The sequence below is a fragment of the Heteronotia binoei genome, unplaced genomic scaffold (assembly GCF_032191835.1).
Source record: "Heteronotia binoei isolate CCM8104 ecotype False Entrance Well unplaced genomic scaffold, APGP_CSIRO_Hbin_v1 ptg000055l___fragment_3, whole genome shotgun sequence".
Classification (NCBI taxonomy): domain Eukaryota; kingdom Metazoa; phylum Chordata; class Lepidosauria; order Squamata; family Gekkonidae; genus Heteronotia; species Heteronotia binoei.
The window spans coordinates 1,073,293-1,134,240 of record NW_026799985.1 but is presented as its reverse complement, the minus strand read 5'-3'; the positions used below and the strand labels follow the sequence as shown (position 1 = coordinate 1,134,240).

The 60,948-nt window shown below is 42.8% G+C and overlaps 1 protein-coding gene across 1 annotated transcript; it reads left to right on the top strand.

Moving 5' to 3' along the window:
* The first annotated feature begins 317 nt into the window (after positions 1-317).
* PRRC1 (proline rich coiled-coil 1) lies at positions 318-51,602 on the top strand. The gene is made up of 9 exons (XM_060263406.1): positions 318-668; positions 6,376-6,493; positions 10,539-10,928; positions 24,561-24,724; positions 26,947-27,049; positions 34,370-34,533; positions 36,217-36,320; positions 48,896-48,998; positions 49,526-51,602. The coding sequence occupies exons 2-9, from the start codon at positions 6,394-6,396 to the stop codon at positions 49,733-49,735; spliced, it is 1,338 nt and encodes a 445-aa protein (XP_060119389.1). The 5' UTR covers positions 318-668; positions 6,376-6,393; the 3' UTR covers positions 49,736-51,602.
* Positions 51,603-60,948: the final 9,346 nt, after the last annotated feature.

Genomic DNA, 60,948 nt, shown 5'->3' with positions numbered 1-60,948 from the left:
CAGAGGGGAGGGACCTTGGTAAGGTATAATATCATGCAGTCCACCTTCCAAAGCCATTTTCTTCAGAACTGAATAAAGGTTTTAAATAAATATAAAATAATCCATTTAACATAGTCCGAAGAATGAATCAATTAGACTTTAATCCAGTAAATCCAGATCTCCAGCCCCGACTGGAGGTTGGCAACACCGATCACAGGGCAGGTTCACCATCCAAGCACCCCAAAAGGCAGATGAGACTGCTTAACCGATTCAGCAGTCGAAACATGGGAGCAGCAGTTGCTGCTGCTAAATATTACCGTCGCCAGCAGCTCACGGCTAGCAGGCTGCGACTCGAGCAGCACGAGAAGAGAGCGCTTTGCCTGCGTGGCCGCCAGCGCTCCCCGCTCTATCGCGGGAGGCGGAGAAACTAGGAGCTCAGCACCCTTCCTGACCAACAACTCCTCCCCGTTGACTGCAGCGAACGTGGCAGCCTGAAGAGGCTGGAGCAAAAGCGCTTCCCGAGCTTGTCCCTCCCCGGCCATTTTAGATTCTGGAGCCGGCAAGGATCGGGGCGTGGAGGGCTCAGCACCGAGAAGTGTCGTCAGCTCCTGGCGAAGGAACGCCGCCGCTGCGAGGCCAGAGCGGCCGCCACCCTCCCTCTCCTTCACGGCCGCTGCAGTTTCATTAAGGTGAGGAGGAAAGGCTGGCAGGAAGAGGAGAGGATGGGACCTAGCCGGAGGTCCTTTGCTACCCGAGGCCGTGTCAAAGTTGTTCATTGAGGACTTGAGTTTGGGTGGGGGTTAAAGTTGGGGCATAGACGTGGCATAGAGATTTACGCATGCGTAGCAGAATCCGCGTTGCTTCATGGGAAATGTAGTCCCTGTCTCCCAAAATAGTGAATGGTGTAAGAGGCCCTACGGCCTGCTCGGGCGGTTCTACAAAAGAAAACTCGGATAGCCCCATCGAGGGTGCGTGCCATGGCACCTGGTAACTGTGGCATGCCCGATTAATTTCTAAGCAGAATTAGTGCCTTCCGTATTGACTGAAAGTTCCTCTCGAAGATGGGGGCGGGGGTGGAGTTTAGACCAACAGCGTTGGCTGGGATAGTACTATGTCCGGTAGCCGGCTCGAGGTTGACTCAGCCTTCCATCCTTCCGAGGTCGTTCCAATGAGTACCCAGCTTGGCATCTGCTCTGTAACCCACAGTCCACCAGTAACACAGAAGTTGCGGCTGGCAGAGTTAGTAAGAATGACAATCAATGGCACAGGAGGTGGCGGAAGGGACACCTCCATCAGGCCTAGACATTAAGTGTCTAGAGTGTGGCCTCCCATGCATAGTTTTCCATGATTACATTCAGTAGCTCCATATTATTAAATTCAGCAATAATGCTCTTATTGACTTTATGGGGGAAAGGATGAGGAACTATAGTCCCAAAACCTTTTTATAGGAGGACCATACCTGTGGACATCATGTGTAGTTTGTGGCTTTGCAGAGACCTCATTTAGAGATTCAGATTTCCCACTCTTTTTGTGTGGCTGCTGTGACAAATGACACCTGGTGTAGTGAAACACACTTGTTAAGGAACAAACAAATCAAAGGTTTCCAAGTGGACTCCAGCACAGATCTTAAGAACAGTTCCTACAGTCAAACTGTCAACTTCCACAGAACTGGAGCAATAAAAGAAGCACCCCAAACATTCAGATTTGCAACTGGTGTGGATGGTTATATATAGAATAATAGAATCACAAAGTTGGAAGGGACCATAAAGGCTATCTAGTCCAACCTCTTCAATGCCGGATCAGTCTAGAGCAGTGGTCCCCAACCTTTTTGACCCTGAGAACCAGTCCCAGGGCTGGCCCGCCAACCGCGGCCCCAGGGCCAGCAGAGTAGGGGGCACCCAATTCGGCTTCCCCTGCCCCCAATGTGGCGTCTTCCCCTCCTCCCCTCGTTTTCCTCCCCCACTTTCTTCCTCCCTCCTTCACAACCCCCTGCGCAGCCTCCTCCCTCCTTTGCTGCCACCTGTGCAGCCTCACCACCCCCCAGTTTTCCTCCTCCCTCCTTCGCAACCCCCCACGCAGTCTCCTCTTCCCTGTTTTCCTTCCCCATTTCCTCCTCCCTCCTTCACCCCCCCCCCCCCCGCACAGCCTCGCCGCCTCCCCCTCCCTCTGTTTTCACCATTTTAAGGCCGAGGAAGGGGCTGTGAAGTGCCTCTCAGGCTGACCCCCCCCCCCACAAGCTGATTGGTGGAAAAACTGCCGCAACAGCACAAGCGATGCTGCCCTTGCCTCCTTCCCTTCCCCAGCCTTAAAATGGTGAAACTGGTGGGAGGAGGAGGTGCAACGGGAGGGGGGGGAAGCAAGACTGCATGGCCTGTTGCAAACAGGCCATGGCCCGGTACTGGTCCCCGGCCCGGGGGTTGGGTACCCCTGGTCTAGAGCATCCCTGCCAAGTGTTTGTCCAGCCATTGCTTAAAGACTGCAAGTGAGGAGGGAGCTTCCCAGGTAGCTGATTCCACCATTGAACAACTTTTGCTGTAAAATAGTTTTTCCTAATATCCAGTTGGTATCTTACCTGCCTTAATTGAAACCCATTATTGTGAGTCCTGTTCTTTGCTGCCAACAGTAACAGCTCCATGCCCTCCTCTGAGTGACAGCCCTTCAGATACTTAAAGAAAGCAATCATGTCCCACCTCAACCTCCCTCTTCTCCAGACTGACCATTACATATAACCAGGGCTTTTTTTGTAGCAGGAACTCCTTTACATGGTAGGCCACACACCCCTGATGTAGCCAATCCTCCAAGAGCTTACAGGGCTCTTAGTACAGGGTGTCATGTTCTCAGGCGCAGGCAGGAGAAGCCAGTCCGAAGTCAAAGTTCAGGAAGTCAAGCAGGAGCTGAGTCACCACAGCAAAATCGCAAACCAGAAGCAGAAGTCAGTGTCCAAAGCCAAAGGGGTCAGGATGCCAAGGAATTCAAACCAGTCAGGAACTGGAATCAGGAAGGAGCATGGATGCAAGCCAGGGAATCAACTTGTTGCTTCCACAAGGTTGCCAAGTCCCGGGCATCAGTTATATGGGAGCCTCAATCAGCCTGCTCCCTGGGTGGCCATAATTCTCCTAGTACTCAGGGCTAAGAGATCAGAAGCATTGGCGTGCTGCATGCCTGCATTCTGCCAGTGTTTTCTGAAGACGGCTGCGCATTCTTGAGATGGGAGGGGGAGAGCTTAGAGGAGACAGATTGTCAACAGTCGGCGCAGGTGCCTGGAATGTGGGGAGAGTGATTGATGGGCCAGCTGTTGGTTTTTCCTGGTCTGTAATCCCTTCCAGCTCCCCCTCCTCATGGCTCATGACACAGGGCCTACTGTAAGCTCCAGGAGGATTGGCCACATCAAGGGTGTGTGGCCTAATATGTAAAGGAATTCCTGCTACAATAAAAGCCCTGCATATAACTATTATAGTGGCATAGTGGTTAAAAGAATAAGCTGTGTACATGAGTCTCTTGTTCAAATGTCCTTCCAGTGGTAACTTACAACCACTGTGTAACTGAATTATCAGCTTTATACCATTGCAAATATTCTATCCAGCACCTTTCCAAAAGGCTGTACTGACCAGAATAAATTCTATGGATTTCACCCATTTAAGTGCAGAAAAGGAAGCTTGGAGTTCTCCTGCTTGAGTTCTTGATTTCTCTCATTTTGTCTTGGGCTTTTATAATAATTAGCAGTATTATCAAGTTCTGACCTACCATCTGTTGCTGCCTAGGCTGTCTCTTAGTTGACAGTTTATAACATGAGTGCTAGGTGGGCACTCCTTAACTACAAGTTAGACATTTGTAAGCATCTGTACCGGGGATGTCAAATGTGTGGTACGTGGGACAGATCAGGTGCTCAAAGGGTTCCTATCAGTCCCCCAAGCAAAGAGCTATACAACAAAGCCTGTATTTTCTCCATTGGCTGAGGAAGGGGGGGGGGGGGGAGGGAAAGCTTGTTTCGATACTGACCACAGTATTGCAAGAGTGCTGATACTTTAAGCATGTTTTATTTTAGGGTTTTTTTTAAAAAAATAATTGTGTTTGTGTCCTTTATAAAGTTTATATCTCCGCTACCTGGCATTACATTTTATGACACATGTCCTGGCTCAACAAGGTCTCATTTATGTCAGGCCCTCATAGCAAATGAATTCGACACCCCTGATCTATACAATATAATCAGTAACTTGAAACTCACATTTTTTATATTTGTTCTTCAGTTGCACATTCAAGTCTGACTCTTTGCAACCCCATGGACCAAGTCATGCCAGGTCCCCCTGTCTTCCACCATCCTCTGAAATCCACTCTAATTCATGTTAGTTACATCAGTAACGCTGTCCAGCCATCTCATCTTTTGCCGTTCCCTTCTTATGCCTTCTGTCTTTTCCAGCATCAGGGGCTTCTCCAGTGAGTGCTCCCTTCTCATTTGGTGGCCAAAGTATTTGAGCTTCAGCTTCCAGGGAACAGTCAGGATTGACTTCCCTTAGGAATGACTGATTTATCTTCTTGCAGTCCAAGGGACTCACAAGAGTTCTCCAGCAGCACAACTCAAAAAATACCACAACTTTATATAGCAGTTCTTAAAAGAGGAAACTCTAATGTACTACTTTTGCTTGCTTGGGGTCCCCCACATACCTACAAAGAAGTTAGCAACTATCCCAAGTTAGGCTTCAGGCCTTCTTTCTCCTGTTGCTGGCGAATCTAACTGAGGTATGTGCCTTTACAGTTTATAATACCAAGGATGACCTATATACCACTCATAGTCCATGACCATGACCATTTGTTGTCAGTAGTTGTTTAAAAGTTACAGTGAGCACATATACAATCTGTATACAATGAATGCTTGATTTTTCTTTATATGTGCAGTGAATAATTCTCATGTTATATTGAATGCATGTACAGCGGACTTTGTAATTGAAACAATGCATGTATCTAGGTACTGGTCCCAGTTTTCATTTTTAATGTAAATGTATATTGTCTCTTTATTACAAACAGATATACACACAGGATGTTTGTGTGTTTACTGTAACATATAGGGTTACCAGGCCCCTGCCAATGACAGAGAATCCCCTGCTCTGGGGCCTCTCCTCCTGATACTTAACAGCTGGCCATCAGGGGACTTACAGGTGGGAAAACTAGGCCTAACCCTGTGTTCCTGGCATTGTGATGATGTCTCATCCAGCATGCACTTTGGGAAGGGGTTGTGGCACAATGGTTTAGCATCTGCTTTGCATGGAGAAGGTCCCATGTTCAATCCCTGGCATCTCCAGGTGGAAGGACCAGGTAGTAGGTGATGTACAAGATCTCAACCTGAGACCTTAGAGACCCCTGCCAGTCTGAATAGACAATACTGACCTTGATGGACCAATAGTCAGTGTAAAGGCAGCATCATGTGCTCATGGTAAAAATGACTTCTACTCTAGAGTTGTTGCCCAAATACTATAGTATCCCTATGTTGCTGGCAGTGTATGAAATCACTTCCAGTAGGCACTGAAAGTGATGTCACCATCTCACCAGCGGCACAGGCCTTGACCTAGTTTTCCTGCTGGAACCCCTCCCCCCTCCCACCAGTTAGCAGTTAGTATGTGGCAACCCTGGTAACATTTAAGAACATAAGAGAAGCCATGTTAGATCAGGCCAATGGCCCATCCAGTCCAACATTCTGTGTCACACAGCGGCCAAATATATATATATATATATATATATATATATATATATATATACATACATACATACACACACACACACACGCACACACTGTGACTAATAGCCACTGATGGACCTCTGCTCCATATTTTTATCTAACCTCCTCTTGAAGGTGGCTATGCTTGTGGCCGCCACCACCTCCTGTGGCAGTGAATTCCACATGTTAATCATCCTTTGGGTGAAGAAGTACTTCCTTTTATCCGTTTTAACCTTTCTGCTCAGCAATTTCATGGAATGCCCACGAGTTCTTGTATTGTGGGAAAGGGAGAAAAGTATTTCTTTCTTTCTTTGAACACAGCTTGTATGTGCTCACTGATTTAAGCTGTTTCATCAAACTTCACCCATTTCCTCTTTTTTAAAAAAGAAAGAAATATCTTTAAGGGACACTGCCATGAGTTACATTTATTTTATTTGCAACATTTGTATGCCACCTCTTTGCCCATTGAGGACCACCATAGAGTGCTTGGTTTGAGGCAGATGTAGTGAGTGAAGTGCTTTGGGTACAGAGCTTACCTTACTGCTGAACACTTGGAAGAAATGGTGCTTTAAATGTTTCAGACCTAGATCCATCAAATGCTATAACGGTTTTATTTTGTTTTTGGAAAAGAAGTTAGAGTTCCCCCCCCACCCCTCACCACAGCAACTTTTCTTTCTGTCTTTCAGCTGTGTCACTGAAGAAAAATGATGGAGGAAAGTGGTATAGAGACAACTCCACCAGGAACCCCTCCTCCAAGCACAGCAGGGGTTACTGCTGTTGCCACCCCAGCCCCCATCTCATTAGGTATAAGAACTTCTTAAATGACTGGTTTTATTTGTTTGTGTATCATGAATCTTAGCTGTTTGTTCATAACAATAACATTATATGTCACAATCAATATAATTATAATAAATCTGTCAAAGTAATAGGTGGTTTCTTTCTATTCCATAAAAATGTGCTTTATATATACAATGGCATTTGAGAATGTGCTGAGAATGCATAACACTTATTTTGTATTAAATTATGCTAAAGTAGCTGAAAGTGAAGAATACTCAGAACAACAGTATGACATAACATAGAGGAACTCTGTAGCTTGTTTATATTGACATCAGTCCTTGCATATTTCCTGTTGCATTTTTCAGGATCCAGGTGGCATTGCTGTTAGGACCTCTGCTTCACGGCATAGCTACTCAAAGTCTCTTTTTCCTAAATTTTGTGCTTTGATAGGGAAATGTTTTCCCTAGATTCAGCTGGCAAAATGTTATTTGATGAGCTCTCATCTCACAGTTCTTTTAATTCAGATTTAGAGTAAAGTTGATAAAAGACTAAAACATTTTTTTAAAACAAAGTTTGAGCTCAGTGGTCATACCTCGAATAAAATTTTATTGGTCTTAAAGGTGCCACTGGACTCAAACTTTGTTCCACTGCTTCAGACCAATATGGCTACCCATCTGAATTTTTTTAAAAGTTCTACATAGGTAATATGGAATGATGGAATAGCCACAACACTGTCATTGACAATAAAATATGACTGTCTGGACTGAAAAGGCTTTATTGTTTTTCTAAAAACCACCATTGAAAGGCTTCTTTTTCCAAAGAGTTCCATAGAATATGCTCCACCATTGGCATAGCCTTGTTCCTTTTATATCAGTTTGCTTCTAGAGCATGGATATTCAGGTCTAGGGCTTTCAACAGACCTGAAGAAGAATGTCCTGTCCCTCACAAAAAGATTTTTAATGCATCAGAATGGGCAGTTGAAGTTTTTCTGTGAAATGGAGAAAAATATAATTGCTTAGTAAATAACATCCCATGAAGTCTCTGTTAAAGGGACACAAAGTTGTTCTCAAGGCTTGCTAGCATAAGAACATAAGGAGAGACCTGCTGGATCAGACCAGTGGTCCATCTAGTCCACCATCCTGTCTCACAGAGTGGCCAGCCACTTCTGCTGGAGGACCAATAAATGGGCAATCTACTCAAGGTCAGGCTTCATGTAAGGAGTTCCATAAAACTTCCAGATTCTAGAGCTAGACAATTTAGGGTGTTTTTTTTTTTTTAGGGAGAGGGGATCAAAGCCAACATTTTGAACAAGGCCAAAAAAAAAAAAGCAACCGGAAACCAGTGGGATGCTTTCATCAACAGTGTAATGTACCAGCCTCGCAGACTGCTAATTAATAATACGATTACCATATTCTGGACCGCCTGAAGTTTCCATGCCCTTCTTCAAAGACAGCTCATGTAGAATACTTTACTGAGGTCCAATAAAAAAGGTAGTAAAGCATGCAAATAAGCCACTGCAGTATAGAGATTTTCTAAATAAATTACAGTGGCCAAGTCCTTAACCCTAGAGAGAGAGCACAACTGGCAGATTTGCCAAAGCTTAGGGGGGAAAGCAATCTAGGAAATAGATGCTGCCTGATTGTCTGGGACCAAACCTGAGAGCAAGAGTATTGCTAGAATGTGTACTAATCCTGAGTGCATAGGATGACTGGCAGGCCCTGGGTCATATGTCGCCACCTGTGGAAAGTAGCCTGTAGTTGCCAATACAGAGGTGGAAAAGGGAGGTATACTGAATGACATCTTTGGCAGGGGGACTTTGGAGTGGAAGTGAGTACTATGGTCCACCACCAAGCACTTCTCCAAAGGTGCAATACATAGTAGAGCTACAGTATGTCACAGAAGTGACTACACCCCCTAACATTTTGTAAATATTTAAGTATATCTTTTCATGTGACAACACTGAAGAAATGTCACTTGGCTACAATGTAAAGTAGTGAGTCTACAGCTTGTATAACAGCGTAAATGTGCTGTCCCCTCAAAATTACGGAACACACAGTCATTAATGTCTAAACTGCTGGCAACAAAAGTGAGTACACCTCTAAGTGATAATGTCCAAATGGGCCCAAGTAGCCATTTTCCCTCCCTGGTTTCATGTGACTTGTTAGTGGTATAAGGTATCAGGTGTGAAGGGGCAGCAGGTTATCGCTCTCACTCCCTCATACTGGTCACTGGAAGTTCCACATGGCACCTCATGGCAATAAACTCTCTGAGGATCTGAAAAAACAAATTGTTGCTCTACTTAAAGATGGCCTAGGCTATAAGAAGATTGCCAAGACCCTGAAACTGAGCTGCAGCACAGTGGCCAAGACCATACAGTGGTTTAACAGGACAGGTTCCACTCAGAACAGGCTTCGCCATGGTCAACCAAAGAAGTTGAGTGCCCGTGCTCAGCGTCATATCCAGAGGTTGGCTTTGGGAAAAAGACATATGAGTTCTGTCAGCATTGCTACAGAGGTTGAAGGGGTGGGGGGCCAGCCTGTCAGTGCTCAGATGATACACTGCACGCTGCATCAAATTGGCCTGCAGGACTGTCTTCCCAGAAGGAAGCCTCTTCTAAAGATGATGCACAAGAAAGCCCACAAGCGGTTTGCTGCAGACAAGCAGACAGATTTCTGGGACCATGTCCTGTGGTCCAGTGAGACCAAGATAAACTTATTTGGTTCAGATGGTGTCAAGCGTGTGTGGTGGTAACCAGGTGAGGAGTACAAAGACAAGTGTGTCTTGCCTACAGTCAAGCATGGTGGTGGGAATGTCATGGTCTGGGGCTGCATGAGTCTGCTGGCACTGGGGAGCTACAGTTCATTGAGGGAACCATGAATGCCAACATGTACTGTGACATACTGAAGCAGAGCATGATCCCCTCCCTTCGGAAACTGGGCCAGAGAGCAGTATTCCAACACGATGACCCCAAACACACCTCCAAAACGACCACTGCCTTGCTAAAGAAGCTGAGGGTAAAGGTGATAGACTGGCCAAGCATGTCTCCAGACCTGAACCCTATTGAGCATTTGTGGGGCATCCTGAAACGGAAGGTGGAGGTGCACAAGGTCTCTAACATCTACCAGCTATGTGATGTCATCATGGAGGAGTGGAAGAGGACTCCAGCGGCAACCTGTGAAGCTCTGGTGAACTCTATGCTCAAGAGGGTTAAGGTAGTGCTGGAAAATAATGGTGGCCACACAAAATATTGACACTTTGGGCCCCATTTGGACACTATCACTTAGGGGTGTACTCACTTTTGTTGCCAGCAGTTTAGACATTAATGGCTGTGTCTTGCGTAATTTTGAGGGGACAGCACATTTACACTGTTATAAAAGCTGTAGACTCACTACATTGAAGCCAAGTGTCATTTCTTCAGTGTTGTCACATGAAAAGATATACTTAAAATATTTGCAAAATGTGAGGGGGTGTACTCACTTCTGTGACATACTGTACACCTTTCTAAGGCCATTGACTTCAAATTTAGAGGGTGTAACTCTGTAGTACAAATGACCCTTTGGCAAAACTTTTTGCTGAGGTGAACTGTGTCTCCTTTCACAACAGGCAATGTACTTCTAGATCTACTTGCGTTCCTTTCATTAATATCTGGATTTTTTTAAATAAAATGTGAGATCAGTTTGTCTAAAATCAGTTAAAAATTCCTACCCTGTGTGCACTTATGCATCATTAGTTCACCCATATAGTGTTTAAAAGTTGTCCAAGGGTAAATTGTTTGTCCAAATGATCCCCTGAGTTATTAGGGTAAATGTTTACATGCTGCAGCAGGCTCATTGATAAACATTTAATTGTAAGAAAATTTATTTTGCAGAGTTACTGTTGAATTGACTGCTGAACCAGAGAAGGTTGTTAACTGCTGAATTTTCAGCACTGTATCGTTAATGTGATCATTAGAAGGAATCCTTCATCATTAGCTGCAGATTTCATATTCTCTTTTCAGATACTTGAATGATTCATAAAATTTAATAGAACTCTAATGAAAATGTGCCTTCTCTCTGTCTTTCCTCACCCTCAGCTGCTCCACTTCCTCCTCCAAACCTGTCTTCTTCCTCATCTTTTCTTCCCCAAACATTCTCCCCTCCTTTACCACCCACAGTGTCTTCACCTCCTTCTTTGCTATCTCCAGCTCCTTTGCCTTTTGTACCTTCTGCATCAATTTCAACTGGTGCCCCCCTTGCTGTTCATAATCCACCTCCAATCACATCAGCTTTCAGTAGTTCCACTCCCTACCTCACATCACCTCCTCCACTAACTTCCACTCCTGGCCCTGTGCTTTCTGCACCCCCGACTGGTCCTCCCATTTCAGGTTTTTCTGTTACTTCTACCTATGATATTACCAAAGGTCATGCTGGGCGAGCACCGCAGACACCACTGATGCCATCTTTTTCTGCACCTCCAGTCACAGGTAAGATTGTGTTCTAATTTGTGGCAAGGTACGAGTTTTCGTGAGTCACTGCTCACTACTGCTACTGGACTCTTGCTCTTTTCTACTGCTATAGATAGACTAACATGGCTTCCCATCTTGAACTATTGGTATATAAGAACATAAGAGAAGCCATGTTGGATCAGGCCAATGGCTCATCCAGTCCAACACTCTGTGTCACACAGTGGCCAAAACCCCCAGGTGCCATCAGGAGGTCCATCAGTGGGACCAGGACACACGACGTCCTCACACTGTTGCTCCTCCCAAGCACCAAAAATACAGAGCATCACTAGCCCCAGACAGAGAGTTCCAATAATACGCTACGGCTAATAGCCACTGATGGACCTCTGCTCCATTTGTTAATCCAATCCCCTTTTGAAGCTGGCTATGCTTGTAGCTGCCGCCACCTTTTGTGGCAGTGAATCACCCTTTGGGTGAAGAAGTACTTCCTTTTATCCATTCTAACCCAACTGCTCAGCAATTTATTGAGTGTCCACAAGGTCTTGTAGTGTGAGAAAGGGAGAAAAGTACTTCTTTGTCTACCTTCTCTATCCCGTGCATAATCTTGTAAACCTCTATCATGTCATTTCCTTAATGAAATTACTGTTAAATCTCTTTCCAGAAATGCTGGCTAATTCTTAACTAGCCATTTTGTCAAATATAATTCATTTCTAGAATCTTATGTCCCCAGCATAAAGCTCTTACTATGATAGAGCAGGGGTGGCCAACAGTAGCTCTCCAGAGGTTTTTGCCTACAACTCCTGATGGGAGTTGTAGACAGAAAACATCTGGAGAGCTACCGTTGGGCCCCCCTGTGATAAAGAGTGATCATTGTCTTGTGCACTCTCTATGACCTCACTTGTGTAAACCAGGATCTACATACATAAATACATAGGCTTTGATCACACAGTTTATTTTCTCCTTTGTTGCAGCTGAATGACTGAGATCTCAAGGCATGTAGATACATAAAGGAGCTTGTAAAATCCATGGCAGTTTGTGAGTTTGACCTAATTGTGAAGGTGATTGATTGTTTAGCAGATAAGACACACATTTTATATGGCTTGATAAAACAGTTCTGTACCAAGAAAAGCTGGATTCTATGGTGTGTTGTTTTGCCATTGCTAGTCATAGGTACAGCAAGTGAGAGAATCACAGAAATAAAGATCCAGCTCTAAAATAATACGATGAACAAATTACTACAAAAATCGTTGCAACTATATTACCAAAGCAATTCATTGTAACATATCTTCATATATTTTACAGAATAGTATTACATAAACATTCTTAGATTACTATACCATACATTTTAATCTGGTCCCCAAAATTCAAATTGCATAATGCATGTTATAGCAATAAATACAAATTCCAATAGAGATCAAAGTGCTTCACATCATTGGTATACTTATCCTTGTCATACATATGCTTCAAAAGAGAGTTTTTACATCCACTGAGATGTAACCATACAAGTCCAGTTATTTCTTTATAAAGTGGACAGTAAGATACAAGAACATTGCAACTCCATCTGATGGAGTTTGCCAGCCTGTGATTCCATTTCCTTACTGGCTTTATCAAAGGAGGAACAGAATGTTGTCCTACATGTCCATTCTCTACACATCTCACTGTAACAAAATATAACACATGAAAACTATCACATAATAATTAATTCATGAATTCTGTGTAAAATCATGATAACGTAATCCACTTGCCAAACATCCATTCATGAATTCTTACAATCACAAAGGTCAATTCATCATGTTTCCTAAAGTTATACAGGGTACCACACCATTAATAAATACGCTCTAATTAATACATCTAATGCACAACATCTGATTAAAAATTATAAATTAATTTTTAAATTAATTTGTTGGTTTTAAATTTGAGGGTTTTAATTAGATGGTTTTAATGTAACAGTATATTTAATTGAGTAATATATAATTGCTATGTAATTAGTGTATTTTTATTATTGTATTGTTGTAATGTCTGCATTTTATGCCATGTAAGCCGCCCTGAGCCTACTTCAGTGGGGAGGACGGGATATAAATTAAAATTATTATTATTATTATTACTATTAAAGGGGCATACTTAAAATAAAGATATCATTCGTTCATTCATTCAGACCTTTATTGGCATAAAAGCAATAATGATTCACAATCAAAAGTAGATATATAGGCCTGAAGTATAGTAAGAACAATACATAAAACAAATAGCAGCCAAATATACAAATCAAGAGTAAACACCCAACAATTAAAATACAGTAGTATGCCTAGATTTAATTTTATAGGCTTCTACTAAAAAATTTGCAACACATGTAGTAATGTGGGGATTAACATCTTCTAAAAAGTAGATTAGAGTTTTTCTTTTAGTAAATATATTGTGTTGGAGGTATTCAGCTAAGAATTGTCTACGTTGTAAGGGCAGGAAAGGACATTCTAAAATAATATGGGATATAGAATCAAGGACTCCTAATTCACATGGACATAATCAATTTTGGAGAGGTATCTGTCTAAACCTACCAAAGAGAACTGTTGATGGGAAGCCATTTAAAGTAAAAAAATAATGGGGTATCTTCCCATGTATTTGGAGTATACCTAGATTGGCTGCAGAGCAAACGGGGGGATGTGAGGGGAACCCTTTTTGGTATTCGTGATCCATAAGCCTTAGTTGAATTGTTCTTAAAATATATAATTCGTCACATAAGAAAAGAGTGTCCACCTCAATACCAAGTTTTTGTAGTTTGTGGCTAAATGTAGAAAGCCAAGTGGTGCTCAGCAGGAACTCATTTCATACTAGGCCATACCTCCTGATGCCAAGCCAGCTGGAAATGTACTCCGGTGTGTTCCTGCTCAAAAAAAACCCTTGAAGATATCAGACAGAACATACCCATTGATTCATCTAGAGAATGATTGACCAATTCTTTTATAAAAATACTGCATTGTGCAGGGGGTTGGACTAGATGACTCTGGAGGTCCTTTCCAACTCTATGATTCTATAAAAAGCATGACTAGAGGGGGATAAGGTGTTTAATTTGAAAATCCAAAAGGTTTCCTCCTTGAGGAGCATCTTCTGAACATCATTAATGACATTTGGGTAGAAGAAGAAGAAGATATTGGATTGATATTCCGCCCTCCACTTATAGTCTCAGAGCGGCTCACGATCTCCTTTATCTTCCTCCCCCACAACAGACACCCTGTGAGGTGGGTGGGGCTAAGAGGGCTCTCACAGCAGCTGCCCTTTAAAGGACAACCTCTGCCAGAGCTATGGCTGACCCAGGGCCATTCCAGCAGGTGCAAGTGGAGGAGTGGGGAATCAAGCCCGATTCTCTCTGATAACAGTCCGCACACTTAACCACTACACCAAACTGGCTCTGGATATCCTTGGTCTTTGTAAATAATACAGAACCTTAGATCACCTATACCAGGAGTTCCCAACACCCAGTCCATGGACTGATACCGGTCTGTGGCCTGTTAGCAACCAGGCTGCAGAGTGAGGCAGAGACCTTTGCCTACTCCTCATTTAAAGACCCTCAATGGGCAGGGATGGGGGCAGCCTGGAGCAGCAAAAACCCCAGTACCCCCACCAGTCCATGGAAAAATTGTCTCCCACAAAACCGGTCCCTGGCACCAAAAACGTTGGGGGTCACCTATATTATGGCTAAACAACAAAATGTGAAACGAGGAGAGCCTTCATGGTTCTATTTTTAATCCACGAACAGTGTTCCAAAATGCAAATCTTCACAGGGTGAGTGCTACTGCCTATGTACACCTTGTTGATAGGAACATAAGAACATAAGATAAGCCATGTTGGATCAGGCCAATGGCCCATCCAGTCCAACACTCTGTGTCACACAGTGGCCAATATATGTGTGTGTGTATATACAAACACACACACATACACACATATACATACATACATATACACACACACACATATATATACTGTGGCTAATAGCCACTGATGGACCTCTGCTCCATATTTTTATCCAATCCCCTCTTAAAGCTGGCTATGCTTGTAGCCTCCACCACCTCCTGTGGCAGTGAATTCCACATGTTAATCACCCTTTGGGTGAAGAAGGACTTCCTTTTATCCGTTTTAATCCAGCTGCTCTTTGTCTATCAGTTGTAGGACCTCCTCTCGTCGCCTCAATTTGACTCAGGTCTTTCAACACCCTTCCAAAATTAGTGGTTCAGGAGCAGGCAAACACTTCTCATCTACCACAGTGAAAACTGAGGCAAAAAATGCATTCAGCTTAGCCATTTCCCTATCGTCCTTCAGTAATCCTTTTACCCCTTGGTCATCCAAGGGCCACACTGCCTCCCCGGCTGGTTTCCTTCCTCTAATATATTTGAAGAAATTTTTATTGTTTATGTTTTTTGCAATATGCTCTTCATAGTCCCTTTTTGCCTGCCTGATCACAATCTTGCATTTGATTTGCCACAGCCTGTGTTTCCTTTTATTAATCTCACTTGGACTAGCTTTCCACCGCTTAAAGGAGTCTTTCTTACCTTTTACAGCTTCCATTACTTCGTTTGTTAACCATGCAGGCCTTTTCTGTTTGTGCCTTTCCTAACTTGTGGTATATATTTTATCTGAGCTTCTAGGACTATAGTTTTAAATAGCCTCCAAGCTTCCTCAAGGGTTTTGACCATATTTACCTTTCCTTTCAGTTTCCTCTTCACATGCCTCCTCATTACAGAGAATTTACCCCTTTTAAAGTTAAACGTGGTTGTGCTGATCTTTTGGGGCAACTCTCTATTTATACAAACGGTGAAACCAATAACATTATGGTCACTGCTCCCAAGCGGTGCGATCACTTTTACATCTCTCACCAAGTCTTGGGCATTACTTAGGACCAAATCCAGGATCGCCCCACCCCTGGTAGGTTCTGTGACCATCTACTCCATAGCACAGTTATTGAGAGCATCTAGAAACTCAATCTATTTCTCTCAACCTGAACACATATTGACCCAATCAATCTGCGGGTAGTTAAAATCACCTATTATGACACAGTTTTTACGTTTAGCTGCTATCTTTAATCCTTCAATCATATTATAATCATCCTCTATCTTTTGATTTGGTGGGCGATAACAAACTCCCATAGTTAAATTTCCTTTTGGGCTCTCTATTTTGACCCAAAGCATTTCTAGAAGGGAATCTAATTCTTTGACCTCAGACTTACTGGTCTGTATACCCTCTCTGACATACAGAGTTACCCCACCTCCAACCGTTCCCTCCCTATCTTTCCGATGTAAGTTATATCCGGGAATCACCGTGTCCCACTGATTCTCCTCATTCCACCAGGTTTCTGAAATTCCCACAATGTCTTTTGTTTTTCCCCAACACTAAACGTTCCAACTCACCAATTTTACTTCGAACACTTCTAGCATTTGTATACAAACATCTATAATTTCTCAAGCAAGTTAGGCTCGCAACCTTCCTCCTGCTGCCATCTCGAGACTTTGGCAGACACTTCATACTATTTGTCACCATCTCAATGGACAACTCTGATCCATTACCCGGTAGAAAAGTAACAGCTAACCCTTCATCTCTTTGAGATGAGTCCTCCCGAACCAGAGACATTTCATCTCCTGTCGGCTTTCCCCCAAGATTTAGTTTAAAAACTGCTCTGCCACCTTTTTGATTTTAAGCGCCAGCAGCTTGGTTCCATCTGGGGACAAGTGGAGATCGTCTCTTTTGTACAGCTCCTGCTTGTTCCAGAAAGCATCCCAGTGCCTAACAAACTTAAACCCTTCCTTCCTACACCATCGTCTCATCCACACATTGAGACTTCTAATTTGTGCCTGTCTCTCCTGCCCTGCACGTGGAACAGGTAGCTACCTTGGAGGTCCTGGCCTTAAGTCTCCCACCTAGCAGCCTAAATTTTTCCTCCAGGACCTCACGACTGCATCTCCCCGCATCGTTGGTGCCAACATGCACCACAACCACTGGCTCCTCCCCAGCACTGTCTATCAGCCTATCTACAACACGTGTAATATCCGCTACCTTTGCACCAGGCAGGCAAGTCACCATACGGTCAGTACGCAGTTTTGCCCCCCAGCTGTCTACTTGCCTAAGGATCGAATCACCAACCACTGACCCCCCCCCCTCCCCTGCACAGGAATGGTTTCTTGGCGCAAAAGGATACCCGCTCACCAACTGAAGAAGAGGACTCTTCTGAGGGCGCATTCCCCTTATCCTCAGCATGGTGCCCTGTTCTCTCTCAACCCTCATGCTCCCTGGCAGCAACGGGGCTGCCACGTTCAGAGTGGGACTCATCTAATACATCCCTGAGAGTCTTCTCTGAGTGCCTAGCTGACTGTTTCTGCTTCTCCAGGTCAGTCACCTCGGCCTCAAGGGTACGAACTCGTTCCCTGAGGACCAGGAGCTCCTTGGATCGAGCACACACCCATGACTTCTGTCCCGTGGGCAGATAGTGATACATGTGACACTCAGTGCAAAACACTGGAAAGCCACCACCCCCCTGCTGGCATTCTACCTTCATGAAACCTTTTTTAAAATATACAGTCCCCTTTTAAATCCTGTTTGTTCATGCCGCTCTCCTTCTGGAGAGTCTACTTACCTTATTGGGAACACAAGGAAAATAGGGATCCGGGTTCCTGGTCCTTGCACAGCCCCCAGGCTAAGAGCCACAGGCCAAGAGCCCTTTAGCTCTCGCCCTTCAACTCGCACCAAAGGCTCGCGCCTCTGGCAAGGAGCAGCTTAATAATGCAAAGAGGGTGTGGCCTCAGTCTGCCCCAGGAACACAGCCATTCCTAATCAATCAGCAACAATCACCTTCATCCCACTGAAACCAAACAAATAGCAGTTCCCCAGCAACCACAAACTCAGAATTTTTAGCAATCACACAGTCACACAAACTCAGAAATTCTCAGCAACTCTCCCAGCTGTTTAGAAAGCCAAACCTCACTCTTATAGCACTTCTTATCTGCTTTCTCTCAGAGCTCTCTGAAATGTGCTCGGCCTCTGGCAAGGCGCAGCTTAAACAGATTATGATATATGCTACATTCCATGAATTACAATTGGACAAGAATTTTAAAGGAACAGAAATGTCAGTATTTGGCAAGGTGAAATCTTTTAACTCCTGTGTTAGAGGTCAGATTAAACAAGCACCACATCTATAGTGCCATATTGTTTTCACTAGTTTCTCCCAGTTATATCCCATACCAGAATGTACCATCAAATCTTTCTTAGTATACCTAAATATTCTTAGTACACCTAAATCAGTTTCCAAACTTGCTGGCACCCCCCCCCCCTTTATTCTCCAAACTTATTTGTTCCTCTTCCCCCCCACCCACCTGCAAGAAGGTTAGCAGTCGGGAATGAGAAGTAATTATAAACTTGCCATCTGACTTTTTGAATTTAAGTATAAGTTGTACTATTTATATATTTTGTTTTTATGACTTGAAGTTTTTATTATATGTTGCATATTTCCCAGAGCCCTGTGGTAGCAGGGATTGGGTGATTCATAAATTTAATAAATAGTAATAATACTATATAAGACAAATAATTATATCCAGGGACATTGCTTAATAGGTGCCAATGTAGAATTTGAAAAAGGAGTAAAATGCAAGACACATGTCACCCTATTGTGTCTAACCTTGTCATGATCTGTGAACAGACTAGCCCTCTCAACTGCATTGGCATGATTCTTAGCATGCTGTATGACCAGCTGAAGATAGCCCCTAGCTCTAAGTTCACTCTCCATCTTCTTGCAATCGTGTATTTAATCAATAAGTTGCATAGCATTTCTATTAACCCCAAAAAATTGACCATACAGAAGTTTCCTTCTTAATTGAGTTGGGAGAAATGACTAATAATGGAGTAGAACAAAGCAGGAGTCAAGTTGCACCTTTAAAGACCAACAAACTTTTATTCAGAATGTAAGCTTTGTGTCCATGCACACTTTTTCAGACGAGTTCCTATCCGTCTCCTTCCTAAAAACCCGGATTGCCAGTCTGTTGTTGTCTGTTCTATACACTGTTCTATACACTGACATATCCAAGAAAACCACAACAAAGATAAAACTCTCCATGTTAAAACACAATTCTGACTATGTAATGATTATGTAGTATCAAAATACAAAAAGAGTATCATCAATACAAAACATATCAGTCATGCAGAAAGTTAAAACCTCATTAGTTCCACAATGCTACTACTGTCCTTATATAGTAGTATATATAGTAGAGTATTATACTGAGTGAGTGGGTGAGAGGAGCAGAATACGTGACTGCGTGATCTGAGATTGGTGACCTGAGACTCTGTATAGATCTTTGGTAAATGATGTCGAGTCAAGGGATTCCAGTGTTCCTGGGGAGGAGAAAGTATAGCGGTGGGAGCAGGCAAAATTGGAACGGAAGGAGATTGAGACACAAGAGGGCTCGTTCCTCTTCCAGCCTGTGCCCATTCCAAAGATAGCAGGTAGAAGGGCCAAGTGGAAACACTCGCCTCCATCCCTGATATTGTGCAACGCCAGGTCCATAAGTAATAAAACCTCAGCCCTGCAGGATTTTTTTTATCAGATAGGACATGGACCTGGTTTGTGTGATGGAGACCTGGGTGCGGGATGGGGAGACAGTGGCTCTCTCCCAAGCAGCCCCTCCTGGGTTCTCCGTTCTTCATTAGGTTCGGACTAGCGGGCGAGGGGAAGGGGTGGCTATTTTCATACGGGAGGATTGCTCCTTCAGGGTAAAGATCGTAGGGATAGAATGTGCTGGCCTGGTGTGGGATGTAGGGGAGAGTTTAGCAATCTGGCTGGTGTATCGTCCGCCTAGTGCACCCTACCGTCCCTGATGTAGGCTGTAGCAGGCTGGGCATTGGAGCACCCTCGGCTTATAGTCTTGGGTGACTTCAATGTCCATGCTGAGGACGCAGCTTCCACTCGGGCAATGTACATAGTGCTTTCCATGGCACCACTGGGACTCTCCCAATATGTAACAGCGCCCACGCACCAGGCTGGGCATACATTAGACCTGATCTTTGTGGCAGGAGTTGGAGTGGATCAGATTTCTGCTGAGGCGGTGCCATGGTCTGACCACTATGCCCTGAGGGCTCATGTGAATACACCGCCTCTACCCTGTCTAGGTGGTGAGCAAGTTTTAGCTCGCCCACGTAGCCAGATGGACCCTTTGTGACTTCAAACGGCTATGCGGGATCCCTGGCCCTCTGGCGACACGTTGGATGAACTGGTGGAGAACTGGAATAGCCAGCTCTCCATGGCCATCGACGAGATCGCTCCCTGACATACTCTTCATCCTCGTTCACGATCCGCTCCATGGTATACGCTTGAGCTGTGATCAATGAAACGGCGATTAAGACGACTAGAGAGACAATGGCAACATACTCGTGACGAAGCTACGAGAACATCCTATAGGTCATTTATGCGGACCTATGAGATGGCAGTTGAGGCCACAAAGAAGAATTACTTTGCGTCCCGGATTACATCTGCGACCTCGCGCCCAGCACAATTGCTTAGTATAATTCGGTCACTAACAATTTTACAGCATGGTAAACAAAATATTAGAGAATTGGAAATTAGCTGTGAGGCTTTTGCGAGCTTTTTCGCAGATAAAGTCTCGTTGCTCCGACATGACCTTCCCGCCATACTTGATACAGTGAAAGAACTTGGGGCACTGAGCACGTCTTCTGGTCCAGTTCCTGATTCCTTTAGTCCACTCAGCCTGGAGGAAGTCGACAGGATCCTTTTAGCTTTACGCCCTATGACTTGTAGGTTGGATCCGTGCCCATCCTGGCTTATAAAAGCTAGCCAGGCGATGCTACGTGAACCACTGCAAGTATCATCAATAGATCCCTGATAGAAGGGATCTTTCCCATGCCCTTAAAGAGGCTGTGGTCCGTCCCTTCTTGAAAAAACCATCTGCAGATCTGGCCGTATTGGCGAACTATTGGCCGGTATCAAACCTTCCCTTTTTGGGTAAGGTTATAGAGCGGGCGGTGGCAATTCAGCTACAGGGATTCCCGAAGGACACTTCCGCACTGGATCCATTCTAGTCCAGCTTTTGACCAGGTCACGGGATGGAGACAGTTCTGGTCGCTCTCATGGATGACCTCCTGCGACATCTGGATCGGGGTGGCTCAGCAGTGCTGCTATTATTGGACCTGTCAGCCGCTTTTGATACGGTTGATCATCAGCTACTGTCTGGCCGCCTTGCCGACGTGGGGATTCAGGGGTCCGTCTTACAGTGGTTGACCTCCTTTCTCCAAGATCGGGGACAAAGGGTGGTGATAGGGGAGGAGTCATCCCAGAGGCACTCACTCACATGTGGTGTGCCTTAGGGTGCGGTTCTGTCCCCGATGTTATTTAACATCTATATGCGCCCCCTTGCCCAGATTGTCAGGAAGTATAAACTGGGTTGTCAGTAATACACAGACGACACCCAGCTCTATCTATTGATGGGTGGCCAGTCCGACTGTACCCCGGAAAATCTGGACCTGGCTCTTCAAGCTGTAGCATCCTGGCTCAGGCTGAGTTGGCTGAAATTGAATCTGACGAAGACGGAGGTTCTCTACCTGAGCCGGGGTGGTCCAAGGGGAGGGGTCCAGCTGCCGGCTCTAGACGGGGTGCCATTGATACCGGCCCCTAAGGTCAAGAGCTTGGGCGTGCTCCTTGAGTCCTCCCTTCCAATGGAGGCCCAGGTAGCAGCCACTATTAGATCCGCCTTTTTTCATCTTTGACGGGTGTGGCAGCTGGCTTCTTTTCTGGAGCACAATGACTTAGCAATGGTGATCCATGCGACGGTCACCACAAGAATAGATCACTGTAATGCTCTCTACATGGGGCTATCCTTGACGCTGACTCGGAAACTACAGTTAGTGCAGAGCACTGCGGCACGGCTGTTAATGAGGCCCCTTCGATGGGAGCACATTCAGCCGGTGCTGAAAGAGCTGCACTGGCTACCTATTGTGTTCCGAATCCGTTTCAAGGTGTTGGTATTGACCTTTAAAGCCCTTTATGGTCAGGGACCTGTTTATCTGTGGGACCGCCTTTCCCCATATATTCCCCAGAGAGCACTGTGCTCAGGGACAAAAAAATCTGCTGTCCACCCCTGGACCAAAGGAGGCCAGGTTGCGTTTGACACAAGCCAGGGCCTTCTCGGTTGCAGCACCAGAGTTATGGAATGCTCTCCCGGAGGCCATAAGGGCCCTGCGGGACCTTCCTACATTCCGCAGGGCCTGTAAGACCAGCTTTCGATGCTTAAACTGAGAGAGAGCTGCCACCTGACATCAGCTAGAGTTCCTGGTGACCAACCGTCTGAAAAGCAGAACCGCCAACATAGTAATGGTACAGCACCGTGGAATAGTTTTTAAATTTTAATTGTATTAATGTTTTATAGATTTTATTGACTTATTGTATTAAATCGTGTAAACGACTGTTGTAAGCTGCCCTGAGTCCGCTTGCGGAGAGGGAGGGATTTATTTTATTTTATTTTATTTAGAATTTATATCCTGCCCTTCCCACGAGTGGCTCAGGGCGGCTTCCAATAATAGATCCGACATAAAAATTAAACAATATTTAAACATGTAAAGGATTAAACATTTAAAACAGATAAAACAGATAAAACCTTAAAGATTAATAAATATTCCAAATATATATAAAAGAGATCTGGCAAGTGCATTAAATTCTCAAGCTAGGTATAGGCTAGCCGGAAGAGGATCGTGTTACAGGCCCTGCGGAACTGGACAAGGTCCCGCAGGGCCCTCACCTCTTCCGGCAGCTGATTCCACCATGTAGGGGCCATAACAGAGAAAGCCCTTTCTCTGGTGGATTTCAAGCGGACTTCTTTCGGCCCAGGGACAGTAAGGAGATTTTGTGTTCCCGACCTCAGTACTCTCTGGGGAACATGAGGGGAAAGACGGTCCTTCAGGTAGACAGGTCCCAAGCCATATAGGGCTTTAAAGGTGATAACCAGCACCTTGTACCGGACTCGGTACATCACTGGAAGCCAGTGCAGGGTCCGAAGGCCCGGCTGAATGTGTCCCCACTTTGGGAGACCCAGTAACAGCCGGGCCGCGGATAAAAGTCTAAGGTAAATAAATAAATAAATATATGGCACAAAGCCACTATATTATATTCCAGTGCTATATTTGAGAAAAGGAAAAATATTCTATGTGGAATATAATATAGTGGCTTTGTGCCATATGAGGACAGTAGTAGCATTGTGGAACTAATGAGGTTTTAACTTTCTGCATGACTGATATGATAATACTCTTTTTGTATTTTGATATCATCATTACACAGTCAGAATTGTGTTTTAACATGGAGAGTTTTATCTTTGTTGTGGTTTAGCAGCTCCTCTGTGGTCCCGGCAATACTGTGACGATATTCAAGAAAGCAACAGAACTCCCATCCACCTTCCCTGAAAATTTAATGTTAGTGTGAATCCCATTCATCAAAAAATTGTTCATGTGTTCACTATCTCTTAAAATCAAGAAAAAAGCCATCTTTATATCTCTTATATACAATAATCTTGTCATGAAATGGACTACAGTCTTTGTGACAAATAGTTTGACTCTCAAGCTCAGCCATAATAAGTTAGCCACACTCAGTGAAAAGCTACTTCTCATTGCAAGCTCTTTGATCTGTAGATAAAAGCCATCTTCAAATTTGAATTTTTTCCCAAAAATTATATCAGTTAATTCAAATAGAAAATAAGTAGAGGGATCTAGATTAGTGCAGTTATCCAAAATTTGATGTGCCTCCTCTAACAGAATGCCTGTATACAATGAGGCTGCATCTAGAGTAACCAGTACAATCTCTGTTGGAATCTGCTTACTCTCTAACTTGGGTATTAAAAAATAAAAATATAGAATCTTTGCTGATAAGTAACAGTCATAATAATGAACTGCAACATAAATAGATTGCTGTGTCCCATGACTCACAATAGCCATAGAATTTAACTTTTTACCACAGAATTTTGATTTTTTTTTAAACACATATATTTAAACCACCACTGGTTGCAGACCTAAATGGTCTCTATGTTTTTAGTGAATCAGAAGCTAATATTCTAAGTAATTTTTCCTGAGTTAATGATTCCAGAGAAAGAGAGAGAAACCTTTGGGAACCTTTCAAAAAGAAAACAATCCTTATTTTCAAGTAATATCCTACAAATAGCAGTCACTAAACACGGTTATTATTCTGTAAATTTCTACCTCAATTTATTTTAATCCTCCTAAATCTGTCTTTACATAGTCTTTTCTAATGATCCTTTCAATCTAGTGTGGTTGTTGTTTCTGTGTTTCATTTATAACATTTTTCCTCTCTTCTCCCATACCAAACTAAAGAACATATTTTCACTGAGAAAAAAGTTTAATTGAAATATGTTCTGTAAATAGCTTTAATATTCTGTCTATGCATATGTCTGTTCTCCATGAAAATGACTCTCCAAAACCTTTGCTCCTAAATAATTCATTAATCTTCTGAGTAGTATTGGTTTAGTAGGAATAGGTTTTATTTTTAAACTAGTATATGCCATCAAACCCATACTGTTTTCTGAATGGAAGAATTAATTTGTACAGTAAGGAATCCCAGGTTTCAACAGAATGAACTGTGATGTATTTATTTGTACTGTTGTTTCTCAGGTGTCCTGACAACTGCTGTAACACAGCAGACTTCTATACCATCATCATTAGCACCTGGTACTGGAAGTGGCTCCACAATTACTTTCCCAGAGGAGCGTGAAGACCCCAGGGTAGTTGGCATACCAATGGAATCATCTGCTGGAGGACTATGGGGCTTTATAAAGGTAATTGTCACTTTATGTTTACAATCCTGATAGAAATATTTCTTAAAAACACTTTGAAGTGAAAGCAAATGAATTGAAATATTTGCAGTTAGCAATTAGAACAGGCCTGTATAACATAGTTCTCATGGGATGTGACACCTATCTTGACTAATGTTAGTCTCTAGGGCAGGGGTCCAAATCCCTTTCCTAGCTCCCACCAAGTGTTTTTTAGAAAGTGATTGTAGCTAGGTGAGATTCTTGCCCAGTGCGGTATCTGATTGGCCATTGGAGATCTGATTGGCTGTGCAGATTAAAATCACATTCTTTTAGGGTTGCAGCCCCCAGGTCCAGGCAGGGGATCCCCCACTTTTGGAGGCTTCTCCCTGTTGCTGGCCAGCTGGCTAGTGAGGGAACCCCCACCCCCAAACAGCGATGTCACAATGACATCATGCAAAAGGGATGTCATCATGCTGGGGATGTTGCACTGGGATGCTCTGATTTGGGGGCAAAACTCTATGGTTTGAGGGCAGTTTTACCATAGTGTTTTGCCCTCAAACCAGAGCATCCCCACATGATATTCCTGACGTGATAATGTCACTTTCATTGTCAAAATGTCTGGCACAGGTTACTTTCAGTCACACAATGAAGATACTTATGTTGTGGTGGCAGTTACTGCCAAAGCAGTGGGTTTTTTTAAAAAAAAAATCTGTACAGCCAATCTCCGAAGGTTATTCAGAAGCCTTGCTGGGCTAAAGCCCCACCTGGTCCTGCCTATTTCCTAAAAATACTTTATTCCAGAAGAGACACCACATCAATAACTTCTGTTCTATTCTGTCCACTCTAGGAAATGGAACCGCTTGCAAGGGTGGAATGATAAACAACATGGGCAGGATACTATTACAGCTCTGGGAGTAGCTTTTTCTACCCCAGCAGTGCTGGATTTTCTTATCCCTGCTAGATGAAGCAGGGAAGAGCCTGTATCCAAAGAGGCAGGCCAGGATCTTTAGCAATTTGGTACTGGGAACAAGATCAAGAAATATGGTTTTCTAAAAGCCATAGTAAAAATACCAGTGCGTGCGAGAAAGAAGGATAATATCCAATGACGTTTGCAGCATGTAATAATGAATCCTTTAATTGATGATATTTGTAACCTGCTTTCTCCCCAAGGAGCTCTTGGCATTGAACATGTGATCTTATTTTCCTTGCAATGTTGTGAAGTACTTTAGGTTACCAGATCACAAGTAGTCAAAAGTCATCCATTAATTTTATTGCTGATTAGCAATGTAGTCATATATTAGCTCTGTCTATAGCTCTGTCCCTTTAAATGCTTCCTTCCTTCATTGGAAACAGTAGAAGATGAGGCAGCTCCATTGGGTGGTCCAGTTTAAACCGGGCTGCCCCGCAAAATCCCAGCAGAGCCTGCAGGGAGAACTTTCCCTGCAGGATTAGCTTCTTGGAGGACTCTTTTGGGCAGTCCAGTCTATGTCGAGTTGCCCAGCAGAGCCTGCGCAGAGAACCTTCATCTGGGGCTGGCTCCTCTTTGCAACTGGGGCTGGCTCCTCTTTGCAACCTGTTTTCAGCCAAGCTGCAAAGAAGAGCAAGCCCAGGATTGGAGGGGGTGGCAGGAGTTGATAGCTGCACACCACCTTGGCTGGGGCTGGCTTCTCTTTGGAGCTCAATTTAAACTAAGCTGTAAAGAGGGGCCAGGCCAGGATCAGCCAAGGCAGCAAGGAGCTCCCACCACCCCAGCTGTTCCTCTTGTCTTTTTCTTCTCAGGCTCATTGGACCCAGAAAAATTCAGGAATCCCAAATATTTACTGAATCCGAATACCATTCCAGTATTGGGATTTAAGAATACTGGGAAATATCAATATTTTTCAGGTTCCATATACCCAAAAGTGAAAAATACTGGCTTTTTTACACATCCCTAGGGCTAACTATGGAGTAGCAATCCGGCAATACACTGCTTCCTGAGACATTGTTAACTAAGCATTGTTTGCATTTAACTATCCTTGGAGGACTTGTTAGATTTCGTTCTTTTTCCCAAAGGCAAATAGGTAAAAGAGGGATGCAGCAATTCCTAATTTAGTTACCCTGTTGCATAAAAGAAATCGCAAAAGGGATCAATGCAATTGTATGACAACAGAAATGGTGAATCTGAAGTTTTAAAGTTATATGCAAATATAGCCACAGTGTGAAAGAGAAGACCAAAGTGAATTTAATGACATGAATTTCTCCTGCAGGGTGTAGCTGGAAATCCTATGGTGAAATCAGTACTTGATAAAACCAAACATTCTGTAGAGACCATGATTACAACACTGGATCCTGGCATGGCTCCTTACATCAGTAAGTGAATGTTAATAGGAACTGTTCTGGTATTTGTAAATTCAGATTGAACAACAGGGATTATCTTGAAACCTCTTGTGGGGAAGGGTAGACATCCCAATAATGAAATATCTTTTGGTGAGATGTGTGTCTTTGATTTGAAGTGCTGGAAGCTAAGGTGTTACTGTTTGATGCTCTTTGGCATTGCTGACAAAGCCAAGAAAGGTAACAATGGTGCAAATTTTCCACCTGCATTCTTAACATGAATAAAGTTTGCTATAATAAGTAAAGAACCTCAAAGATTTAGGGGATTAGCTCAGATAAGGAACTATCAGGGCAGTGTAATAATTTTGCTGATAAAATCTCTGATCTCCTCCAATCTGGATATCCGTATTTTTAATAACAAGCCTGATTTGTGGTACCAACTTATCCATATTTGATGGATAGTTTCAGGTGAGCTTTTCTTCTGGTGTGGATGGAAGTGTGAAACCTACAACTTCTAAACTGGATCTGTGCCCTTCATGGCTAATTAAAACCTCCCCTGCATCAGTTGGTTGGACAGAATTGTTAACACCTCATTATTGGAGGAAATTTTCCTTTCAAAGTCAGAAGATGCTGCAATAAGACTACTATGGAAGAAACTGTCATTGCCTGTAGATGATGTTAACTGTTATTGTTTCCAACCTTCCATGCCTAGGCAAAGCAGTAGCAAAGCATCTCCAGGAATACTTGGAGGAGACATCAGCTCTTGACCAATTTTAATCTGTCTTCAGACATGTTTTTGGTAGTGAGGCAGTGCTTATTGCTGTGGTGGAGAGTTGCTGACTGTGAAATGCTGAGGGGAATTCCTCCTTGTTGATTTTATTGGACATAGCAGCTTTTAATACTGTCAATCATACCATTTTAATAGAGCATCTAGAAGGCATAAGAATAAAAGGTTTGGCATAAAATAGCTTTTCTCCTGTCTGGCTGACAGTAACCCAAGGGTGACTGTTGGTGATAGATTGTCATATGTGGAATGTGATCTGTGGTGTCGCTGAGAGATTAATCCTTTCACTGATGCTCCTTAACATCTATGTGCATTCTTTGGTGGAGGTTATCTGGAGGCTTGGAGATGCATGTACATGTAATGCACAACAATAAATTTATTTATCCAAGCCACTAGAAGCAGTAGTTTTGGTGCTAAATCAGTGCCAGGGAATGGTGGTCAAGTGGTTAAAAGAGAACAAGCTGAAACTGAATCCATGAACAACAAAGGTGATGCTGGGTAGAGGAGACCAGTTGTATCAGTCTAAGCTGATAGTGTAACAGCCTGCTTCTCTGACTTAGTGAAAAGCCTTGAAGTAATAATAGAGCCAATTCAAAAAAATTAACTTGGATTCTAAGACTTTGAATTATTGTATTATATGGACTTGGACTTTAAAACTGGATTGACTTTAAGATTTCAAACTTTAGAACTGGTACACTTTATATGAGTTTATAGTTCACAGAATCATAGAGTTGGGACTTCCAGGTTCATCTAGTTCAACCCCCTGCACAATGCAGGAAATCCACAAATACCTACCCCAAATTCATCGCTGTCAGATGGCCATCTAGCCTCTGTTTAAAAACCTCCAAGGAAGGAGAGCCCACCACCTTCCGAGGAAGCCTGTTTCACTGAGGAATCGCTCTAACGGTCAGGAAGTTCTTCCTAATGTTGAGCCGAAAACTCTTTTGATTTAATTTCAACCCATTGGTTCTGGTCCTACCTTCTGGGGCCACAGAAAACAATTCCACACCCTCCTCTATATGACAGCCCTTCAAGTACTTGAAAATGGTGATCATATCACCTCTCAGCCGCCTCCTTTCCAGGCTAAGCATCCCCAGCTCCTTCAACCTTTCCTCATAGGACTTGGTCTCCAGACCCCTCACCATCTTCGTCACTCTCCTCTGGACCCGTTCCAGCTTGTCTATATCCTTCTTAAAATGTGGTGCCCCAAACTGAGCACAATACTCCAGATGAGGTCTTACCAGAGCAGAGTAAAGCAATATCATCACATCACGTGATCTGGACACTATACTTCTGTTGATACAGCCCAAAATTGCATTTGCCTTTTTAGCCACCGCATCACACTGTTGACTTATGTTCAGCGTATGATCCACTAAGACCCTTAGATCCTTTTCGCACATACTACTGCTAAGACAAGTCTCCCCCGTGCTATAACTATGCACGGGATTTTTCCTACCTAAATGCAGAACTTTACGTTTATCCCTGTTAAAATTCATTTTATTGATTTTAGCCCAGTTTTCCAGCCTATCAAGGTCATCCTGTATCCTATTTCTGTCTTCTACTGTATTTGCAACTTCTCCCAATTTAGTATCATCGGCAAATTTAATAAGCATTCCCTCTATTTCTTCATCCAAATTGTTTATAAAGATGTTGAACCAAACAGGTCCCAGGACATATCCTTGAGCACTCCACTTGTCACTCCTCTCCAAGAGGTTGAGGAACCATTCACAAGCATTCTTTGGGTGCGATCTGTCAACCAGTTACAGATCCACCTAACGGTAACAGGATCCAAACCACATTTTACCAACTTGTCAACAAGGGTAGTATGTGGAACCTTATCAAAAGCCTTACTGAAATCAAGATAAACGACGTCTACAGCGTTCCCCTAATCCAGCAAGGTAGTCACTTTCTCAAAAAAAGAGATCAAGTTAGTCTGACATGACTTGTTCTTGAGAAACCCATTCTGGCTCTTAGTAATCACATCCATTCTTTCTAAATGTTCCAGGACTGACTGACTGATGATTGGTTCTAAAATGTTTCCAAGTATAGATGTCAAGCTAATGGGTTGGTAATTACCCGGATCCTCTTTTTTCCCCTTCTTGAAGATGGGGACTACATTCGCCCGCCTCCAATCTTCTAGCTCCTCTCCTGTTCTCCAAGAATTCTCAAAAATAATAGCCAGAGGCTCAGACATTATATCTGCAAGCTCTTTTAGACTCAGAGATTATATCTGCAAGTTCCTCTTGCCCTGAGGACTTAGTTTCATTTAAAGAAACTAGGTGTTTATGTACTACCTCTATGCTGATCCTAGGCTGGAACTTCATCCCCCCCCCCCCCTTATATGTTCTGTTTTTGCCATGTTGAGCACCGTTTCCCTCAGAAGAAAAGACTGAGGAAAAGTAGGAATTGAGCAGTTCCACCCTCTCTTCATTACCTCTTACAATTTCACTTTCCTGCCCTCGCAATGGGCCTACCGTGTCTTTGCTTTTTTTTCTTACTCTGAACATAAGAAAAGAACCCTTTTTTGTTGCTTTAGCATCTTTAGTCAGCCTAAGCTCATACTGAGCTTTAGCTTTCCTAACCTTTTCTCTACAGCACTGGTGATTTGTTTCTATTCATCCTTGGTTATAAGGCCCTCCTTCCAATTCCTAAAGGAGTCTTTTTTATTTCTCAAGTCTTTAGAGAGCTGTTTATGGAGCCAACTCGGCTTCTTTAGACTTTTTCCATTTTTTCTTCTCATAGGAATCGTCTGTTATTGTGCTTTCAGTATTTTGCTTTTAAGAAACTCCCACCCCTCCTGAACCCCCTTTTTCCTAAGTATTTCTGACCATGGGATTTTACCCAGCAACTTCTAAGTTTATCAAAGTTTGCCTTTCTGAAGTCCAACCTATAAGTTTGACTACATATAGCTTTTCCCTTCCCTAAGACTGTAAATTCCAAAATCACATGGTGACCACAGCCCAGGGTGCCCACTATTTCCACTTCTTCAATCAATTCTTCCTTGTTGGTGAGAATGAAATCCAAGATAGCAGATCCCCTTGTTTCCTTCCTCACTTTCTGGAAAAGGAAGCTGTCAGGAATCTATTTGACTTTTCATTTTTAGCAGAGTTGGACTTCCAACAGATGTCTGGGTAATTGAAATCTCCCATGATCACTGTATCCCTTCTCTTGGAGAACTTTGCAGTCTGTTGTAGGAGTATCTCATCCAAGTCCTCTGCCTGGCTTGGTGGTCTATAGCAGACCCCCACAATAATATCAGTGTTTTTTCTTAATCCTTTTATTTTTACCCAGAGACTCTCAACTTAGCTGCCATGTTCAGATTCACATATTTCCTCACAAGTATATACCTTCTTCACATATACTGCTATGCCTCCGCCCTTTCCCATTTGCCTGTCCCTTTTAAATAAGTTGTACCCCTGAATCCTAATATTCCAGTGGTGAGTGTCATCCCACCAAGTTTCAGTAAGACCTATTATGTCACAGTCTTCTTCCTGTATTAGGACTCCTGTTTGTTTCCTATACTCTGTGCATTAGTGTAGAGACAGTGGAATCCACGTTTTATGCATCCCTAGGGTTTAGTTTCCATACAAACCTGCAAGTTCAAATTACCTAGCGTATGTGCCACTCTCTGCAAATCTTTAATGTTCTTTTCCCCAGTTTCTGGCATCATACGAGGCTTTGAATTATTGTCTCATTCCCCCATACAGTTTAGTTTAAAGCCCTCCTTATTAGGTTAGCAAGGCTATTACCAAACACCCTTTTCCCTACCACTGTAAGGTGCAAACTATCTCCCGATAGATGACCACCATCTCGAAAGCATAAGCCATGGTCCAGAAATCCGAATCTTTCCTGATGACACCATTGACGTAGCCAGTCGTTTGTTTGAAGTATTCTTCTTTCTCATCCTAAGCCATGGCCTTCAACAGGAAGAACTGACGAGAACACAACCTGTGTACCCAGCTCCTTCACCTTCTGACCCAGAGCCACATAGTCTTTTCTAATACATTCGGGGCTATGACGGGCAGTATCATTCATTCCCACGTGGATCAGCAAGAAAGGATAGTAATCCATGGGCTTGATAAGTCTTCCAATCCTTTCTGTCACATGCTGGATGCGTGCACCTGGCAGACACCAGACCTCTTGGGATGACAAGTCCAGTCGGCACACTTTGGGCTCCACCCCTCTGAATAAGGAGTCTCCAATCACCACCACCTTCCTCTTCCTATATTAGGGAGTAGAAGCTCCAGGCTTCTTATCCACAAGATCCTGAGAAACTTTCTTCAAGCTTCATGGAGGCTGGAGAAGTAGCCCTTGTTCCAATGGTTCAGAATCAGTTACTGTGGGGAGATCCTGGAACCTATTGCTGAGCAGCAGAGGCTCAGAACATCTCCTGATTTTCTTTCTCCTTCGGGTTACATTTTTCCAGGAACCCTCCTCCTGTGTTGGGTTCTCTTCTAATTGCTGAGATCCCACTTCCTCTCCCTCCTCTTGTTCTCATGCATTCTGTCAAGAAAATCTTCACCTTCCTTTATACACTGCAGTGTGGACAATCGTGCCTCCATTCCCCTATCTTCTGCTCCAGCAGGGCCACTAACTTACACTTGCTGCAAGTGTAATTGCTGCTACTCTCAGATAGAAATACAAACATCCCACAGTCATTACAAGTCTCTACCTCTGCTCCCTCACCAGCCATGCTACTGCAATCCATTTCAAAATTTTCTGTATCTTGACTTCTCTTTAAATCCCACTACCAGCTGCCACTTGAAACTACTTGTGAGTAAGTACCCAACTTTCTACAGAACTCCCAGACTAAAAGCCACAGGCCAAGAGCCCTTTGGCTCACGCCTCTGGCAAGAGGAGCCTTGCAAATTAAAGGCTCAAGCCTCCACCCACCTCTGACTCAACAGCCAGAGCAACAGCAGAGGGTGGGGCCAGCAATTACCCCCAGGCAAACAAGTTCTCCTCACTCAGCAATAGCTACACAAAAGACACACAAAAGCAATCAGAAACCCCTCTCCAGCAGGCACCAAGCACTCACACAGTTCCCTCTCACAGCAACTGTAGGTAATGCTTCCCAGCAGCTTTAGAAAAGCAAATCACACTCACTCACCTTACCAGCAGCTCAGTTCTAGCTCTAGAAAGCACCTTCCTCTAATGCAGCTGAGCCACTTCTAGATTAGTTGCTAGATTACTGACTGGTTTCCACCAGTATGATCATTTTATAACAGCAGTCCTCAACCTTTTTAGCACCAGCGACCGGTCTTGTAGAAGACAGTTTTTCCATGGACTGGGGAGGAGGGGGGGATGGTTTCAGGATGATACAATCGTGCACTTTATTTTTATTAGTTTGGTGTGGTGCTTAAGTGTGAGAACTCTTATCTGGGATAACTGGATTTGATTCCCCACTCCTCCACTTGCAGCTGCTGGAATGGCCTTGGGTCAGCCATAGCTCTCTCAAGAGTTGTCCTTGAAAAGCAGCTTCTGGGAGAGCTCTCTCAGCTTCCCCCCCCCCCACCTTACAGGATTTCTGTTGTGGGGAAGGAAGGCAAAGGAGATAGTGAGTCACTCTGAGACTCTGAAATTTAGAGTGGAGGGCAGGATATAAATCCAATGCCGTTGTCTTATTATTACTACATTGTAATATATAATGAAATAATTATGCAACTCACGGCCCGGTTGCTAATAGGCCACGGACCAGTACCGGTCCATGGACCAGGGGTTAGGGACCCCTGTTTTACAACACCTGGGGCTTGCCAGCTTCAATGGTCACTCATTATTTACTTATTGGCCTTTTAAACTGCCCTCCCCCTGCAAACAGGGCTCAGGGTGGTATGCATGGTAAGAACATTAACCTCATATATTACACTTAAAATAACATTCCTTGTATAATAAACACAACACTAGTAAATCTGTGAGCACTATGAAAGACTGCCTAAAATATGTCACTGCTTCATGGGGGAGGGGAGGCTGAGGAAAAGAAAAAAGGGGGGGCAGGAGTGCCAGCCAGATGTAGCACCATTACTGTCTTCAACCAAACACCTGGCAGAACATCTTTCCCTTACATGCCCTGTGCGACTGCATTAAGTTGAACAGGGTATGGATGTTGCTTGGCAGAGAGTTCCACCAGGTTGGGGTCAGAGCCAAAAACACTCTGGCTCTGGTCAAGGACATCCAGACATCTCTCAGGCTGGAGACCACCAGAAGGTTCTTATCAACTGAGTGTAGCACTCTCTGAGGGGACAGAAACAACATCCAGGAACAATTCAAGATGTTGACTGTTATCTTCCTCGCCTGGGAACTGAATATCTAATGGGTCGCCCTTCCCCATATGATCCTGTTTGCCAGCTAAGTTTGTTAGATGCTACACTTAAATGGTCCCCTCTATTCAGGTGGCCCATTCAGCTACAGCCTGTATTCTCTTATTTTCACAGACTTTAAGGGGCTATTAAACAGGTAAAAATGCTTACCACTAATGCAAGAAGAAAAAATATTTGTTTTCCAACAATACTTTGACTCAGCTCTAGGTGTCTTTGCCTGTGTCAGATGGTTTTAATATGCTTATTCTTTTATAGAATCTGGGGGTGAGTTGGACATTGTTGTCACTTCTGTAAAAGAGGTCAAGGTTGCAGCCATAAGAGATGCTTTCCAAGAAGTTTTTGGAATGGCCACAGTTACAGGAGAAACTGGACAGTCAAACATTGCACCACAGCCTGTTGGCTATGCAGCTGGTTTGAAAGTGAGTAACCACCATTTGGAAAGCTGGACAGGAAAATGTCTCATAATATTATCAAAGATTTCAGGTTTTCACGGCTGGTAACATCATTAGGGTTTGTAGAATCTTTCGGGCTCAAGTGCCGGGTTCTACTGGAGAAAGTTTTCCTTCCAGACATTTCGTTCTCAGCTGCGGAGAACATCCTCAGTGGCGTTGCAGCCAGAGCAAGCGCTCTGACCTTCTTGGCTGCTGTGCATTGAGGGCTGGGCTGCTGGAGAGCTGCTATTTCTAGGCTGGAGGGGGTGTGGTGAAAGGGCAATTGGTTTGTGGATGTGCCCATTGTTTGGTGGGGCTTCCTGGAAGGGTAGTGATAAGGAAACTGGCTGTTGAATGTGACCATTGTTCTGTGTTAATTGCTGGGAGGATTGGAAGGGGTGTGAAGATAAGGAAGATGGTTGTTGACTGTGCTGATTGTTCTGTGGAATGTTCTGGTTGTTCTGTGACTTTCTGCAATTTATAGTCTGTAGGGTGTTTTGCAGAGCTGGGTACCAAGATTGGTGGATGAAAATGCCTTCTTCCTTTCTGTTAAAACACAATCAGCACAGTCAACAACCATCTTCTTTATCTTCACACCCCTTCCAACCCTCACAGCAATTAACACAGAACAATGGTCACATTCAACAGCCAGTTTCCTTATCACTACCCTTCCAGGAAGCTTCACCAAACAATGGGCACATCCACAAACCCATTGCCCTTTCACCACATCCCCTCCAGCCTAGAAATAGCAGCTCTCCAGCAGCCCTGGCCCCACTCAATGCACAGCAGCCAAGAAGGTCAGAGCACCTGCTCTGGCTGCAATGCCACTGAGGATGTTCTCCGCAGCTGAGAACAAAATGTCTGGAAGGAAAACTTTCTCCAGTAGAACACGGCACTTGAGCCCGAAAAATTCTACAAACCCTAATCTCATAATATTCTTAGAGAACTGTAATAAAAAGCATTTCTTGGGCCATAATCAGCTTCATAACTTCCAGATTTTTAAAGAATATCTTTTATAGCATGATCAGATTTTAACATGCACCAGAATACAATAAAGCCTTATCAGGAGGAATTCATCCTCAGGTGCACAGAAGCAGAAGCTTCCTTCCTAATAAGCTGTTTAAATGCTGAAACTTCAGTAGCATCACATATGCCTTATGCAAAGGATAATAGTTATAATATTATCATTTCTGCTTTTTGTGGTTGGATCCAGCAATCTGTCAGCAGAAGGTTTTGATAGTTATGCATCTTCTCTACTCCCTGTACCCACACCCCCAGCAGCCACTTCTGACCGTGGTGAAGACCTGTATAAACTTGTAGCTATGTAGGTTACGAGGCTGCAGTGGGACAGTGAAAGAGGTGAAATATCCTCCCTTGCTGCATCTGTCAATGGAGGTCTACTGGTAGTAGAGAAGGAAATCAGTGATTTTGCCCCCTTTCTCATCTTTGCTGGACTCCACTGATCTCTGTGGCTATTACTTCACACTCGGGGGAGGTGGGGAGGACAATCTGTAATCCTTGTGCTGGATGCAACCCACTGGTTTTCTTTCTGCTTCCTTTGGTGTGTTGCATTCTAGCTGTTCATTCTCTTAAGCAGCAAAAACAACTTTCATTAATCATTTCAGTTCTATGTTAAATCATATTCTTACTGATGGCATTCATTTCATTTAGGGAGCACAAGAAAGAATTGACAGTTTGCGCAGGACAGGAGTGATACACGAGAAACAGCCTGCTGTGTCTGTTGAGAATTTTATTGCAGAACTGCTTCCTGACAAGTGAGATGCTTTAATGTGTTCATCAGAATAAAAGCACAGTCTGTATTGCATCTCTGGGCTCATAAAAAGTGACTACTGTTCAGTATTCTACAGTGGAGAGGAAAAAGAGTTGTTGTCTGCCTGTAGTTGATAGCTGGTAGTTTTTGCTTTGCTAACTTACACCACTGCCCTTAGTGCTTTAAATCTGACAAGAGTATAATCCATAATTAAACATTACAACATACAAACACATTGGTATTTACACATTTGCATCGGCTTATTCATAAAAATGTAAGTCATAATTTAAAGAATTGCTGAGCTCTAACATGTAATGAGCACCTAACTCTTGGACCTCCATCTGCTGTGCTTTTACTCTGAAACTCCTTGCTGGTACAAAATGGTATGTCTTCTCTGTTAATTAGTTAGGATATCAGCAGTGCAATCATAAGCATGTATTGCAGGCCCAAGGGCAAGGAAGGGGGTGAAGGTGAGGAAGGAAATACCATGGCACAAACCAGTTTTGGAAAATTCCAGCCACAGCTTTTGCTGAATACAACTGCAGGAGCACTGGCACAGCATGGAATGAATCCTGCATCAGGCAGCCTGCTTGCCACCTGATATTTCCACCCCCACCTCCAGTCTCCCTGCTGGGGGGAGGAACTGTGGAGTGGCAAGCCCCAGGATCATCTTCGTGGTCTCTGTGCATCACACTGATGGGATTAGGCGCCAGCGCCAATCTCGATCAGTAAACTGAAAAGCTACGGATTTCCGTGCCAACGTCCCAGTGCACATGCTCACTGAGACGGGAGCGGACATTCCGCCAGTTCTCTTCTGACTGCCGCGCTGATCAGTCGATCTTTTTTTGCTCTGGTCGGTGAACTTCTTTATTCCAAAAAATTATTATATAGGAGGAGAAGGAGGCTAAGAGATCGGATAAGCCGAAACACAGCAAATCAGTTTCTCCAGCTTCTCCGATATCACCATCAGACCCGACAGCACCAATCATTCCACCATTGAAGCTCTTCGCTTCACCGGGTCGTTGGCTAAGCCCTCCGATCCTCGCCTCGATGTCACCTGAGCTAATCATATCTTCTGACTCTGATCACAAAATAGAACTGGCGCAACGTTCCGGCATCGAGAGGAGCCCACCTGATCAAACCTGAGCAATAGCAGAGACCCCTTGATCCCGAAGCCCGCTTCCTCGGGGTCGACTGCAAGAATCGTGGAGGGACCGTTCTTCGAGAAGCCACTCTCCTCTATACCAAGAGATCGATCGCTCTTCTCCCCACCGTCTGCCTTTACAGATCCCGTGGGATCAGCATCAGTGGCAATACTTATACGGGGCGTATCCCATGCAGCCTTCCTTTCTGTAGCTTCCTCCATGCCAGATGGACTGGGATCAGTTCTCTGAAGCTTCCTATTGATCCCGTACATCTTATAGACCTAGGCGAGCACCATCTGCGTCGGTATCGAAGCCGCCCGACATCGAGCCGATTTGACAGCATCGGGAACCCGCTTAACAGACTTCTTCAGAGAGAATGAAAGGTGTAACAATGGACACTGTTTCCTCCCCAACTCCACACTTGTCGGAACGGTCTGACTCTCCTGATGCATCACCCAGGTCCATCGAAAGGTCGACCCCGGAGGAACAAGAAACAACCTCATCACCTGGGGAACCCTCTCCACCACAGAAGATAGCAGAGGAGCAACCCATTTCACCTTCGGAGGTCTTATGGTGACCTCATTAAGCGTATGGCTCAATCTTTGTCCCTTACTACTGTCCAACCTCAACCAGTGATTACTGACACTGTTTTTGACATTGTTCAAATGGACACTTCTACTGCAGTAGCTCTACCACTTACTACTGTCATGCTGCATACCGCAAAATCTTCCTGGGAGAAACCAGCTTCCATCCCATCTCATCGCGTTGGCTGGACCACATGTATTGCATTCAAGAGTCCAGTGCAGAATTTCTCTGCACCCACACTAACCCGAATTCTGTAGTAGTGTCCTCTTCTTCCAAGGCAAAGAAGACACACTCTGCCCCGCCAGACAAGGAAGGGAAGAAATTGGACAACCTAGGAAAGCGACTATATTCTGCTGGTTCCCTGGGTGTAAAGATTGCCAACTACACCGCTTGTATGGGTCATTATCAATACACCCTTTGGGAACATGTTTCCAAGATCTTGCCTACCCTGCCGGAACAGAGTAGGACTGCTCTCAAGAAGATTCAAAGGGAGGGCATGACCTTAGCCAAGCAACAACTTAACTCTGCTAAGCATTCGGGTGACACCTGTGCTAAGACCCTGACAATGGCGGGCTTCCGGTGTGAGAATCCAACAGAGCTGACGTCTCCTGAATAAGGGGAAAAATTAATTCTTTGTTCAGGGTAGTAAGAAGCCTTTATGGGCTTCCTGCCTGCATTCCTCAGACAGAGATTTGTCCAGGATAACGTACAAAATACTTTGAGCCATGTGACCTCAGCTAATGATTGATCTCGGAGGGGGTCTTTCTGAAGCTTTCTGGCATCGTTCAGCATCTACAAAGGATTAAGAGCCATTTAATTGGCATAAGCCTGTCTGGATTTTACTCTCTTTTGGGACTGATAAACTTCTGAGAAGCGACAAGACCAAAGTTTAAGAGGCATAGCCATTAAGGTACTTTGATTACAATCTCTCGCTCCGTGACTTTTCTAAGCTAATCTAAATAACATTGGAAGGTGGGAAAATTTGAATAATAAAGAAAGAGAGGGGAGGAAAAGGAAACTTGAAACTTGGACTCTGTTAAATTAAAGACTTTGATAGAATCTGGGAATGAAAATAATTGTTTTGAATACCTGAGGTCACTGACATATGCTTCGGTGTTATGGCTCTGCACTTGCAATTAACATAACAAACATCTAAAGACCGTGATATTTGGAGAACGAGAACTGGGCTCAGTGAACCAGGAAGTAAAAGCTGAAGGTGCACTTGCAATCAATATAACAAGTATTCTAAAGACCGCGATATTTGGAGAAAGTGATCTGGGCTCAGTGAACCAGGAAGTAAAAGCTGAAGGTGAGAGGAGCAAGAAGAAGGTCATTGCTAGGGATTTTTAACCATAGAGAAATTGCGATCGCCATTTTGAAGAAGGGAAAATTGCCAAAACCTGTTAAAAATCAATATCTCAGCCCAGGAAGGTAGGAGAAGGACGAAATTAGTCTTATTTTAAACAGCAAGTTCTAAGCTACTGGACTTGGTGCTGGATTTAGAATTGGAGTCTTTGGATTTTTTGAAGGGTTTTTTTATGTCAGAAGAAAGACTAACTCGTGCAAGAATTCTTTGGACAAAATGCAAAGTCAGTTTGATACCATGGAGGCCAGGATCATGAAGGGTGTGGAGAAGATGTTAACAGCTTGCAAAAAAGAGCTTAAGAAGGACATTGGAGACCTTAAAAAAGAAGTTGAAGATTTTAAAAATGAGCTGGGTATGGTTACAAACAGAGTTAAGGATGTTGAAGAGAAAGTTGATGTGCATGCTTCCACCTTATTAAAACTTCAAGAGAAGGTAACAGTTCATGACTGCAGATTTATGGAAACTCAAGTGCGTCTGAGAGGAATACCTGAAGGGGAGGGAACTGATTTAATGGATTATATGGTGAAAATAATTGCTGACTATTTAGAGGAAGATCCTGAAAAGTCCAGAAACATGTTGGACAGTATTTATAGAGTTAATTCATCATATGCAAAAGATAAAGGCTTACCAAGAGATATAGTTATGAAACTAAGAACAAAAGATATGGCAAGGAAAATTCTAAATAAAAGTTTTCAAAAGGCTCTGATAGTGGAAGGGAGCAGAATCAAAATAATGAAAGAGCTGCCAAGACAAGTGATAAATGACAGGAAGAAATACAAGAGATTAACAGAGAAGCTACGTGCAGAGGGAACGAGATATAGATGGATAGTACCCGAAGGTTTGGGCTTTGAGCAACGTGGAAGAAGGATTACAATAATGAATGAGCAAGAGATGTGTAGTTTTTTTGAGAATAAGGGCTTTGCATCATAATGGATTACAAGTTATTATCTTGGAATATAAATGGACTAAATTCACCACAAAAACGAAAAGTAACATTTCATTGCATTAAAAAACAAAAATGTCATATGATTTGTTTACAGGAAGTTCATATACAACAAAAGGATTACAAATTTTTGTGGAACAAACAATTGGGGTTGGAATTTTTTTCATTGGCGGATCAAAAGAAAAGGGGTGTGGTCTTTTACATTAAAGAACAATTAGAACCAAAATTGATATTTAAAGATAAAGATGGAAGATATATAGCAGTGCAAGTGATGATGGATGCAAAGAAAACGTTGTTATTAGGACTATATGCACCTAATGGAGCAAAAGATGTTTTTTTAAAAAGATATTAATCGACAGTTGGATGAAGTGTCCTATGACCAGATCTTGATGATAGGTGATTTCAATGGAACAATACAAAACAATATAGATAGGTCTGGCCAAAAGAGCAATAATAAAGAAAGGAGACTGCCAAAATCATTTTTTGAGTTGGTTAAACAAGAAAGCTTGGAGGATATTTGGAGAAAATTTAACCCTGAAGTAAGAGACTATACTTTCTTTTCAGCAAGACATAATACTTTTTCCAGAATAGATATGCTATAGGGCTCTAAAAGTTTGGGCCTCATAACTAGAAAAGTGGAGATTCTACCAAAGGTATGTGCAGATCATAATCCAATATTTTGGGCTACAAAATTGCAAAAGAAAACAAGTAGATGGAGAATAAATGAGGATTTGCTACAAGATAAAGATATTGTGACTTTTCTAGAAAAAGAAACTATAGCGTTTTTCCAAATAAATGACACTGATGATATAGAATTCCAGACGGTTTGGGATACTTACAAAGCAGTAATGAGAGGACTATTGATTACATTGAATAATAAAGATAAGAGGGCTAAAGAAAAGCAGATGTTGGACATACAAAATGAAATAAAGAAAAAAGAAGGGAAACTAAGAAAAAGACCAGGGAAAAAGAAATTAATAAGGGAAATCACTATATTACAAGCCCAAGTAAGACATTTGTTGAATAAAGAATTAGAATGGAATTTTAAAAGCTTGCAACAAAAATCGTTTGAAGGTGCGAATAAACCTGGGAAGTATTTAGCTTGGCAACTGAAGAAAAAGAACGAAAATAAAATTATTAATAAAATCGTTGCTAGTGGAAAACATAGTAGACCAAGAAGGAATTAAAAGAGATTTTTTTAAAATATTATGCAAATTTATTCAAAGGTATGAAAATTAAAAAAGAAAAATGGAAGAGTATTTATGAAATATTAAAATAGCACTCCTGACTGAGTATATGAAAAAGATTTTGAATGATCCAATAGAAAAAAATTGAAATTGAAGCAGCAATAAATGTAATGAAAGTAGGTAAGGCTCCCGGACTGGATGGATATACAACTAAATTTTATAAAACTCTCAAAGATGAGATAGTACCAAAATTGCAAAAATTGATGAATACGAAAAGAATAAAAGGGGAAATTCCAAATACTTGGAAAGAAGCTGTAATCTTGTTGGTTCCCAAGGAAGATAGAGATGTCACAAATGTAAAGAACTATAGACCAATTTCATTATTAAACAATGACTATAAGATATATACAAGAATCTTGGCAGAACGACTTAAGCAATATTTAATCAATTTTATAAAGGAAGATCAAGTGGGATTTCTTCCTAAAAGGCAAATAAGAGACAATGTAAGAACTGTTGTAAATATTGTAGAATATTATGAGAAGCATCCAGAAAAGAGGCGGCGTTATTTTTTGTAGATGCAGAAAAAGCCTTTGATAATCTGAACTGGGACTTTATGTTTGCAGTAATGGAAAAAATAAATCTGGGAGAATATTTTATAAGAATGACAAAAGCAATATATATGAATCAACATGCAAAATTGTGTATAAATGCAGACCTTACAAATGAAATGAAGGTGAGCAAAGGTATAAGACAAGGATGTCCGCTTTCACTATTTGTAATGACTCTTGAAATTCTGCTAATGCAAATACAAGACGATAAAGAGATAGAAGGATTGAAAATTAGAGGATTTTCTTATAAATATAAAGCATTTGCAGACAATATTGTGTTTATAATTGAAAATCCGATACAAGTGGTACCTTTATTGCTAGCTAAGATAAAAGAATATGGAGAAATGGCAGGACTCTATATAAATAAAGAGAAGTCAAAATTTTTATGTAAAAATATGCAACTAAATAAACAGAAAGAATTGCAGAGTTTGACGGGATGTGAAGTCACTTCTAAAGTTAAATATTTAGGTCTAGAAATAACTATGAAGAATATTGATTTGTACAAAAACAACTATGAAAAGTTATGGCGTAAGATGGATGAAGATATGATGAAATGGAATAGACGTAATCTGTCCTTGTTGGGTAGGATTGCTGCAATTAAGATGAACATTTTGCCAAGAATAATGTATTTGTTCAAAACTATTCCGATTGTGAAAGATAGTAAACAATTTAATAAATGGCAAAGGAAGATCTCAGAATTTGTATGGGCTGGGAAAAAACCAAGGATTAAGATGAAAATTTTAATGGATGCTAAAGAAAGGGGAGGGTTTCAACTTCCAGATTTAAGATTGTATCATGATGCAGTTTGTTTGACATGGATAAAGGATTGGATGATGTTGTTAAATAAAAAGCTTTTATTGTTAGAAGCTCTTGGAAATAAATTCGGCTGACATGCTTATATGTACTATGTGGAAAAAAAGATGGATGGTCTTTTTTCTCACCATTACATTAGAAACAACTTACTAAATACATGGATAAAATATAAGAAATATGGTGATGAAAGAAAGCCGTTATGGATAGTGCCAGCAGAAGTAATAAAAATAACAGTTGAATCTGATGAAGAGAGAAGGGTGTCATATAATCAGCTGCTAAAGATTCAAGGTGATAAAGTTGAATTAAAATCTGCCGAAGAGCTAAATAACAAGTATGACTGGTTTCAAATGCAACAAATAAAAAGTTTGATGGAAAATGATATTAAATCTGTTGGAATTAGACGTGAGCAAACGGAATTGGAAAAGGTTCTGTTTGGAGATAATGAAAAATTAATATCGAAAATATATAAATTATTGTTGAAATGGTCTACAGAATAAGTAGTAGTAAAATCTCAAATAATTAAATGGGCAATTAATGTAAATAAGGAAATACAGATGGATACATGGGAATATCTTTGGAAGAACTCAATGAGAATATCAACATGTCAGAGCATTAAAGAGAATTGTTTCAAGATGATGTATAGGTGGTATATGACTCCGAAAAAACTGGCAAAGATGAGTAAAAAGATGTCGGATAGATGTTGGAAATGTAAGAAACATGAGGGTTCTTTTTATCGTATGTGGTGGACTTGTGGAAAAGCGAGAAAGTTTTGGCAGATGATACAACAAGAAATATCTAAAATTTTGGGATATGATTTTAAGAAAGTTGCAGAGACTTTTCTGTTGGGACTACAAATGGAAAAATTTCCAAAAGAAGATAGAATTCTAATCTGGTACTTGCTCTCAGCTGCTAGGACATTGTATGCGTAGTTATGGAAGCAAGAAAAAATACCAGAGAAATGGGACTGGATCATGAAAGTTTTATCGTGGAGTGAGATGGATAAACTAACATGAACTTTAAGAGACTATGATTTGGAAGTGTTTAAAAGGGAGTGGAAGAAATTTAGAGGATATATAGAAAAAGAGTGGAATCTAAAAGGACATTGGACAATTTTTAAATAATGAGTATGAGAAAAGGAAGAAACTGAACTTTGATTGGGTAAGGGTACCTTTATAAGTGAACTCAAGTATATAACTTCGGCGGGAGTCTAGTAACGGAGGGAGGGGGGATTAGAAAATATCATATGGGTTAGGGATAGTAATGATATAAACAGACATTGTTACCATATGTTATTAATAAATTGTTTAAAACCGAAGACCCTGACAATGGCTATCTCTCTGAGACGTCATTCCTGGTCATGCTCCATGGCCTTACAACCGGACACTCAAGCCTACATTGAGGACTTACCTTTTGATGGCAATGGCCTCTTCAGTTCAAATACTGATTCTGTATTACAGGAGATGGATAAGAGTATTCGAACCTACAGAAACCTGGGAGTCTCCACACCTCGTCTCCACACCTCGTACTCAAACTCAACAACCACGGCCAAAACCTTGGAATAAGAAACCTTATTCAAAATCTCCTTCAGAGCAATCGTGGCGTCTGAAATCTACACCGCCATTTTCTAAGCAGTCTTATATGGCTAAACCTAAGTACTGTCCTTCATCGTCTCAATCCTCTCGCCAGAAGGGCCCTAAACAGCCCAAACAGGGACTTTGACTGCCTTTTGTTCTTCCTCCCCTCCCACCCATCTTCTTTGGGCCATACCTGCCTCTTCCCCTTCCTCCCAGCATGGTCCAAGATAACTTCAGACCAGTGGGTCCTATCCATAATCCGGCTGAGTTATGTGATCAAATTCCATCAGAATCCACCCATCCCGTCATTCATTTCCACCCGCCCTTCAATCACCTTAAGAGAGGAGGTTCAGTCACTTCTTCTCAAACAAGCCATCAAACAAGTTCCCTTAAATCAAAGGGGACTCGGTTTTTATTCACGCTACTTCACGGTCCCAAAACGAGACAGAGGTCTTCGGCCGATCATGGACCTTCAAGCCTTGAATCTGTACATCACCTACCACAAATTCAGAATGACCTCACTACCCAACATCCTCTCTCTTCTAAATCGGGGAGATTGGATGGCCACACTGGACTTACAGGACGCGTACTTCCACATTTCCATTCATCCCTCTCACAGGAAGTACCTAAGATTCACCATTGGAGCAGCCCATTTCCAATACCGGTCTTTACCCTTTGGCCTTTCTACAGCCCCCAGGGTTTTCACCAAGACTATGGTGGTTATCACAGCCCATCTGGGATTGCAGGGTATAACCCTGTTCCCGTACATACACGATTGGCTCCTTGTGGCAGAATCCAGGACCAGCCTTTTGCGGCACATTGCCATCACTCTCTCTCTTCTTCGGGAGCTAGGACTGCAGATTAACCAAAAGAAGTCGCACCTACAACCCTCTCAGAGGGTGCAGTTTATAGGAGCCATAACAGACACCCTTGCCTGCAAGGCCTTCTTGCCTCCAAATCGGGCAGATAATGTAATCAATCTTTTTCAGAGCTTTCGGCGCAGTCCCACTGTCACAGCCCGCCGAGTACAGCGTCTCTTTGGCCTCATGGCCGCCACCACTTCAGTTCTGGTCTTCGCCAGTCTTCACATGAGGATCCTGCAATTATGGTTCCTCAAACACTTCAAATGCAATCTTGACTCTCCATCTCGTCTGATGACCATCCCTCCAGAAGTTCTATCCTCTCTCACCTGGTGGCAACAGCTGCATCATCTGATGGAGGGGGCGCCCTTCCACACACCATCCCTGTCTGTCACAATAACATCGGATGCATCCCTGTGGGGTTGGGGAGCACATATGAACGGCCTTTGCGTGGGGGACAGGTGGCCCAGTCACCATGCACACCACCATATAAATATCTTAGAACTGTTGGCGATTTTCCATGCCATCCAGTCTTTCCAGACGCTTCTCAATGGCAAAACATTAGCCATTATGACAGACAATACAACAGCCATGTCCTAATAAACAGACAGAAGAGTACGGTCTCCCACAGCTTCTATATGCTTGCTCTGAACATTTGGGAAATGTGCATATCAATGGGTGTGTCCTTGGTGGCGACACATCTTCCGGGGGACTTGAATATGTGTGCAGATTTCCTCAGTCAAGGGGGTGCCTCGCTCCATGAATGGGAGCTCAACTGGGAATTCCTTCGACCCCTCTTTCTAAATTGGGGAACTCCGGAGATAGATGTTTTTGCCACACGCAACAACAAGAAATGCAAGCTCTTCTGCTTCAGGGGGGGAGCAGATCCTCTGTCCTTGGGGGACGGCCTTCTCATTCTGTGGAATCAACTTCATGTGTACCTGTTTCCGCCCATTCCCCTGATCACCAAGGTAGTGCAGAAGATATTGAGGGAAAGGCCTGTGGGCATCCTCGTGACACCCTGGTGGCCCAGACAGCTCTGGTTCTCCCTGGTCCTTCATCTAGCCAATGGAACATTTCACCATTTTCCGCAGGCCTCAAACCTTCTTCTCACCCACCAGGGTCATGTGGTGCACCACGATGTGCCTCATCTGAAATTAACAGCTTGGCGTCTGCAGTGAATCAACTGTTGGACAGAGCTCATTTTGTCATATTGAACAGCAGGAAACCATCTACACAGAAATCCTTTTCCTATAAATGGTCGCGATTCGTTCAGTTTTCTTCTGATTTGTCCTTAGACCCGTCCACAGCGGGCTTACCTACAATTTTTGATTTTCTTCTTTCCCTTTTGGATAAGGGGTTAGCAGTCTCATCGTTACATGTTTACTTGGCTGCCATCTCTGCTAATCATTCTCAGATCGATGGACATTCTGTTTTCACGCATTCTGATACTAATAGGTTCCTCAAGGGTCTCTCTAGACTGTATTCTTCTGTGAGACAGCCTACTCCAACTTGGGACCTATCATTGGTTCTTCATGCGCTGTCAGAAAAACCCTTTGAGCCGATGGCCACTTGTTCTCTCCAATTACTGGCTTGGAAAACTTCCTTTTTGGTGGCAATTACTTTTGCAAGGAGAGAGGGCGAGCTAGCAGCGCTCAGATGCGAAGCCCCCTACTTGTGTTTCACCAATGAAGGAGTAGTGCTTCGTCCAGATATCACCTTTCTTCCCAAGGTGATTTCTTCCTTTCACTTGAACACTGCAATCTACCTTCCAGTATATTTTCCCAATCCGGCTAATTACTCTGAATGGAGACTTCATGCCTTGGATGTGAAACGAGCGCTATCGTTTTATCTCCATTGTGTAAATTCCTCCCGGAGGGACTCCAGACTTTTTTTTTCTATGCCACTTCATCTTTAGGGCAGCAGATATCGTCCCAAAGGCTTTCTAAATGGATAACTGAAACCATAAAACTCTGTTATCTATTGAGCAAGAAGCCCCTGCCAGGGCCCATATGAGCCCATTCCACTCGAGGCATGGCGACTTTGGTGGCTTTCATGAAGGGTGTTCCGCTACGGGACATTTGTAAGGCTGCCACCTGGTCCTCCCCGCATACTTTTGTGAATCATTATGCATTGGACCTACGCCTTCGCCAGGATTCGTCGATGGGCCGTGCTGTTCTGCAGTCTTTTTCCTGCCGATGGACTGTTGCACCCTCCTCCAGGTATGATTTTGGCTTGCTAATCTCCCATCAGTGTGATGCACAGAGACTACGAAGAAGATGAACAGGTTGCTTACCTGTAACTGATGATCTTCGAGTGGTCATCTGTCACACTACCCGCTCTCCTTCCCCTCTGCTGCCGGTCCATCTTTGGGATCATGCAGTGGTCAGAAGGAACTGGTGGGATGTCCACTCCCGTCTCAGTGAGCATGTGCAGTGGGGCTTCTGGGCATGCGCACTGGGATGTCGGCGTGGAAATCCGCAGCTTTTAAGTTTACCAATCGAGATCGGCGCTGGCGCCTAATCCCATCAGTGTGACTGCACAGATGACCACTCGAAGATCATCAGTTACAGGTAAGCAACCTGTTCAACCACATGGGCACCAGCCACTGCATGGTTTCCTTGCCACCTGGTGGTGAGAGCCAGCTGACAGCCCCCAAACTGGGCATGCCGCTCATTGGCTGCACCCCTAAGACCCCTTAAGGGAGTTCCCAAAATGAGGGAGGTGGGTGTGCAGGGACAACCTCCCCCTCACCCCAAGGATCAAAACTGCCCAATCAAGCTTTGATGAAAAAAACTGTGATGAAGTACAAGGAACCAAATATACTGAAATGCAGCTCATAACAGCCGAAAAGCAGGGAAGGTAGGGAAGCCAGAACCAGGTAAGGGTGAAATCTCCATGGCAGCCTTTCTAAATAGGGAAGGGGCAGACTGGAGTGAGAACTTCAAACTCCCAATTCTCCTGGAGTTCCGCCCCTCCCAGGCTGGCCCAGGGAGGATGCAACTGGCTGGCCTTGAGCTGCCATTGGGGCCAAGACCTCCCAGGATCATATAGCCAGCTTGGAACAGGTGAAAGGCATTTCTCTGCTCAGTCCTGGACTGCAAATGTGGCCTCTGGGTAAGTTTGTGCTACCACTTCTCAGAAAGCCACTGAATTCAGTCGGACATACTACCTACTGCATATATGTCAGATTGACAAAGCACAGTCTTAAGAATCAGAATCCTACTGAGAGCTATTTCTGTCAGGAAAGTGTTCTTATGATTTCAATGTACGTCTGGAATCCTAAGTATACTTCCTAGAACTAAGCCCAATTTAATAGCATGGGACTTTCTTCTGAGTATGCTTACTTAGAATTGCTCCCTAAAAATGGTTTCCAATAGAATAGTCTTAGTAAAGTGTAGTTGCCTTGCCTTTTGAAGCCACCAATCCATTTGTTCCATTTAGTTAATGCATATCATTAGACATCGGTAGGATTTCATATATTCTTTTCTGCTACAGGTGGTTTGACATTGGTTGCTTAATTGTAGAGGATCCAATCAATGGTATTCATCTTGAAACATTTACACAGGCAACACCAGTACCTCTGGAATATGTGCAACAGGTGAGTTTCACCCTCAAAGAGTGGAATCCTCCAGGGTCTGGGAACTGAAACTCAAGACCTTGGAGTTTGCTTCTGATATTTCTTGCCATTAAATTATCAGCTTCTTTTTCATTAAGTATGTAAACAAAATGTGGATTAGATTTTCATGCATACTGCTGACTACTTTTACATATTATTTGAAGGGGTGACATATAACAAAGAGAAATAATTAAAACTTTATTTGACTCTCTTTAAAATGTTCAGAAAACAAAAGTATACTAGCTTTGCAAACTGATAACTTGGTTTTTCTGAGCAGCTAATATCAATGTAATATCCGGAATATTTAAGAAGTCATAACTTCATAAGGTTACTTAGGATTCAGAACATAACAATTAACTTATTTATAGTGAAATCTAATGCAGGATATGAAATCAGCCACACCAACATTCTCCCAAATAATATTCCTCTAAATAAAGCTGAATGTGTGCTATTTCACAGTATTGGGTTGTTTTCTTCGGTTCTTACACTGTCCTTAATTTATTTCACAGGCTCAAAATCTGACTCCTCAGGATTATAACCTACGATGGTCAGGTTTGCTGGTGACAGTGGGTGAAGTGCTAGAAAAGAATTTACTTCATGTCAACAGAACAGACTGGCATGTTGCATTCACTGGCATGTCTCGTCAACAAATGATCTATAGTGCGGCTAAAGCTATAGCAGGAATGTACAAGCAATGTTTGCCATCGAGGACCATTTGAAAGGGGGAGGGGAAACCTCTGAACTTTGAAGAACATTCATTCCTCTGATAGGTTTTGGAAGAAATTGTTTTATCTCCAGCTATTTAGCAATCCTATACAAATGCACCTCAGCTGTACATTTTATGATTCTTTTTAAAAAGTGAAGGTATCCTTTGGAACACGTAAGTGAACACTTCTCAATAGTTTAATGTAATTAACAGTGCAATTCTAATCACAATTACATCTTTCTAACTACATTGGAGTCAATGGGCTTAGAAGGGTGCAGCTCTGTTTAGGATTGCACTAATAACTTTCCAAACATAGAGAATACCCAAAGGGGCATATTTTTAGCAAGGCCAAAGAACATTAAAATGAGAATACAACTGATGGGATGCATTTAGACACTAAATTTTAAACACAATTTTTTTCACATTTTTAGATGTAGATCAATGTGTAATTGTTGCTATAGGAATGCCAATTCAGAATAAGCATGGAAAGCAAGGTCAAAATGAATAATCTCTCATTGTATGTTTGCAGGAGTATGATACTTATGTGCAGATGTCTACAGAAATTATTGGGCTTCCAGCATAAAATTTCTCTTTGCAGATTCCCATTTCAGCACCAGCATGTTAAGAATCATGCAAATATAATTTAAAATGATTGGATAAGTATCTGTTTCTCTGCCAAGGAACACATCCCAAACCAGTTAACTGAATCTCTGCAGTCAAATGGATTCTTCCTCCTACCCTTATAACCATAATTTATTTTGAGCTGGGACAGCATGAAAGATACACCTTAAAGATACTGGGCATTACTGGATTGCTGTTGAATAGGTTAAATGATAGGACTGAAGCACAGAATAAGAAAAGATGCTACCTTTTGTGTTTTTTATTTGTTCTTGAATACTTTTGTTGGCTTTAGTGACCTTTGAAACTGAAGGGAGAACAGTGAGACATAAATCTCTGTCATGATTGATAAATGAAAGTATCTCAGCAGTACTGTATAATTCACTGATGTTTGTCTAGTAACTTACTGATCTAGAACTGTCATTTATTTTTCTTGCTACAGGAGAATTGACATCAAATTAATACAGTAAATTATATTTCCCTAAAGCAGAATAGACCCCTACTATATTATTAGTTTTGGTTATATACTGTTTAACACGGCCAGGATTTTGCCCACTGCATCTATGACCCCATATTCTATGGTCTGGCACAATTTCTGATCCAATTTGTAAAACTGCTTATGGAAGAGAGAATTTTGATATTCTTGTACTTTATACAAAACTCATTCCTTCTGCCTTAAATATAAGCTTCCTTATTGATACTAAGCTTTACATTTTATAGCAACTTTGAAAAGTAGTTTTATATTAAATATTCTGGTTAGGCAGTTTCTTATATTTCTAGCTGATATAATAAACATTTTTCCATTCTTTTCTAAAATTGTAAATCAAAATTATATAGATTTTGTTCCTATAGAATTGTAATTTCTTTTTGCTTTAAACTGTTAAGTATGATAGTAGTTCATTGTTGAGTATTTTAAGAGACTTCTTAAAACAACACAAATACAGCTATAGATCGATTCTAACAGCATCATTTTTCTGCAGAGTGGAATTCTTTTGGCAAAAAGGAGGGGAGAAAATCTTACATTATTTAGTTTGTAACTACACAAATGAAGTAGATGGCTAATGCTTACCTACTCTTATTTTTTCTCCTGCATAATTAATCAAAAATAATACTCTTTGTTGAGAATTTGTTGTCTTTTTGTTGGAAAAATATTTGAAAAGGAATTTCCAGAAGCCTATAATGGCTCACGTCTGAAGTATCAGCTAAGTAAGATGTTCTTAAGACTATTGTGGGTGAAATAAAATAATGTCTTTCATTCAAAATTAGTGCTTCCATTACTCACATTGCAAGACGAAGAACCGTAATTATATATGTATGTCTATATGATTGAATGCTGTCCTGTATTTCTTTTGTTGAAGAAAAATAGTTTTGAACTTCAGTGCCTTCCTAATGAGTATCTAATATGAGAAGTCACTAAGAAAACCAAACAGTAATGGAGCGTCTTGAGAATGCTGATCCTCTGAGGGCATCTTTGTTCCCTCACCATTGGGCAAAACTAAAGGTGATGTTGAGGAGCTGTGATTGGATCTTCCCTGAGCTTTTGTTGTAGCAGGAACTCCTTTGCATATTAGGTGACACACACCCCCCCGATGTAGCCAATCTTTCAAGAGCTTGCAATAGGCCCTGTAAGAAAAGCCCTGTAAGCTCTTGGAGGATTGGCTGCATCAGGGGTGTGTGGCCTAATATGCAAAGGAGTTCCTGCTACCAAAACCCCCTTGGATCATTCAGCATGTAACTGAAGCTCAAAAGATATTGGAGGATGTGCATTTGGTTGAAATGGAGAAAAATGCAGGCACAATAGGGATGCCTGTCCTTTTTATCACACCAGATCCAGTGACTTGGGGGAGACGGTGATCTCTGTTGGGGAGACAGCATGAAAGAAAGGAGTTATTCCTGCTCCAGCATGGAAGTCCCAATCCAAAAACCACCCCGTCCCTGAATGTAGTGTTTTTTAATGTTTGAGTTATGCATCAGGAGTTCTGTGTCATACATAGTTAGAAAGCATGAAGACACTGTATGCAACACAAATACAGCTATAGATCGATTCTATAGGTTCTGTGTTAGGATATGGACTGGCATAAATTGGAAGGTGTCAGTGACGAATGGGCAAAAGTCCTGCCCTTTTCCATCAACTGTCAATCCCTTGTATGCCTGTTTGGTATACATGAAGAGCCAATGGCTTATCAGGGCCCATAGAATTTGGGAGGAGCCAGATGGGAGGGAGGAGCCAAGAGAGAATGTCAGTTTGAGCTGGGATTTGTGCCTCCAGAAGGTTAGGCTCGGGGAGTCCTTTCCCAGGAGGCAATATAAGTCTGTATTTTAGGGAATGCAGCTTAATTTTATTAATGTTTTAGGTTCTGGGGAAAATCTAGCTAAAGATCTGGAGTTTTAGGAGGAGCACACGCACTGGGATTCCTGAAGTTGTAGAACAGTCAAGTATTCACTTAAAGAGTTTTGAAAGTTTGACTGACAACTACTCTATGTGCCCCATAACGGTCAACTGAATGAGCCCAATGAACTCTGTATGTTACACTAAGAAACAGTTTGAAGCTACTTTTCTGAACATCTTTAGTCTATTAGTGTAGGATGTGCATTACAGTTGCGGTTTTTTCCTGTTTCAATCAAGTCCTAAGGCAAGGCATTTCTAGATTTCTGTTTAGCATAAAACCCTGCAGTTTAAACTGCAGAGAGATTGTCAAGCACACTTATTTCTGTAACATAATTGTTTCTTAGACAAAGAGCAGGTCACCAGCTCTCTACTGCTACCCCTTATTTACAACCATTGGGCAAGTAATAAATCCATCTGGCCCAAGGATGTTTATGCTACAACCTGGCTGGTACCACTTCCAAGTCGCCTTTCCCACAGGTTCACACAGACAACTCTTATCTTCTGCTAGAGAAGTGTGACAAAGGGAGATGTTTTTAATAGCCTAAATTCCTTAGTAATAAAAAAGATAGTGTTTAACAACCTTTGAACCCGTGACTCAAGTATGCATCTATAATGTAACCTTTGAAGATATCCTATATAGCAACTGTGTAACCCTATATACGTCATTACTCCCAAGGCTTGCGTCCTTAGTACAGCTTCTGAATTTCTAACAATAAAACAGCTTTGATTTAAAACAAAAGACTGCTTATTGAGAAATATTGGCGCTTGACATTTTGGGAGTAATCCTACCTGGGGATGTAACCGACTTGGAAACTTTGTACCCAAATGGCTCCAGATAACAGAGAAGCCCCCGAAAACCCAGAATGACCAATTGGCGAAGATCAAGGACCCGACACAGCCCCGAGATAACCTCCATGGCATGTACTTGACACCAGGAGGCCGGCAGGCCAAGGATCTCTGCTGCACATACAGCGGCTGTTTATAACCCCAATGGATTGGGGCCCCAGGAGGTCCACCAGACTAATGGACGAAGCACTCAGAGAGAGGTGATCTTGGTGCTGCCCCCCCCCCCATGCACATGGATGGGAGATAACAGTGACCAGGGCACCTCGGAGGCGAGTGATGGAGATGGTCGAGAAGAGTGATGCCCTGATCCGATCCCAGATGATGAGGAGGAGGAAGAACAAAACCCCGACCTGCGGGACTTCCTCCAAACGATAAGATTGGAAATGGCAGAGATGGCCAAAGGCTTAAGAGAAGACATGCAAGCCAACAATGCATTCATGGTCCAAGAGGTGAAGAAACAACTAGAATGGGCATTACAGCCACCGGCGCAAAGAAGGGGGCAACCACCACAACCACCACCACCGCCACAGCTGCTTCACCAACCTCAGCTGCTGGTACAGCCACCGTCGCGAGATTACGGGCGAGGCCACGAGCTGGATGCCACCTTCAACGAAGACCCTGAAGAGATGGAGTACTTTTCAATACAAGCCAATAGCTTTATGTTCTACTGGGGGCACACCTTTCCCGATGAATTTAGCAGAGTGGATTACTTAGGTTCGAAATTGAAGGGGGCTGCCAAGAGATGGTATGTGAGCCTGTACGAGACCAGGAGCCCCAAACTAGACACGGTAGCGGCGTTCCTACGAGCCCTACTGACGCAGTATGAAGATCCTTTGCAAGATACCCGAGCACTGACCACCCTGAGGGACCTACAACAGGGGCCCATGTTTAGTGAAGAAGAAGCAAATGAGCTTTCTCCACATCGAGATATGGACTGTGCTATAGAATTGATTCTGGGGCAGAGCCTCCCTCGAGCTAAACTATACTCCATGGGGTGGGCTGAAAAAGCAGAACTTCGCAAGTTCCTAGACAAGAACTTAAAGTGGGGGTTCATCAGACTGGCTACAGCCCCCCACACTGCCCCCGTGCTGTTTAGGAAAAAGAAAGATGGGGGGCTCAGGCTATGTACGGATTTTAGGGGGATCAATGCGATTTTGACCTCGAATGCATACCCCATACCCCTAATAAAGGATTTATTAATCACCGTGTTGGAGGGAAAGATTTTCACCAAGCTGGATCTAAGAGACGCTTACTTCTGGGTACACATAAAAGGGGGGGATGAATGGAAGACGGCATTAAACACACCGATGGGACAATTCGAATGCTTAGTCATGCCATTCGGGCTACAAGGGAGCCCGGGAGTTTTTCATGAACTTTATAAATGAGGTCCTGTGGAAACATTTGTACTGAAGGGTAGTGGTTTACATGGACGATATGATTATTTATTCAAACAACCTCCCCTCCCATGTGAAATCAGTGAGGGAAGTCTTAGCAACCCTCTATGAAAATCAGTTGTATGCAAAACCATCCAAGTGTGGGGTCCGGTTCCAGCACGCCCAGCTTAAGGACGGCGGCGACTTTGTCTCTGATTAAAAAGCTAAGCTTACAAAATTTTAAAACTTTCTACTGATGTTTTACATTCATCTACTGCTGCTTCAACTTTGTTCTTCCTTCTTGGCAAGGGTGGACAAGTTTTATCTTATCTGGTTTCACTAACGAGACAATTACCAGCCGCCCATTTACTGCCAGGAGTGGATGTTTAAGAAATTCCGGCCATAGGATTTTATGTCTTTCCTTCAAGTCTGGATTTGGAAGTTTATTCTTGGGCGGAGGAACCTCTCCAAGTTGTGAATTTTGAGAGATCATTTAGCTCCTCCTTTGAGAAAAGACTGTTTGAAGTTTTAGAGTCATTATTATCTCCACCTGCACTATTCCAAGCATTTTCCTTCTACCTCTGGATTGTATTTTAAGTTTTCTGCTCCAACATAGTTTTTTGTGGTTTGTGCTGTCGCTGTTTGCCAACAATGGGATTGAAAAGGACATATCCTTTTGAAGATGAGGTCTTCCAACTGTCACTCAAACAATCCAAATTGGATCATTTATTTTCTGCAATACCTTTGCAAAACAGGTTTGAGTGTTTGGAGGCTGTTGCTGAGGAGGGTGAATCCCTCACCCATCAAATCACCCCAGAGACTGAGCAAGGTATGCCTGGATTCTTATATCCTAAAGATAGACAAGCTACCAGACCATGGGACGGGTTGGAGCTGGAGCTGCTAGCTCAACAAACAGTTTTAGTTGCTGAATCCTTAAACAAAATATTCCAAGCCCAAGAGAGGATGTTGACCCTGCTTCATGAACTGAATAACACCACGTCTGTCAATAAGGCTAGCAGCCTAACAATCATTAAAGAGAACCCAAGTGTGCAATCCCAGCCTGACAATCATAATGGTGACCAGAAGGCTAATGTAAAAGCCTCCTCTCAATCAATCACTTTTTATTTGTATCCCGCCCTCCCCGCTGAAGCAGGCTCAGGGCGGCTAACAACAAGAATTCAATATACATTATACAATATAACATTTTAGGTACAATTAATTAAAATCAATTAAAATTCTAAAAACAGTAAAATTAATATTTTGTGCTATTACCTAGATGGCAAACTTTTACTTAGCAGTTCTAATTAGTGAAGGCCATTTGAAACAAGATGGTCTTGCAGGCCCTGCGGAACTGTTCAAAGTCCCGCAGGGCCCGCATTTATTCTGGAAGTTGATTCCATAATTGTGGAGCCATAACAGAGAAAGCCCGAATGCGGGTACTTTGGAGTTTTATCTCTTTTGGCCCGGGGATGGTCAGCAGGTTCTTCCCTGCTGACCTCAGTGCTCTCTGGGGTTCATGTGAGGAGAGACGGTCCCTAAGGTAGGCAGGTCCTCGGCCATATAGGGCTTTAAAGGTAATGACCAGCACTTTGTAACGAATCCGGTAAATAACTGGCAGCCAGTGCAGTTCACGCAGCCCTGGCTGTATGTGCTCCCACTTTGGGAGCCCCAGCAGCAGTCTAGCAGCCGCGTTCTGCACTAGCTGCAGCTTCCGGGTTCGGCACAGAGGCAGCCCCATGCAGAGAGCATTACAGTAATCTAATCTCAAGGTGACCGTTGCATGGATCACTGTTGCCAGGTCCCGACGCTCTAGGAAGGGAGCCAACTGCCTTGCCCGCCTCAGGTGAAAGAAGGCTGACTTGGCAGTGGCTGCTATCTGGGCCTCCATTGATAATGAAGGCTCCAGTAGAACTCCCAGGCTCTTGACCCGGCGCGCCGCTTTTCAGGAGGGGACGGACCAGAGCCTCTTTTGGGGGCATTGGAAAGCGCCCCTCCAGGAGGAATCTATTTATGATGTCCCGTAAAGGACATCCAAGCTCCCTCAGGCAAGATTTAATTAGCCAAGAGTGGCACGGGTCCAAATCACAAGTTGTTGGGCGTGCAGAGGAGAGAATTCCGTCGACTTCCTCCAGGCTGAGTGGGTTGAAATGATCCAAGACTAAACCAGAAGACAGGCATGGAGCCTCCAGTTCATGTACTGTATCCAATGTGATGGGCAGGTCCTGGCAGAGCGACGAGATTTTCTCTGCAAAAAATTTCGCAAAAGCCTCACAGCCTATTTCCAATTCTCTAACATTTGGCCTGCCCTGGGGCAGTGTAGTTAAATATCCAATTATTTTAAACAATTGTGCCGGGCGCGAATTTGCAGACGCAGTCTTGGCTGCGAAGTAATCTTTCTTCGCAGCCTTGAGTGCCATCTCATAAGACCTCATAAACGATCTAAAGGATGTTCTCGCCGCTTCATCACGAGTGCGCCGCCACTGCCTCTCTAGTCGTCTAAGCCCTTGTTTTAGCTGGCGTAACTCCAAGGTATACCATGGAGCCAGCTTCGAACGAGGACGCAGAGGACGTCGAGGTGCGATCTCATTGATTGCCCCAGACAGCCAATCTTGCCAGGCATCAACTAGGGCATCAAGGGAATCGCCAGAGGACCAGGGGGGGAAACCCCCAGGGTTGTTACAACCACTAGAAACAGCAACCAGACCGTGTTCGGTAGTCTCATTGGATTTTATTGTAGAGCTTTCCTCCTCTCAGGGGAAGACTGTAATTCTTGTAGTAGTGGACACTTTCTCAAAGAAACCCACTTCATTCCATGCTCTCAAATACCCATGGCTAAAAGACTAGCTCAACTATTCTTCCAACACGTGGTGAAACTAAATTTGTTTCCGGATAAGTTAATTAGTGACAGAGGCGTTCAGTTAGTTGCCAACTTCTGGCGGGAGTTTTGTAAATTAACTGGAATCGAGCAGGAATTGAGCTCTGTGTACCACCCCCAGACTGATGGACAGACGGAAAGAGTAAATGCATTGCTGGAGCAATACTTAAGATGCTTTGTGAACTATCAGCAATCCAACTGGGCAGAGTTGCTTCCATTTGCAGAATATGGATACAATAACAGCATACATAGCTCCACTAAATCATCCCTCTTTCTAGTAGTGAATGGGTATGAAGGGAAATCTTTTCCACAACTACCGGGGGAAACGATGCCTGAAATACCATCAACTTTTGAGCAATGATGGGGAAAGTTGGGGAAGGCTTGGAACAACATTCAAGAAAATTTGGAATTGGCTAAAGAGAACTACAAAAAGCATTACTATAAGCATCATTCACTCACTTGGGACTTTAAAGTGGGAGATACAGTGTTCCTATCTACCAAGAACTTGCCTCTACCACAAACTTACCCATATGTTCCCCAGAGAGTGCTGAGATCGAGTTCTCAAAACCTGCTTGCAATCCCCGGGCCAAAGGAGGCCCGACTTAAGTCGACCAGAGACAGGGCCTTTTCAATCACAGCCCCTTGCTGGTGGAACCAGCTACCAGAAGAGGTGAGGGCCCTGCGGGACCTTGGGCAGTTCCGCAGGGCCTGTAAGACAGTCCTCTTCTGGTTGGCATACAACTGATCGGTACTTGAAAATTTCGAATAGAAGGCTGTAGTATGGTACTTTAGTAAATGGCTTTGTTTTACTGTTTTTACTGGTTTATTGTTTAAATGTTGTAAATTGATGTATTTTAAAACTTAATTCTATGTTAGAACTTTTGAGCCACTTTGGTGGGAAGGGCCGGATATAAACTAAATGAAATGAAATGAAACTTCTAAAAAACTGGCATCCTATATAGCAACTCTGTAACCCTGTATACGTCATTACTCCCAAGGCTTGTGTCCTTAGTACAGCTTCTGAATTTCTAACAATAAAACAGCTTTGATTTAAAACAAAAGGCTGCTTATTGAGAAATATTGGCGCTTGACAGAGATATGCAAGACATCAACTGATGTAATATTGAGCAAAACACACATGGAACAGACAAATTCTCTGAAGAAACAGAAACTTGCATGTTAGACAAATTGCCCTCAAGAGAAGTGTGGGAGGATTAACTAGGTGGGCAAGGATGGCAAAAATTGTACAGGAGTGATAACCCATGTATACCAAAGTCAGTCCTCCCAGGAGTCCATTTAAATAACGAGGGAATTTTTACATATGCAGGCCTAGGAAATATAGGTAGGGAAATAATAGAGACGTTTGCATTATCAGGATTGCAGTGTTCATGTCTGATGAGTTGAGAAGAGAGACTCTTCAGCAAAGACGAGATAAGGGAGGAGGAGCAAGAGACAGTGATTATCAGTTGGACCCTGTCAATAGTGGGAAGCATTATGACCTTCAAGACCTCAGCCTTCCTAACCAATATTACCACTGTCTGATAAGGGTTCAGGTTCAATTTGTTAACCCTTAATCATTTTAAAATACTAAAAATTAGCACCTCCACCTCAGAAAGTAGCTAATAAAAATCACTTTTCCATGGAGATTACTCAGTTTCTTTGTAGCAGAAGGAGTGGATCAGCAGAAGCGATTAGTCAAAGAGGATTCAGAAGAAGCCATTGATGGTTTCTTTGCCAACCAGCCTCTCACTGCATGCTCCCCTGCAGGGTAGTTGGTCTATCATGGCTGCTGTGGTTATTAAAGATGATTAAATCTTCACGGCTGACATAGATATGTGTTGGTGTTTCATAGGGAAAAATTCTTTCCATATGCCTTCAATATTCCTACCAAAGAAGCACAGTCTCTGAAGCACCACTGGATTCTTATTATATAGAGAGGATGCTTCAGAAGTTGGGTACAGTAGTGGTTAAAATACACACTGGTTAGGAAATGAAATTTCCTTTTAATGCATTTCTTATGAACCTTAATACATTTCCATTACAAACCATTTCAGAGCCTTAATATAGTTCCATTACAAATAATTCAATTTCAGTATTTCCAAATGTCTACGTCCACAGAGACTGCAAAACCGATATGTTCTGCCAGGCCTTTGATTGAGACAGCGGGTGTCTTATTTCATTGGCCTCCCTTGTCTATGCACTGAACTCTACCTGTGCAATGTAACAACTTGTGCCATAGGTAGTGGTTCAGACTGCCCTCCGGACCATGGGCATAGAATATATTTGGGGCTCTTTTGATTTACCAGTTTCACCATCTTGGAATTTAAGTAATCTGTTTTTTGGGTTTAACTGTATTTATATGAAATTGGTTTTTAACTGTTTTATTGGTTCTATTGTTACCCATTCAGAGCCTGCATGCAGGGAAAGGTGGGATATAAATCACATACTAAATAAAAATGTACCAGTTCTTTCAAGGGGTGTCTGTCTACATAATATGTTGCAAATAATCTGGTTCAAATTTCTTATTGTGTACATTGACATAAACATTTCATTAAATTCTAAATTTGCTATAGTCCAGTTCTTAAAAGCACAGTTAAGGATTATTATTATTTTTTTTAAATTTTTTATTGAATTAATCCACCTTATAAAGACAAAGACATATAGACATACAATACACATTTATATACACATACATATATCTCACAATCGTCTCAACACTTTCAATCCCCCTCCACCTCCCAGACATCCTCCCAAACATACCGGGAGTGACCAGAGATTAATATTTTACTTTCCTCTTATTCCAACAATATACCTTTACTTTTTACCCAACTATATATCGGTTCCCAACTCTCTTTACATTTTTGTATATTTCCATCACGTAACCTTGTGGTCATTAAATCAAGTTCCGCAGCTTCTGTAAGCTGAACAATAAATTCTTCCCTGGAAGGTATTTTTGGTAGCTTCCAGTATTTTGCATATAATATTCTTGCAACTGTTACAATATACATTAACACCTTAGTTGTTTCAGGTGGGAGATTTTCCCTGCAAACATTTAAGAGATAAAGCTCTGGGGAGTGTCTAAGTCTAATTTTCAAAATCTTCTGGGTCCAAATGCTAATTAAAGA

What these genes read in the sequence shown, in the direction of transcription:
- PRRC1 (XM_060263406.1), top strand. Translation starts at nt 6,394, where the DNA reads ATGATGGAGGAAAGTGGTATAGAGACAACTCCACCAGGAACCCCTCCT. An exon ending in GACTATGGGGCTTTATAAAG is followed by an intron (nt 24,725 to 26,946) that starts GTAATTGTCACT and finishes TTTCTCCTGCAG; the next exon opens with GGTGTAGCTGGAAATCCTAT. An exon ending in GCAGAACTGCTTCCTGACAA is followed by an intron (nt 36,321 to 48,895) that starts GTGAGATGCTTT and finishes TTTCTGCTACAG; the next exon opens with GTGGTTTGACATTGGTTGCT.